At 40.8% G+C, this 72089-nt stretch overlaps 1 long non-coding RNA gene across 3 annotated transcripts; it reads right to left on the minus strand.

Moving 5' to 3' along the window:
* Positions 1–20278: 20278 nt before the first annotated feature.
* On the minus strand, positions 20279–56983 carry LOC131384098 (uncharacterized). 3 transcript variants are annotated; one of them, XR_009214615.1, is made up of 5 exons: positions 56554–56983; positions 55490–55712; positions 53846–54052; positions 37626–37786; positions 20279–20420 (listed from the first exon to the last, which is right to left on the minus strand). It is a non-coding gene; the product is annotated as an uncharacterized LOC131384098 (long non-coding RNA). The 3 variants fall into 3 exon arrangements; XR_009214616.1 differs by lacking the exons at positions 20279–20420; positions 37626–37786 and adding an exon at positions 38568–38613; XR_009214614.1 differs by lacking the exons at positions 20279–20420; positions 37626–37786 and having other exon boundaries at positions 53274–54052.
* Between the last annotated feature and the right edge of the window lie 15106 nt (positions 56984–72089).

Raw genomic sequence — 72089 nt, forward strand, 5'->3', positions numbered from 1 at the left:
GACTATGTGGGAAATCTTTACTCTCTTTGCAACTTTTTTGTAAATCAAAATATTTTCTAACATAAACATGTATTTTAAACTATCTGGAAAAACAAAAGATCAAGAATAATGAAGGCAACCTTCAAAAAGAAAAACAAAAATGGAAGGATTTATGCTACCTGGCTTCAGCATTTATCATAAAGCTACAATACCTAAAACAGTATAATATTGGCAAAAGGACAAATAGATCAATTAGATAGAATGAGGAGTCTACAAAGAAGCCCAACTTCTATAGTCAAGTGATTTTCAACAAGAGCACCAAAGCAACCCAATGGGGAAAGGAAAATCTCTTCAACAAATATGCTGGAATACTGGAGTGAAAACAAACAAACTCTGCCCCTACCTCACATCATACACAAAAAAGTCAATTCAAATCGAACAATATTCCTAAAGGTAATAACCTAAAAAATATAGCTAATGAACAAAAACTTAGAAAAATATGGTGAAACCCCGTCTCTACTAAAAATACAAAACATTAGCCGGGCGTGGTGGCGGGCGCCTACAGTCCCAGCTACTCAGAGAGGCTGAGGCAGGAGAATGGCGTGAACCCAGGAGGCGGAGCTTGCAGTGAGCCGAGATCGCGCCACTGCACTCCAGCCTGGGTGACAGAGTGAGACTCCGTCTCCAAAAAAAAAAAAGAAAAATATATCTTTGCAAATTTGTGTCAGGCAAATATTTCTTAGAAAACCCATAGTTGAATCATAAAATAAAAACTGATAAATAAGACTTCATCAGAACTTAAAACTTTGGCTCTTTGAAATATGCCACCAAATAAATAGACAAGTCATAGATTTTGAGAAATTATGGGCAACACATATATGTATATATATGACAAAAGACTTGTTAACGTGTGTGAAGAACTCCTGCAACTCCGTGATATAAAAGACAAAAACCCAATTTAAAAAATGGGCAAAAGGCTAGAACATACACTATACAAAAAATATAATAAATGGCCAATAAACACATAATAAGATGCTAAATATCATTAGTCATTAGGGGAATTGAAATTAACACCATAATGATAAACCATTATATGAACACCAAACTGGCTAAAATTTAAAAGACTAACAATTACAAATGTCAAGAGAATTTGAAGTTACAGGAATTTTTATACATATAAAATGGCACAACCAGTTTGTAAAACCATTTGTCAGTTACTTTAAAAGTTAGACATGCACCTACCCTATGACTCAACATTTTCCCACTTAGGTAATTATCCAAGAGAACAGAAAACATGTCTACAAAATTTTTGTAAATGAATGATTATAGTTGCTTTATTTATCATATCCCTAAACTGGAAACAACCACCATGTCTATAACCTTGTATCTTTATACATGAAATACTGTTCACTCAAAAAGGAGCAAACTACTGCTAAAACAGAATGGGTAAATCTCAAAAATCTTCTGCCAAGAGAAGTAAAGACCAAAAAAGTTCATACCATACACTCCCATTTATGTGAAATTCTACAGGAGATAAAAACTAATCTATTGCAATAAAAATTACGTCATTGGCTGCTTCTTGTGAGGAGCTATCTGAATAGAGGAGACAGGAGTGATGGAAATGTTCTGTGTCTTCATACACATTTATCAAAACTGATTGAATGGGACACTTAGATACACATTTCTTGTATGTAAATTGTACCTCAATTCTTTTTTTTTTTTTTGAGACAGAGTTCCACTCTCTCGCCTGGGCTAGAGTGCAGTGGCGCAATCTCAGCTCACTGCAAGCTCTGCCTCCCAGATTCACGCCATTCTCCTGCCTCAGCCTCCCGAGTAGCTGGGACTACAGGTGCCCGCCACCACACCTGGCTAATTTTTTTGTATTTTTAGTAGAGACGGGGTTTCACTGTGTTAGCCGGGATGGTCTCCATCTCCTGACCTCGTGATCCACCCGCCTCGGCCTCCCAAAGTGCTGGGATTACAGGCTTGAGCCACCGCGCCCGGCAGCTTGTACCTCAATTCTTAAAAGACCCCAGGGATATTTAAGGGATGCTGTACACAATTAGTAATAATAAATAATAGATAATATTTATTGAGTAATTATAATATTCAAACATTGTTCTAAGTGTTTTTCTTATGTTAATTCACTTAATCCTCACACTCACTCTTTGCAATTGAAACTATGAGTAAATTACAAAACTGAAAAAATTAAACCTGGCTCCAGAGACCTCGCCTTTAATCGGTTTGTTGTATGGCCCTATGCAGAGAAATGTGCAAAGATCAGAATCTCCATCTAAAATGGTACCTCCTTGCAGAACATTAAGGGCTCTTCCCCATTTGAGAGCGTCTAGCGTTCTGAGTAGCCTTCTTTTCTACTGTCATGGGCTTTACTTCTGTTTACCAAATTCAGGCACTTAATTCTGGAATATAATGGGACCACGGTTGTGATATAATTGGTGATTTATTATTCATCATTTTTAATTGCTTTGGATAAATGAATGTTTGTGAAAGGAGCCAAATATTGAGTTCAAACAAACTGATCTACCACCTGATGTTCTGTGTTTACACAGAATTGAAATAATCTCAGAATTGAAATAACCTGGGGGTCCCAGGTGAAAAATGATAATGAAAAATTGAAATCATAAAAAGTTGCTAGTGGTAGTTCAACACAAATAGCATGGGGAATGAGGTATATTCTGAAAGATTAATTCGTCAGGTAATTCTATAATGTGTTCCATGATACATTTTTTTTCAGTTGGATGTTTACAATCACCAGGGAAGCTCGTGTTTCTCCTGCCCACTGGTGCAGGTCACCCATCGCGTTACTGAGGCAATCCAAAGGAAAAGCGTGACAAAAATGAGTGAAAGTTGGAAGGACTAATATCCTGGGAAGAGGTCCAGAGTTCGTTCGTCAGAAAAATACTCTGCATCTCCTAAAACCCAGGGGAAAATTCAGATCAGGCCACTCTTCAGCTCAGCATCGGTGTGTGGCCTTAGAGAGAGGCTGAGCTGGTGTTTGAGAAGAATCAAATCATCCCCTTAGGAATCGCACTTCCTCTCTCCTGAAATACAGAAGTCACGTGGAAGAGTAAAAAGATAGAGTGAGACTCCATCTCAAAAAAAAAGACAAAACGTCATCCTGTTACAGAATGAATCCCGGTTTTAGCAGCTAGCTTCTGGCTGCTCTGTGAGGCAACACGTTTTTCAACACATACAGTAACGCTTATGCACTTAAGTAGAATAAAAGAACAGCAGGTCTTCATGGTATAAAAAAGGCACAAGGACTGGAGCCTGGCTCTCAAAAGAAAGTTGAAAAGGAAGTCTATTTTCCCTGGTTAAGTGCTAAATATATGTCATCAAAGAAAAATAAATGAGCACCTTCAAGGACCTCAATGTTCTGAGGACATGGCAATATAAAAGAAAATGCCTGGATTTGTCAAAGAAAAAAAAGGTGGGGAGGGAGGACATTCCCCAAGACAAACAATGGAGCAAGCAGAGATATATTGAAATAAGTAAAAAAAAAAAAAAAAAATCAGGAGGTGTTGAAGACAGAGCAATTACTGTTGGCACCGAAACAGAGGAGTGTGAACAGGGAGTGAGGGGTCGACTAGGAAAGTAGCTCGTAAGCAGTTCGGCTAATGTGAATATATAATTCTACTATGTAGAACTAGTAGTCAGCATTTTATTTTCTTTGTGTGACTTTTGTGGATTTGTTACCAAGCAGCATATAATTTATATTGATATTTATCTGACTTTATTCCAACAGATAAGAATAAGAAACATTACCATATATTTTTAACAGCTTTTGTTTGCATAAGGAACAGGTATTTTTGAACAGTTACACGGACTTAAATCTTTTCCTAGGTTTTTGTTGTTGCAGTTTCAAGAATTTAATGCTATTTCCTATTCTTTTGTTATTTTCTTGTTTAAAAAAATCCTCTTGGCCAGGTGTGGTGGTTCATGCCTCTAAACCTAGCACTTTGGTAGGCCGAGGCAGGAGGATTACTTGAGGCCAGGAATTCAAGACCAGCCTGGCCAACATGGTGAAACCTCATCTCTACTCAAAATACAAAAAAATTAGCCTGGCATGATAGCACATGCCTGTAGTCCCAGCTACTTGGGAGGTTGAGGTGGGAGGATGACTTAAGCCTGGGAGGTCAAGGCTGCATTGAGCCAAGATCACACCACTGCACTCCAGCCTGGGTGACAAAGTGAGATCGTGTCTCAAAAAAAAAAAAAATCCTTTTGTTAGACTGTTAGGCTATTATCTGACCCCTTTCAGTCTTTATTGAATTAAATGCTCTCTTAGTGCAAACTTAGAGGTTAATCATGGAAAACTACAGAAAGCAGGTTGCTATTAGTTTCTCTATATTCCTTCCTCCTTTCTCCAAGTGTCAATTCTGATATTCTTCAAGGACATGTAAAATCTACTCTTTCATTTATGACTAACAGAGATGGGCCTTAAGGTCTAGAAATATCCCAGAACTTTTTTCTTTCATCAGTATCTCTCTGTCTTGCTTCCAGATGTTTTTAGAAAGTAGATGTGGATGTAAATGCCACTCTACCAAGAATAAAGCTGGAAATTAAAAGGAAATCATATTAATAATAAGAAAATGGAATGTCAATTTATTTAGAAATAATACTAAATCAAATCTGATTATGACCCTGCTCTTTTTAATCCCCCAAGTGGGTAGTGAAGTATTTACTTAACCTTGCCCAAAGACAGGTCTGGCCTCTGCCCTCAGCTGTTGAGGTAATCTCTAAGCCCTTGGAATATCACGCCTGATAAAAGTGTTTTTGTTCATTAGGGGCCTTGGGCCCAGCCAGATAGTTTAACAGTGTGATTTATGGTGAGGGATTTGGGGCCCTTGGTACCAGCTTGACCTCTGGAGGGGCTGGAGACTTGAGTTAGCCACATGGAAAGCCAACCATGTCTATGTGATGAGCCCCCAAAAAACTCTGGACACCAAGACTCAGGTCAGCTTCCTTGGTTGGCAGTACTCCATGTGTACCATCACAAATATTACCCAAAAAGTTAGCACTGTCCATGACTCCACTGGGAAGTGTGTGTGTGGATGTGTCTTGAACTCTGCCCTATGCACCTCTTCCCTTGGCTGATTTTAAGCTGTATCTTTTCAATGTAATAAGCTGAAACCAAGATTAACTGTTTTCTGTGAGTTCTATGAATCCTTCTAGAGAATTATTAAAACTGAAGGTGATCTTGGGAACCCTAACTTGAAGTTGGTGTCAGAAGTGAGAGTGGTCTTGAATGTCCCAGAATACACACTAAATAAACCTATTCATATTTTATCTTTAACATGTTGGAGCCTAAGAACCACTGTTATTACTACTGGCTCTTATAAATATGTGAAGTGTATTCTAATTTGAACAGTTAGAGAAAGAGCAGGTAAAAATCTGTGTTAGCCACAAAAAATAATTAAATTACCTTGATACTGATATCCATCATGCTTTGCTCAGATGGCAATGTTGTCATGACCCTCTGTTGATATTTCTCAGAGATTGTCTAAGTGTAAAATCTCTGCTTGCTTGTGATAAATGTGAATAATTTTTCTAAAGGTTGAGTCAAAGACAGGACGTAGACTCTTTTGGTCTCTTGGCATGAGTATTATTCGATGAAAATTTCAGACAGCTGTAAAAACATTACTTTGCATGGTACTGGGGCTCAGAACATTAACTGACACATATAACTGATAAGACATTTAGCTTAACCCATCCGCTTTCTAAGAAATGTGACTGTTTTCCATAAAATATCCTTTTTTTCCTAAAAACCAGCTAGGATATTTGTGTAGCTCTTAGGCAGAGGGTGGAAGTTATACTCTTTGCAATAATTTGGTCTGATGGAAAAGCTGAAAAACCCAAATTTCTGTGTCTATTTTTAAGATCTCAAGTTTTCAGGGAAAATATTGTGGGTGTCTTTCAATTTATTCAATAAAAAAGTAGACTTACCATGAAATAAATATAGCTCTTGTTGCTGCTGCACCCTTCTATAAGGCCTGTAGGCACTGGTTTTAGGAATCCTCTCTTGTATGGCTTATTGCCCACCCTCTTCCTACGCCCTTCAGTAATATGTTCTATATGTTATCAGTAGGCTTTTGCCCACTCACCTGGCAAGAACTTTTAATATATCATTGAATAAGAAAGTTTAATGCAAAAATGAATATATTTATCCCTTCAGAATAGCACCGGTTCTGCCTAGAACCTGGGTCTAAAATGTCAAATGTCAATTCCAATCATACAGGGATTTTCTCTCTCAATCTCTCTCTTTTAGGAACCTAAAATTGTGAGTGATTAACATAGTTTCTGGAATATAGTAGACAACCAAAAAAATTGTTATTGAATGAGTGAACAGAGACAAAGAGTCTGGATTAGAATCACAATAAGGAGGAAAAAGTGGCCAAGCACGGTGGCTCATGTCTGTAATCCCAGCACTTTGGGAGGCCAAGGCAGGTGGATCATTTGTGCTCAGGAGTTTGAAACTGCCTGGCCAACATGGCAAAACCCTGTCTGTACAAAAAGTACAAAAAATTAGCGTGCTGGGGCATATCTGTAGTCCCAGCTACTTGGGAGGCTGAGGTGGGAGGATTGCTTGAACCCAGGAGGTGGAGGTTGAAGTTAGCTGAAATTGCGCCACTGCACTCTGGCCTGGGTAAAACCCTGTCTCAAAATAAAAAAGAAAAGAAAAAGTACTCAAATTAGGTTATTGGAGGGTCTATTTACAGATGAACTGTTTACACACATGAATTGGAAGGGGTCATAAATGTAACCCAAGGGATACTGTGGTAATCTCATGCACAGAGGAGCTATTTTCTGTCCTAGGTACAAAGGGAAAAGGTGAGGGAATGGTTACTACAACCTGGAAGAAGTTTTTGTTGAGAATGTTGCTTTGGGAGAGACAGTGAAGAATCCAGATAGCTGAGGTCCCTTTCAAGGAATGAGCAGAGAAATAAATGCAAATGCCTTGGCATCACATCCCTCTCTCGCTCTAATTTACTCTTAAGATTCTCACTTGGAATCTAACCAAATTCATGGGAACCCATGGTGAACACCAGAATGGCCAGTCTCTGGGGAAGGGTGCAGAGTAACCTAGAGGAGAAAAGGAGAGATATCCAGGAGGGAGTTTCCAGTGTGGACAGGGAGATGGGGCATACACAGGCACTTCCATATACAGCTTAATTAGAGCTATTCTGGGGGCAAGGACAGGGTGCTCCTGGATTCAGCAAACAAGATACCTGCATCATTAGGGTCCAGTCAGAGAACAGACACTACACATTATTTTGAATAGAGAAAGGTTAACGTAAAGAATTCTTAACTAATAACAGGCAGGTAGCTAGCTATAAGGTGTTAAGAGAACTCTAAAGAATACAGAAATCACAGACACGGTGGCAAATAGACAGCAGTTTCTACCCCTAGGCTGAAGCAAAGCACCCAAGTCGGGAACGAATGTGGAAGAAAGCCCACCATCCAAGGCTGAGATTCACACCTCATTGGAGAAGTAAGGCTATGGGGCCACCAATGGCAGAGGAGTTCACTGAAGCATGTGTGGCTGGCTGAGGCTGGAAAACAGGAAAACACCCATGGAGCTGCTGACAAAATGTGCCAGGAATCCACCTATTGGGTGCTGATGTAAAAGCTCCAGAATGAGCTTGGCTAAGTATCCTGCTTATGGTCTAAGTGCAACAGGAGCAAGAAGAAAGGCAAGCACGGGAAAGCATAAAAAGAAGCCCCTTCCTCCTGCAATCTCCCTCCAGTGTCCTCCACTAACAAAGACGAACCTCATGCCAGGTGGCAAAAAATATTTACAGGGTCCAGATACAAAATTCACAGGGTGATGAGCACACTTCAAGTTGAGAAGCATCAAACTGATAACTGACACACTATCTAACACAAGAGTAAATGGGGTTATGGAATTAAATGAGGAATTCCTAAATTTTGGATGAGTTGGAGTTTTCTAGGTGAATAATTTGAAGAGGGACATTTATGCCCCATGTAAAAACAAGTTGTAGAGTTGCAAGAACATTACATTGAAGGGATTATAAATAATTCTGAAAGATTGTAGTTATCTATGACCATTAGAAGCCCCAAGTATGAGCCCCACCATGTGCAATTATAAATGACATTTTACTTTTACCTAGCTAGCAATTTCTTAGAAAAGGAAAAGAAATAAAAGACATTAAGAGTGGAAAAATCTTATTTTTCAATACAACACAATACCTACCTGAAAGTGGAAATTAAAATAGCTTTTTCTAGACTTATCCAATTATAAAGTTATGGATGGATTCATTTCGTTGAGCTTTCTCATTTTGTGAGGTGGGCTGGGGTAGGATGGGGCTTGCATTATTGGTGTTTCAAATGTGTGTTTACTGGGCTTAATAGGTGATCCAGAACTGTCTGCGTGGGAGAAGATGAGACTGCAGAGATTGATAGGGGCTAGGAAGTTTCTGTTGTTTTCTGGAGACACTATATCATGCCCTAAAAGCATTGCAAAATCTATACCCCCAAGGACAGGCATGTGTATATATATATAGAGAGAGAGAGAGACATGTTTACAGTTCTTGAAAAGCAAAGGAATTAGGTTAAATAAGGTCATGGATTTTTGGTTTTTTAGCTTTTTTGTAATTGTTGTTTTTAAATTTACAAGTGACATGAAATTAACTTTCAATAGATAAGTAGTTCTTATAAATTCTAACAAAATATATCAAAAGATAAAACTTCACCATTATTTTTAATAGGTTTTCATGAGCTCTAATATTTCAGAGTGCTTACTCTTAGATTAACAGCATGGCAAAAAGGAGGTGGAGCAAGATGGCCAAAAAGAAGCTTCCACTAATCATCCTCCCCATAGGAACATCAAATGTCACAACTATCTACACAAAAATGCACCTTCCTAGGAAGCAAAAATCCAAGTGAGGTGATCACAGTACCTGGTTTTAACTTCATATTACTGAAAGAGGCACTGAAGAGTATAGGAAAGGCAGTCTTGAATCACTGACACCACCCCTCCCCCATACCCTGACAGTGGCTGCATGGTGCAGAGAGAGAATCTGCGTGCTTGGTGGAGAGAGAGCACAGTAACTATAGGACTTTGCATTGGAGCTCAGTGCTACCCTGGCACAGGGGAAAGTAAAACTGGACTGAATTCAGCCAACGCCCACTGAGGGTGCATTTAAGCCACCCTTAGCCAGAGGGAATCACCCATTCCAGCATTCAGAACTCTAGGGTCTACAAGCCTCACCACTCTAAGCTGAAGTACTCTGGGGTCCTAAATAAACTTGAAAGACAGTCTAGGCCACAAGGACTTCAAGTCTTAGGCAAGGGCTAGTGCTGTGCTGGGCTTGCAGCCAGTGGACTTAGAGGACACATGACCTAGTGAAACACCAGGGCGGCAGTTAAGGGAGTGCTTGTGCCACTCCCCACCCCCAACCTCAGGCAGCACAGCTCACAGCAGTGAAAGTGACTCACTGCATCTGCTTGAGAAAAGAAGGAAGAGTAAAGAAGACTTAGTCTTGCATCTTAGATACCAGCTCAGCTACAGGATGATAGGGACCAGTCAGAGTCATGAGGCCCCCAGTTCAGGCCCTACCTCCCAGACATTTCTAGACACACACTGGGCCAGAAAGGAAACCAGTACCTTGAATGGAAGGACCCAGTCCTAGCAGAATTCATCATCTGCTGACAAAAGAGCCCTGGGGCCCTGAATAATTAGCAGTGATGCCCAGGTAGTATACTGTAGGCTTTTAGTGAGACTCTAAGACATGCTGGCTTCAGATGTGACCCAACACATTCCCAGCTGTGGTGGCTATGGTGAGAGTCTTATTCTGTTGAGAAAACAGGGAAAGTAAAAGGGACTTTATCTCACACCTTAGGTGTCAGGTTGGCCACAGTAGGGTACAGCACCAAGCTGGATCTTGGGTCCCTGATTACAGGCTTTGGGCTTCGGATGTTATTTCTGGACCTGCCTTGGGCCTGAGGGGAGCCCAGTGTCTTCAAAGGTTAGTCCCAGATCTGGCAGCACTCACCACAAGCTGACTAATGAGCCTTTGGGCCTTAAGTGAACATCAACAGTAGCTGGGCAGTACTCCCAGTGGCTCTTTGTTAGTGGTGGCCTGTGGCAAGAGGGTCCTTTGCCTGTAGAAAGGGGAGGGAAGAGTGGGAAGACCTTTGTCTTGTGGTTTGAGTGCCAGCTTAGCAGAAGTAGAATAGAGAACCAGGTAGATTTCTAAGATTTTTACTCCAGTCCCTGGCTTCTAGATGGCATCTCTGGACTTACCCAGGGCCCTGAGGAACTTGCTGGCCTGAAGTGAAGTACACAAGCCTGGCTGGAATCACCATCTGTTGATTGTAGAGCCCTGGGGACTTGATCAAACATAAGTGGTAGCCAGTCAGTGGTTACTGTGGGCCTTGGGTGAGACTCAGTGCTATGCTGGTTTTGGGTCTGACCCAGAACAGTCCCAGTGCTGATGACCACAGGGGAGCTTGTGTCTCCTGTCCTCCAGCTCTAGGTGGCTCAGCACAAAGAGAGAGAGAGAGACTCCATTTGTTTGGGAGAAAGTAAGGGAAGAAGACAAGAGTCTCTGCCTGGTAATCCAGAGAATTCTTCTGGCTCTTATCCAAGTCCACCAAGGCCACACCTCTAGGAGTCTGCAAGAAGCACAGCAACAGAAGACTTGGGATACCTCCTAATGCAGATATAGCTGAGATCACAGCACCCAAATCCGTCTGAATATCTGAAAAGCCTTCCCAAGAAGGATGAGTACAAAGAAGCCCAGATTGCAAAGACTATAATAAATACATAACTCTTTAATGCCCAGACACTGACACATATCCACAAGCATCAACATGACCAAGGAAAACACAGCCTTACCAAATGAACTAAATAAGGCACCAGAGACAAATCCTGGAGAAACAGAGATATGTGACCTCTCAGACAATTCAAAATAGCTGTTTTGAGGAAAGTCAAAGAAATTCGAGATAACACAGAAAAGGAATTCAGAATCCTATCAGATAATTTTAACAAAGAGATTGAAATAATAAAAAAGAAGCAGAAATTATGGAGTGGAAAAATGCAATTGACACACTGAAGAATGCATCAGAGTCTCTTAATAGCAGAATTGATCAAGCAGAAGAAAGAATTAGTGAGCTCGACAACAGGCTATTTGAAAATACAGTTAGAGGAGACAAAAGAAAAAAGAATAAAAAGGAATGATGCACACCTACAAAATGTAAAAAATAGCTTCAAGGGAGGCAAATCCAAGAGTTACTGACCTTAAAGAAGAGGTAGAGAAAGAGATAAGGGTAGACAGTTTATTCAAAGAGATAATAACAGAGAACTTCCCAAACCCAGTACAAGAAGGCTACAGAACACCAAGCAGATTTAACCCAAAGAAGACTACCTCTAGGCATTCAATAATCAAACTCCCAAAGATCAAGGATAAAGAAAGGATTCTAAAAGCAGGAAGAGAAAATAAACAAATAACATAAATAACATACAATGGAGCTTCAATACATCTGGCAGCAAATTTTTCAGTGAAAACCTTGCAGACCAGAAGAGAGTGGCATTGCATATTTAAAGTGCTGAAGTTAAAACACTTTTACTCTAGAATACCATATCCAGTGAAAATATCCTTCAAACATAAAGGAGAAATAAAGACTTTCCCAGACAAAGAAAAGCTGAGGGATTTCCTCAACACCAATCCTGACTTACAAAAAATATTAAAGGGAGTTTTTCAATCTGAAAGAAAAAGACATTAGTAAGAAACAAGAAATCATCTGAAGATTCAAAACTCACTGATAATAGTAAGTACACAGAAAAACACAGAATATTATAACACTGTAATTGTTGTGTATAAGCCACTCTTAACTAGAAAGACTAAATTATTAACCAATAAAAATAATAACTACAACAACTTTTCAAGACATAATAAAATAACATATAAATATAGCCATGCACTCACACCTGTAATCCCAGCATTTTGAGAGGCTGAGACAGGAGAATTGCTTGAGTTCAGGAGTTGAAGACGAGCATGGGCCACATAGTGAAACCTCATCAATAAAAAAAGTAAAAAATTAAAAACAAAATTTCAAATATATGAAAAGAAACAATAAGTTAAAAAGCAGAGGATGAAGTTAAAGTGAAGCATTTTATTTTCTTTTTGCTTGTCTGTTTATGAAATCAGTGTTAAGTTGTCATCAGTTTAAAATAATGAGTTATAAGAGAGTATTTGCAAGCCTCATGGTAACCTCAAATCAAAAAACAACAGATAAAAAATAATAAAAAGCAAGAAATTAAAACATACCACCAGAGAAAATTACCTTCACTAAAAGGAAGATAGGAAGGAAGGAAAGGGGGAAAAAAAGATTACACACACACACACACACACACACACATTTAAAAAAAAAAAACAGAAAACAAATAACATAATGAACGGCAAGAGTATGTCCTTACTTATCAATAATAACACTGGATGTAAATGGACTAAACTCTTCAATAAAATACATAAAGTGGCTGAATGGATTTTTAAAAAAAGACCCAACAATCTATTGCCTACAAGAAACACACTTCACCTGTAAAGATACACATAGACTGAAAATAATGAGATGGGAAAAGCTATTTCATGCCAATTAAACCAAAAATGAGTAGGAATAGCTATACCTATATAAGACAAAATAGATTTCAAGACAAAAACTACATGAAGAGGCAAAGAAAGTCACTATATAATGATAAAGGGGTCAACTCAGCAAGAGGATATAACAATTGTAAACACATATGCACCCAAGTGGAGCATCCAGATATATAAAGCAGATATTGATTGAGCTGAAGAGAGAGAGAGAGACCCCAATAAAATAATAGCTAGAGAGAGACTTCAACTCCCAACCATCAGCACTGGACATGTCTCCCAGACAGAAAATCAAAAAAGAAATATTGGACTTAATCTGCACTATAGAACAAATGGGCCTAATATATATTTACAAAACATTTTATCAAACAGCTACAGATTACACATTCTTTTCCGCAGCACATGGATCATTCTCAAAAATAGACCACATATCATATCATAAAAAAGTGTTAAAACGTTCAAAAACTGAAATAATATCAAGCATATTATCTGATGACAGTGGAATAAAACTAGAAATCAATAACGAGAAGAATTTTGGAAACTACACAAATGCATGGAAATTAAACAATATGCTCCTGAATGACTAGTGGGTCAATGAAGAAATTAAGAAGGGAATTGAAAAATGTTTTAAAACAAATGATAATGGAAACACAACATACCAAAACCTATGGTATACAGCAAAAACAGTACCAAGAGGGAATTTTATAGGTATACATGCCTACATCAAAAAAGAAGAAAAACTTCAAGTAAACAACCTAACAAAGTATCTTAAAGAACTAGGAAAGCAAGAGCATACCAAACCCATAATTGGTAGAAGAAAATAAATAATAAAGATCAGAACAGAAATGAATAAAATTGAAACAAAACAATACAAAGATCAATGAAACAGAAAAGTTTTTTTTGGAAATATAAACAACATTGACAAATCTTTAGTCAGACTAATTAAGAAAAAAAAGAAAAAAATCAGAGATGAAAAAGGATACATTAAAACCAATGTCACACAAATCAAAGGATCATTTGAGGCTACGATGAGCAATTATATGCCAATAAAATGGAAAATCTAGAAGAAATGGATCACTTGCTAGATGCATATGACCTCCCAGATTGAACCAGGAAGAAATCCAAAACTTGAACAGACCAGTAACAAATAATGAGAACAAAGCCATAATAAAATGTCTCCCAGCAAACAAACAAACAAAAAAAAGCCTAGGTCCCAATGGCTTTACTGCTGAGTTTTACCAGACATTTACTGAAGAACCAATACCAATGCTACCAAACTCTTCTGAAAAATAGAGGAATAAAGAATATTTCTGCAACTCATTCTATGAGGCCATTAATTTTCTGATACTGAAACCAGACAAGGATACAGCAAAAAAAAAGAAAATTACAGGCCAATATATCTGATGAATAATGATGCAAAAATCTTCAACAAAATACTATCACACTGAATTCAACAACACATTAAAAAGATCATTCATTATGATGAAGTGAAATTTATCCCTGAGATGCAAGAATAGGCAAATCAATAACTGTGCTACATTTCTGACATGGTTTGGTTGTGTCCCCACCCAAATCTCAACTTGAATTGTATCTCCCAGAATCCCCATGGGGTGTGGGAGGGACCCAAAGGGAGGTGATTGAATCACGGGGGCTGGTCTTTCCGTGCTATTCTTGTGATAGTGAATAAGTCTCATGAGATCTGATAGGTTTATCAGGGGTTTCCACTTTTGCTTTTTCCTCATTTTTCTCTTGCCACCATCATGGAAGTAGTGCCTTTCACCTCCTGCCATGATTCTGAGGCCTCCCCAGCCATGTGGAACTGTAAGTCCAATTAAACCTCTTTTACTTCCCAGTCTTGGGTATGTCTTTATCAGCAGCAGGAAAATGGACTAACACAATTTCAAATTAATCAATGTGGTACATCATATCAACAGAATGAAGGTCAAAAATCATATGCTTATTTCAATTGATGCTGATAAAGCATTTGATAAAATTCAATGTCTTTCATTACAAAAATCATCAAAAAACTGGATCTAGAAGGAACACTTCAACATAATAAAAGTTATGTATGACAGACCTGTAGCTAGTACCATACCAAATGGGAAGAAACTGAAAGCCTTTCCTCTAAGACCTAGAACAAGCTAAGCATGTTCACTGTCGCCTCTGTTATTCAACATAATATTGCAAGTCCTAGCTAGAGCAATCAGACAAGAGGAAGAAGTTAATGGGCATCCAAATTGGAAGGGAAAAAGTCAAATTATCTTTGTTTGGAGATGATATAATCTGGTATTTAGAAAAACCTGAAGACTCCACCAAAACTCTATGGGAACTGATAAACAAATTCAGTAAAGGTGCAGGATACAAAATCAGCATACAAAAATCATTAGCATTTCTTTATGCCAACAGTGAACAATCTGAAAAAAGAATCAAGAAAGTAATCCTATTTACAATAGCCACAAATAAAATTAAGTATATAAGAATTAACTTAACCAAGGAAGCAAAAGCCCCTCTATAAAGAAAAGTATAAAACACTCATGAAAGAAATTAAAGAGGGCACCAAAATATAGAAAGATAGTTCATGTTTATGGATTAGAAGAACTAATGTTGTTAGAATGTCCATATTATCCAAAGCGAACTATGAATTCAATGTAATCCCTATCAAAATACCAATAACTTTCTTCATAGAAATAGAAAAAACAGCCGGGCATGATGGCTCATGCCTGCAATCCCAGCACTTTGGGAGGCAGAGGCGGGCAGATCATCTGAGGTCAGGAGTTCAAGACCAGCCTGGCCAACATGGTGAAACCCCCTCTCTACTAAAAATACAAAAATTAGCTGGGTGTGGTGGTGCACGCCTGTAATCCTAGCTACTGGGAGGCGGAGGCATGAGAATCGCTTGAACCCAGGAGGTGGAGGTTGCAGTGAGCCAGGATCACACCACTGCGCTCCAGCCTGGGCAACAGAGCAAGCCTCCATCTCAAAAAAAAAAAAAAAAAAAAAAGAAAGAAAGAAGAAAAAGGAAATAGAAAAAAAAATCCAAAGATTTGTATAAAACCACAAAGGCTGAGAATAGCCAAAGCTTTCCTGAGCAAAAGGAACAACACTAGAGGAATCACATTTTCTGACTTCAAATTATACTGCAGAGCTATAGCAACCAAAACAGCATGGTGTTGGCATAAAAACAGACCCATAGACCACCAAAACAGAATAGAGAAACCATAAACGAATTCATACATCTACAGTGAACTCATTTTTGATGAATATGCCAAGAGCACACATTGGGGACAGGACAGTCTTTTCAATAAATGGTACTGGGAAAACCGGATATACATATGCAGAAGAATGTAACTAGAGCCCTATCTCCTGCCATATACAAAAATCAAATCAAAATGGATTTAAAGACTTAAATCTAAGACTTCAAACTATGAAACTACTAAAAGAAAACATTGGGGAAAATCTTCAGGATGTTGGTCTAGGCAAAAATTTCCTGAGTAATATCCCACAAGCGCAGGCAACCAAAGCAAAAATGGACAAATATGATCACATCAAGTTAAAAAGCTTCTGTATAACAAATGAAACAACAATGTGAAAAGACATCCCACAGAATGGGAGAAAATATTGGCACACTACCAATCTGACAAGGTATTTACATCAGAATATATAAGGAGCTCAAAAAATTTCCGAGGGAAAAAAAATCTAGCAATCCAATTAAAAAATGGGCAAAAGATCAGAATACACATTTCTCAAAAGACATACAAATGACAGACAGGCATATGAAAAGGCGCTCAACATCACCAATCATCAGAGAAATTCACATCAAACCTACAATGTCAACTCACCCCAGTTAAGATGGCTTTTGTCCAAACACGTGTTTACCTATGTAACAAACCTGCACATCATCCTGCACATGTACCCCGGAATTTAGTTAATTAATTAATAAATGGCTTTTGCCCATAAGTTGGGCAGTAACAAATACTGGCAAGGATGTGGAGAAAAGGGAACCCTCATACACTGTTGGTGGGGCTGTAAATTAACACAACTGCTATGGACAACAGTTTGGAAGTTCCTCAAAAAACTAAAAATAGAGCTACCATATAATCCATCAATGCCATTGCTATTTATATACCCAAAATAAAGGAAATCAGTGTATCAAAGAGATATCTGCACTTCCACATTTGTTGAAGCACTATTTAGAATGGCCAACATTTGGAAGCAATTTTAGTGTCCATCAACAGATGAATGGATAAAAAAAAATTGTGGTACATATACACAATGGAGTACTACTCAGCCATAAAAAAGAATGAGATTCGGTCATTTGCAACAACATGGTTGGAACTGGAGGTCATTATGTTAAGCGAAATAAGCCAGGCACAGCAGAGCAAACTTTGTATGCTCTCACTAATTTGTGGGAGCTAAATATCAAAACAATTGAACTTATGGAGATAACAAATATAAAGATGATTACCAGGTACTGAGAAGGGTAGTGGGAGGTTGGGAAAGAAGTAGGGATGGTTAATGGTTACAAAAAAATTAGAAAGAGTGAGTAAAACCTAGTATTTGATAGCACCACAGGGTGACTGTAGTCAATAATAATTAAATTATACATATAAAAATAACTAAAAGAGTATAATTGAATTATTTATAACCAAGGGATAAATACTGCTGGTGATGGATACTCTATTTACCCTGATGGATTATTACACATTGGATGCTTGTATTAATGTATCTCATTTACCCCATAAATATATATACCAATTATGTGCCCACAAAAATAAAAATAAAAGCAGCATGGCATATCATAACAATAGTTTAGAGCTGCTTGTAAAATTTTCTCACTTTTAAACTTCTTTTTAAATTATTGATTTGTACTCTAGTTTTCTAACACTGCAGTTCCATCAGATAACAAACTCTGGAATAATAATTATTATATGGTAAAATATTTAGATTATAATAATTGTTCAAGTAAAAGAACAGAGACACCAAAATGAATCTATAAAGTGCATATGAGATAATGTGATTGACACAATACCATCTTTTCCCCCCAGATTTATTGAAGTATAATAGACAAACAAAAATTGTGTATATTTAAGCTGTACAATATGATGGTTTGATATATGTATACACTGTGATGTGATTACCACAATCAAGCGAATTAACATAGAAGGCTATTGACTCTGGCAGCTTTTATGACCTCTACTGAAAGGTCCCTCTCTCCTAGGAAATACCTTCATCATGAATCTCTGAAGGAAAGCCAGCATAATCCTTAACCTACCAATGATCTTTGTGGAAAGCCAGCATAATCTAAAATCAAGTTTCCTCACTGCTTCATGTGACTGTCATCTTTGGTCTTACAGAACACTGCCAATTTGTTTCCTTTCTCTTTCCCCAACCCCTGGTCTTGAATTTATGAATGTTTTTAATAAATGCCTGTGGCTTTCTGGCAGGAAGAGAATAACTTATTATCTCCAAGCAACTGTAAGGAATTGAAGAGTGGTCACATTTTTTTTTCTTTCTTTTTTCTTTTTTTTTTTTTTTTTGAGACAGAGTTTTGCTCTTGTTGCCCAGGCTGGAGTGCAGGTGGCACAATCTTGGCCCACTGCTACCTCTGCCTCCCAGGTTCAGGCGATTCTCCTGCCTCAGCTTCCTGAGTAGCTGGGATTACAGGCACCCACCACCACACCCAGCTAATTTTTTTTATTTTTAGTAGAGACGGGGTTTCATCATGTTGTCCAGGCTGATCTCGAACTCCTGACCTCAGGTGATCCATCCGCTTCGGGCCTCCCAAAGTGCAGGGATTACAGGCGTGAGCCACCAGGCCCAGCTGAGTGGTCACATTTTTATGCTTTGGCCTTATTGGTGAAGACGGCTTCTCTACCACTTTTAAAATTGAAAGCAGTGTTTAAAATCATAATTTGCCTTTCTGCCATTTTCCTTATGTCCCTATAATTAATAATGATATTAAAGGTAATCATTGCTAACCACATAAACCATAACACTATGTGCCCAGTACCATAAAAGCATTTTCCCTACATTTGCTAATTTAATCCTCACAAGAATTCTATGCGCTAGGTATGATTATTTAACTAAGAGACAGAGAGCTAAGCAACTTGAGGCCTATGACTAACAAGTCAAGGAGTCAGGACTTCCACCTTTGCAGTTTGCCTCCAGCAGAGGCCGGGATGGATTAAAAGTGGATCTGAAGGATTTGGAGTAAGAAAATCTATGTCAAAATACTGGGGATTAGAAAGTCAGTTAATCCCTTTGGTATTTTTTTATCCTGATTTATAAAATGAGTGCGTTGGATGAATTTTAAGGCTCCTTCCCACTCTTCCCAATTTCAGACACGCAGGGTGGGTCTTTTGGCCGTTATTATTGAGGTTTTCATTGTCTTAACCCTCTCCACCTCCACCTGAACTCACAGTGTCTGCTCTATTATCAATTCTTTCCTTCCAAGGCTAAAAAGTCTTCGGGAATCTGCCTCCACCCACTTTTCTCTTGTGGAGTTTTATTGTCTGAGACAGCTTAATAGGGGCTAGATGTAAAAATGCAGCCTGACTTTTAAGTCACTATATTGTGTCATTTTCTTACTGTGTGCCCTAGAATTTCAATGAAAAATTATTTTTGTTTCTGTGATGAAGCCTCTAGAATCATTTAAAAGATTTTCTACTCTTAAACTAGGACAAAAATACTTAACGCTGACTGTGTGGTCAGACAATACTCTGCTTGCAACTCACTATTTAAATGGAAACTAATAAATGCACTCGTAAGATAAGCTTCAAATAAAGCTTTACTCTACACTCCACAAATAGCTAAACTTTGCGCCAAGAGTTGGCACTTTTGTTTCACTGTAAGCCACATCTGTACATGCAATATGCAAACTTTCAGACTTCGTATTTCAGGCAATTGGTCTGGGGCAAGTTGGTCAGCCATAATACTGAACTGTTTTTCTCTTTGTCATCTTTTTGTTTTGATCATGCAGGGCCTTTTGTTTTGCTCATAACACAAACAATAAATGAAGCAGCAAATTTCTTCAGATACAGAGATCCTGTGACATTATGGGTTATGGGTTCCTCGCTGTATTTTGATATTTCGTGCAATTTAATGGCACTTAGCAATAATCCTTGCTTATTGGGAGGAGAACAGCATTGCACCCCTGTGGCGTTTAACAGTGTCTCATGGAAGGTTATACAGAAGATTGCCTGTTGGCCTGTTATGTTTACCTAAGTTATTGTCTCCTTAATACATCTGGTAGTAATTATACGAAAGTAGATTTTCGGAAAGGGATAATCCTTTAAGTTTACATTTAATTTCTCGGTAGAAACCAGTTTCCCCTCTTTAAATGTTTCTATGTTGGTGATATTGCCTGAAGTGAATTGGTTTCTAGATCTTTCTGACCTGTTCTGAGGGATCGTTCCTTACATGCTGCCGATGCTCAGAGATTTTTTTCAGAATCTCTGAAAAAATGTTGTATGCCCTGCATATGTTGTATGCCCAGCACTTAACCAGGCTGGGATTTTTAGGATTTAAGGGATAAAAGCTTCAATGACTTCAAAAATCTTTGGGATGTTAGTAGTGTGTGCAGAGCAAAGAGAAGGAGGTTTCTAAATGTACCTGAGAGCAGCAAGCGTTGGTTGTTCTCATGGGGGAACAGACTTGGCCCATAGCTCTGTTTTTAATTCCTGTCTTGGCCATCTGATTTGTTTCCTTCTTGAGATGACAGGATCAGAAGGAGGTGAAGGGGCTTCATTACACATCTAGGGAGAACATCTCTGGACTTATGTGAAGATAGGGGAGGCAGTAGAATTCCTGTTAGTAAGAGAGTAAATAATGTATTTAAATAGCCTCTATGTCTCTGAACCCAGCCTTCATGTTAATTGCTTTTGAATTATAGAAAAAAAATCAAAAAATCCACTGAACAGGAAAAATTTAGGGCAGACATGTGAGCTGATTTCATAAGACAGGTCACATTTTTCCTCCCAAAATCTACCCACCCTTGCTCAGCAGCTCAAAGTGCAGGCAGCTATTCTCCCAGGCTTGCAGGGTTGGGGGTGTCCCTGAAGCAGTGTTAGGCAAACCAGACCACACTGCACAGTTTTTCTCTTTCTTTTGGGCCAATACTTGGCAAGTCAGTCAGGCTGTGGGATCCTGAATCTAGGTAGCTCTCCATATGAAGACTCTGGTCTTGGGAAAGGCTAAAAGGCCAGAATAGAACTTGTTTCCCTTCACAAGCAACCTATTATTCAGATTCAGATACAGTTCCAGATATCTCTCGCACGTTTGTATACATTCATGAACTGAGCATACATTAGTACTCAGAAAGAAAGGAATAACATTTTGAATTCGAATATTAAGTGTTTTAAAATGGGACTTTATATGCTGCTTTCTGTCCCTCCGAAGTCATTCCCTATTTACTTCTGATGACTTTGAAATGTTATGCAGGAAAGATGAATTCTACTTGCACGTAACAAACTAGAATAGCAGAATGTTGTGAAACAGCAGATCAAATGAACATCTTTATAGTAATGTCAAAAAACCTTTATACTAGATTGGCTTGCCTCCACAGGGCATTCAATTAATTATGAGCTGGTAATAAACAATACTTTTTGTAATACCTTGACATTTATCTGGGTGCATTGTTTTATAAACAATATTATTCACTAACAGCCTTCCAGTTCTGCCTTTATTACAAGGTGATCTTATAATTCTAAATGGGAAATTTCTACATTAAGAATTTGGCAGATTTATAATTAAGTTTTATAAAGATTTTGAGGTTGTCATTGATAAAAAGTTACATATGCAGCATTCTATCTCACATTCTTTGGTCAACACTTCTATATTCTTTTTGGTACACATTTTTAGTAAATTTTGTGTTAAATATCATTAGTTCCTTCTCATGTTTCTACAAAGAAGTACCAGAGACTGGATAATTAATAAAGGAAATTCATTTAATTGACTCACAGCACTGCATGGCTGAAGAGACCTCAGGAAACTTACAATCATGGCAGAAGGGGAAGCAAAAACATCCTTCTTCACAAGGAGGCAGGAGAGAGAAGTGCTGAGCAAAGGGGGAAAAGCCCCTTATAAAACCTTCAGATCTCAGAACTCACTCACTATCATCAGAATAGCATTATAGTAACTGCTCCCATGATTCAGTCATCTTTCACTGGATCTCCTATGACACATGTGGATTATGGGAACTAAAAGTCAGGGTGAGATTTGGCTGAGGACACAAACAATATCATCCCACAGCTGGTCCCTCCCAAATCTCGTGTCCTCACATTTGAAAACCAATCATGCCTTTCCAACAGTCACCCAAAGTCTTAGCTCATTCCATAATTAACCCAAGTCCAAAGTCTCATCTGAGACAAGGCAAGTCCCTTCCACCTATGAGCCTGTAAAATCAAAAGCAAGTTAGTTACTTCCTAGATACAATGGGGATACAGGCATTGGGTAAATATAATCATTCCAAATTGGAGAAACTGACCAAAACAAAGTGGCTACAGGCCACATGCAAGTCCAAAATCCAATAGGGCAGTCATTAAAACTTGAAGTTCCAAAATGATCTCCTTTGATGCCAGGTCTCACATCCATGGCATGCTGATGCAAGAGGTGGGTTCCAATGGCCTTGGGCAGCTCCAACTCTGTGATTTTGCAGGGTGCAGCCCCCCTCCTGGCTGCTTTCATGTGTTGGCATTGGGTGTCTGTGGCTTTTCCAGGCACACTGTGCAAGCTGTCAGTGGATCTACCATTCTCGGGTCTGGAGGATGGTGGCCCTCTTCTCACAGCTCCACTAGGCAGTGCTCCAGTGGTGACTCTGTGTGGGGGCTCCAACCCTGCATTTCCCTTCCACACTGCCCTGGCAGAAGTTCAGCATGAGGACTCCACCCCACAACAGACTGCTGCCTGGACATCCGGGCATTTGCATATATCCTCTGAAATCCAGGTGGAGGTTTCCAAACATCAATTATCAACTTCTGTGCACCCACAGCCCCAAGACCACATGTAAGCCACCAAGGCTTGGAGTTTGCACACCCTCTCAAGCAATGTCCTAAACTGTATGTTGCTCCCTTTTAGCTATACCTAGAGCTGAAACAGCTGGGAAAAAGGGCACCATGTCCTGAGGCTACATAGAGCAGGGGGGCCCTGTGCCTGGCCCACAAAACCATTTTTCCCTCCTAGGCCTCCAGGATTGGAGGGGCTGCCATGAAGTTCTCTAACATGCCCTGGAGGCATTTTCCCCATTGTCTTTGTGATTAACATTTGATTCCTCGTTACTTATGCAAATTTCTACAGCAGGCTTGAGTTTCTCCCTAGAAAATGGGTTTTTCTTTTCCACTGCATCATCAGGCTGTAAATTTTCCAGCCTTTTATGCTCCACTTCCTCTTGAATGCTTTGCTGCTTAGAAATTTCTTCTGCCAGATACCCTAAATCATCTCTCTCAAGTTCAGAGTTCTACAGATCCCTAGAACAGGGGCAAACTGCTGCCAGTCTCTTTGCATAGCAAGAGTAGACTTTACTCCAGTTCCAACAACGTCTTCATTCTTGCATAGCAAGAGTGACCTTTAGTCCAGTTCCCAACAAGTTCTTTACTTCACACCACCTTAGCCTGGACTTCATTGCCCATATTACTATCAGCATTTTGGCCAAAATCCTTTGACATGTCTCTAGGAAGTTCCAAACTTCCCCACATCTTTCTGTCTTCTGAGCCCTCCAAGTCTCTAGGAAGTTCCAAACCATCCCACATTTTTCTGTCTTCTTCTGAGCCCTCTAAACTGTCCCAACCTCTGCCTGTTACCCAGTTCCAAAGTCACTTCCACATTTTCAGGTATCTTTACAGCAGTGCCCCACTCTATGTGGTACCAATTTATTGTACTATTTCCTTCTCATGCTACTATGAAGAAATACCTGAGACTAGGTAATTTAAACAGGCAAGAGTTTTAATTGACTCATGGTTCCACATGGCTGGGAAAGCCTCAGGAAACTTACAATCATGGCAGAAGGGTAAGTAAACACATTCTTCTTCACAGGAGAGAGAAGTGCTGTGCAAAGGGGAAAAAGCTCTTATGAAACCATCAGACCTTGTGAGAACTCACTATTACAAGGACAGCACTAGGGTAACCATCCCCATGATTCAATTACCTCCCACCAGGGCCCTCCTGTAACACATGAGGATTATGGGAACTACAATTCAAGATGAGATTTGGGTGAGGACACAGCCAGACCATATAAAATATTAAGTGGACAAGAAATAATTTTAGTAGACTATATATAAAGTTTAAAGAATACAATAGAGTGGACACCTTCGTATTATGTCCTTCCCCAATTCTATTCCCTTCTCAAACTCCATGTTTATGATTGTGTTAATTATTCTTTCTTGTCTTTATTGTTTACATGTATTTGTGCCTCTAAACATTATACAGTTTCATTATGCATGTTTTTGAGATACATACAGATGAAATCATACTTTGGAAACTCAGTTTTCCCACTCAGCTTTATAACCCTGAGATTCATGTATGTATTTATGTAGCTGCAATTTGTTAAATCCTACTTCTTTATGAATGTATTCAACCCATGTTTGATTATATCACTATTTATCCATAATTATTGCTGACTAAAAGGGTCAAACTGTAAAATATTGAAGAGCCAAATATGAGAGCCATGACCCATGAGTGACACAGCCCCAGGAGATCCTGAGAACATGTGCTCAAGTTGGTCAGGCTATAGCTTGAGCTTGATTTTATACATTTTAGGGAGACCTAAGATATCAATCAATACATGTAAGATGTGCATTCATTTGCCCAGAAAGGCAGAACACCTTGAAGCTGGGTGGGGGAGGTGGGGCTTCCAGGTCACAGGTGGATTCAAAGATTTTCTGATTGGCAATTGGTTGAAAGAGTTTCGCTAAAGACCTGGAATCAATTGAAGGGAGTGGCTGGGTTGAGATAAGGAGCTGTGGAGACCAAGGTTCTTATGCAGATGAGGCCTTCATAGCAGAATATAGAGAGAATAGATTGTAAATGTTTCTTATCAGGCTTAAAAGGGTGTCAGACTCTTAGTTAATTCTCTTCTGAATCAGAAAAAAAGACCTGGAAAGGGAAGAGAATGCTCTGCAGAATGTAGATCTTCCCCACAAGAGAAAGCTTTGCAGGGCCATTTCAAAATATGTCAAAGAAATACATTTTGCAGTAAAAAGATGCTTGATTTTTTTAGGGCCTGCTGTCTGTCATGCTGGTATCTTATTGCTACAAACAGTCTGTTTTGTCAGTCTTAAGGTCTCTGTGTTAATGTTAATGTTAATGTTAATGTTAATATTAATATTAATATTAATATTAGTCAGCTGTGCCTGAATTTCAAATAGAGAAAGGTATAATGAAGTATGTCTGACCACCCATTCCCATCATGGCCTGAGCTAGTATTTCAGGTTTACTTTAGAATGCCCTTGACCAGGAAGAAGGGTCCATTCAGCTTACTGGGAGGCTTAGAATTTTACACTTGGCTTACAATTCTATAAGTAAATCTTCAGGTTTTCAAATTTTTGTTGTCACAAACACTGCTGTTATGAACAAGATCTACAGGTCTTTAATGCTTAAGACTTTTTTTAAGAAATATTTCAAGGAGTGACATTTCAAGGAACAGGGAATGGATTTCTTTATCACTAAGTAAGCCAAATGTTTCCCAAAGCAGTTGCTCCAATATATATTGGATCAGCAGAGTATGTGATCAAATGGTGTCAAATTTTAAAATATTACCAAGTTAGTGGGTGCCAAATGGAGTCTCACTGTGGTTCTAGTTAATTATTTTTCTGAATTCGAATGATGCTGAGCATATTTTTCTTCATTATTGGCTATTTAATTTGCACTACATAAAGTGCCTATTTTTCTATTGAACTGTGAAAATTTAAAATTTTTATTGAATGAAATGCCCAGTTTGTATAGTATAATCAATTTTTACCATGCCTGCTTCCCTGTAACTCACACATCTACCAATTTAGAAACTATTTCCTTACCTAAAAGTTTCCTTGCACTATTTCTCAACAGATTCTTTCACTCCAAAAATAACCACTGATCTGATTTCTACCATCACAAATCAATTTTATCTGTTCAAGAATCTCAAATAAGTGGAATCATATGGTACATAACTTTTTATGTTTTGCTTTCTTCACTTAGCATGTTGTTTTTGAGATTCATGAATGTTGACGTGCTTCTTCAAAAATCTTTTTTTATCACTAAGTAGTTCTCTTGGTTCAAATGTATAAACGCATAGATTGCTTTCGGCTTTTAGCAATCCCGAGTAAAGCTGCAAGGAATATTTTTCTACAAGTTTTTGGTAGATAAGAACTCTTTCAATATCCTTCTCTGATAATTCTAACATCTGCATCAGTTCTAGGTGGATTTTAATTGAGTGATTCTTCTCTGCATTATGAGTTGTGTGTTCTTGCCTCTTTGCCTGCCTGGTAGTCTTTTATTACATGACAGATATTGTTGGGCGATGAAAATTTTTGTATTTCTTTTTTTTTTTTTTTTTTATACTTTAGGTTTTAGGGTACATGTGCACTATGTGCAGGTTTGTTACATATGTATCCATGTGCCATGTTGATTTCCTGCACCCATTAGCTCGTCATTTAGCATTAGGTATATCTCCTAATGCTGTCCCCGCCCCCCCCACCCCCCACCCCACAACAGTACCCGGAATGTGATGTTCCCCTTCCTGTGTCCATGAGTTCTCATTGTTCAATTCCCACCTATGAGTGAGAACATGCGGTGTTTGGTTTTTTGTCCTTGCGATAGTTTACTGAGAATGATGTTTTCCAGTTTCATCCATGTCCCTACAAAGGACATGAACTCATCATTTTTTATGGCTGCATAGTATTCCATGGTGTATATGTGGTTCTATAGATTTTCTTGAGCTTTGTTTTACTATACAGTTAAGTTACTTGAAACACTTTGCTGTTTTCAGGTCTTACTCTTGTGATTTTTAGGCATTTCTGAAACAGAGCCCAGTCTAAGATTAATTATTCCTCACTCGTGAGGCAAAATATTCCTGAGAACTTTGCCCACTGCCTTGAGCATTATGTTTTTCCTGTCTGCTTGGTGGGAACGGGCATTGTTTCCAGCCCAGCATCAGCACAGTCTCTGTTCCCTCTTTTGATGATTCTTTCCTGGGTAGCTTCCTCACACTCATGTGCTGATTCCCACCAGAGTCCCTCTGCAGATCTCTGGAGTTGGCTGTCTGTGCAGCTCTCTCCTCTCTGGAACTCTCCCCTCTCAACTCTCGCTGCCCAGGTCTCCCAGGACCAAGCTTCATCTCCTCACGTCAGGGAACCCACCTCAGTTCTGCCTCCTAGCACCACAGCCTAGAAACTCTTTCCAGGCTATTAGCTGGAGCAGTTGTAGGGCTTATCTTGCTTGTTTCCCATCCCTCAGAGATCACCTGTTGATTAATGTATTTTGCTGTTGTTCAGGCAGAGAATATACCTGGTCCCTATTAGTTTGACCAGATCCACCAATATTTTGAATCATATATTCATATTTTGAATCATAACCTCCCAGGTTTGGCACCCTGGGAGGTTATTTCCCTCCAGGGAAGGGGGTCATTGTTAACTTCAGGATGTAAGAGACATACGGCCTTCTTTAAAAGAAGAAATTGCTAGTGAAGGTAGGTAGTGGAAAGAGCCAGAATGACACCGGGACAGCACCATTCTTCAGGATGAGGGACATTTCCAGGGGTTTTCTCTTCTCCCTGAGTGTCAGAATCAGGAAGTCATCCTGCTCAGCATCTGCTGGCATGAGCTTTTGTTGTGGTCCCTATTGAGGCTTGAGGGCCTGGAGAAAGTTCTTTTTTTTTTCTTTTTTTTTTTTTGACAGAGTCTCACTCTGTCACCAGACTGGAGTGCAGTGGTGTGATCTCTGCTCGCTGCAACTTCTGCCTCCTGGGTTCAAGTGATTATCCTGCCTCAGCCTCCCAAGCAGCTGGGACTACAGGTGCATGCCACCACGCCCAGCTAATTTTTGTATTTTTTTTAGTAGAGACAGGGTTTCACCATGTTGACCAGGATGGTCTCGATCTCTTGACCTCGTGATCTGCCTGCCTCAGCCTCCCAAAGTGCTAGGATTACAGGTGTGAACCACCGCACCCGGCCGAGAAAGTTCATTCTTAATAGGAGGAAATGGAGTTGGAAAAAGAGTGTTTCTCTTTAAAGTTGGGCACATGATAGAGTGAAACATTTGTCTTGAAGTGTTAACCTCTTTGGACACCTTAATATTTTTGCCAGCATTTTTACCTAAGAAGTAGTTTGCACACACAGCACAATAGTATTGGTAGTGGTTTCACCTGGTGTAAGATGAATGATCTGAAATGAATGAGCTGGTTAATCTGGGGGATTTTCTTCCAGATCAAATTTGCTTGAGGGGAAATCCACATTATGTTGGACAGAGGTGTCCTCTCATAAAGAGCCTCCCAGGGATGAACTGCTGATGCAGGCCTGCTCTGTAAAGTGATTCTGGGAACATTTTCCCCAGTGCATTAGAAATTTCGGCATCTCTTTAAAGTCCTACCTCAGGGACCCAAATCTTTGAATATCTCGCACATCTGATCCAACAATTCAGTCCTCCTCACTTCATTATAGCAATGTTAGAAATATAGTCCCATTTGCAGTCTGCAACTTGAATTAAACCAATAATACAAACATCCTAGAACAATGCGTTTAAATTTTTGGTATTACAACATGAAATATGCAGACCAGTTTCAGCAAATTTGAGAGAATAGAAATGCATAGTGCTAATGCAGCCTCTGGAATCAATAAACCTGGTTTTATTTCAATAATCCCTTATAATTTCCCCTTCTAAATCACAGCATGAAACTAGTTGCTTCTCTATCTTGTGAAATACTCACATTTTTATTTCCTACCCTGAAAATAATATTCTAAGGATTCAGGTAGATTATGCCAAGCACATTTGAGATCCAGCTTGATAGCAAACATTGAGCATTTTCCTCATTTGGTTTTCCAGTCACAGGGTTTCTGAGAGATCCCTGAAGTGGGAGCATGGTTCCAATGACTGAAAAGAAAGAGCAGCCTGCAGACTAACTGGCATGCAGCTTGGGCCAAGAACTGCCAAAATGACCTAGAAAGGATCTGCTGTGTCCTGACAGGCCTGGAGATTTCCTGCAGATTCTGGCAAGGTGGTACAGGCTGTGTCTGGAGCTCAATATGAAAACCAGTTAGATTGTGGCAGCTGCTGATTAAAGAACATTGCTCCCTAGAAAGGGTGTGGAAAAATGAGAAGGGTGGAAATCTGCTATAAACTGCTTCACAAAAGAGGGAAAACAGTATCATTGAACTTTATGTCAGTGAAGGATCTTTCCTGTTTGCAGAAAACTTATCAAAATAACCTCCCTTGGGCTTATCACATCCTACTGTTGACCCTTCTTCTAGCAGCTTAAACTTATCTTTTCGTATCATTTTCTTCCTATATATGGTGATGGTGAGGCATTTTATACTTTACACATATTTCATGCTTTATGTACATCATATCATTAAAATATCACAGTGATATGATTTGGCTGTGTCCCTACACAAATTTCAACTTGAATTGTATCTCCCAGAATTCCCACATGTTGTGGGAGGGACCCAGGGGGAGGTAATTGAATCATGGGGCCTGGTCTTTCCATGCTATTCTTGTGACAGTGAATAAGTCTCATGAGATCTGATGGGTTTATCAAGGGTTTCCGCTTTTGCTTCTTCCTCATTCTCTCCTGCTGCCACCATGTATGAAATGCCTTACACCTCCTGCCATGATTCTGATGCCTCCCCCAGCCATGTGGAACTGTAAGTCCAGTTAAACCTCTTTTTCTTCCCAGTCTAGGGTATGTCTTTATCAACAGTGTGAAAACAGACTAATACAGCAAATTGGTACCAGTAGAGTGGGACGTTGCTGGAAAGATACCCAAAAATTTGGAAGCGACTTTGGAACTTGGTAACAGCCAGAAGTTGGAACAGTTTGGAGGGCTCAGAAGAAGAAAGGAAAATGTGGGAAAGTTTGGAATTTCCTAGAGACTTGTTGAATGGCTTTGACCAAAACGCTGATAGTGATATGAACAATAAGGTCCAGGTTGAGCTGGTCTTAGATGGAGATGAGGAACTCGTTGGGAACTGGAGTAAAGGTGACTCTCGTTATATTTTAGCAAAGAGGCTGGTGACATTTTGCCCCTGCACTAGAGATTTGCAGAACTTTGAACTTGAGAGATACTATTTAGGGTATCTGGAGGAAGAAATTCCTAGGCAGCAAAGCATTTAAATGTGACATAGGTGCTGTTAAAAGCATTCTGGCCGGGCACTGTGGCTTACACCTGTAATCCCAGCACTTTGGGAGGCTGAGGTGTGGGGATCATAAGGTCAGGAGATCGAGACCAGCCGGACCAACATGGTGAAACCCCGGTTCTACTAAAAATACAAAAAAATTTAGCCAGGCGTGGTGATGCGCACCTGTAGTCCCAGCTACTCAGGTGGCTGAGGCAAGAGAATCGCTTGAACCCGGGAGGCAGAGGTTGCAGTGAGCCCAGACTGAGCCACTGTATTCCAGCCTGGGTGACAGAGTGACACTGCATCTCAAACAAAACAAGCAAACAAACAAAACATTCCATTTTAAAAGGGAAACAGAGCATAACAGTTCAGAAAATTTGCAGCCTGACGATTCAGTAGAAAAGAAAAACCCATTTTTTTGAAGTGAAATTCAAGCTGGCTGCAGAAATTTACATAAGTAGCAAGGAGCCTAATGTTAATCCCCAAGACCATGGGGAAAATGTCTCCATGCCATGTCAGAGACCTTCACGGCAGGCCCTCCCATCACAGACCCTGAGGCCTAGGAGGAAAATATGGTTTCCTGGGCCAGGCACAGGGTCCCGTGGTGTGTGCAGCCTAGAGATATGGTGCCCTGTGTTTCAGCTGCTCCAGCCATGGCTGAAAGGGGCCAACATACAGCTCAGGCTGTGGCTTCAGCGGGTGGAAGCCCCAAGCCTTGGCAGCTTCCATGTCGTGTTGAGCCTGCGGCTACACAGAAGTCAAGAACTGAGGTTTGGGAACCTCTGCCTAGATTTCAGAAAATGTATGGAAATGCCTGGATGCCCAGGCAAAAGTTTGCTGCAGGTGTGGGGCCCTCATGGAGAACCTCTGCTAGGGCAGTGCAGAAGAGAAATACGGGGTCAGAGCCTCCACATAGAGTCCCTACTGGGGCACCATCTAGTGGAGCTGTGAGAAGAGGGTCACCATCCTCCAGACCCTAGAATGGTAGATCCACCAACAGTTTGTGCCATGCACCTGGAAAAGTCACAGACACTCAACGCCAGCTCATGAAAGCAGCCAGAAGGGAGGCTGTACCCTGTGAAACCACAGTAGTGGAGCTGCCCAAGGCCATGGGAACTCACTTCTTGCATCAGTGTGACCTGGGTGTGAGACCTGGAGTCAAAGGAGATCATTTTAGAGCTTTAAAATTTGACTGCCCAACTGGATTTCAGACTTGCTTGGGTCCTGTTATCCCTTTGTTTTGGCCAATTACTTCTATTTGGAACATCTGTGTTTACCAAATACCTGTACCCTCATTGTATCTAGGAAGTAGAGCTTGCTTTTGATTTTACAGGCTCATAGGCAGAAGAAACTTGCCTTTTCTCAGATGAAACTTTGGACTGTGGACTTTTGGGTTAATGCTGAAATGAGTTAAGACTTGGGGGGACTGTGGGGAAGGCATGATTGGTTTTGAAATGTGAGGACATGGGTTTGGAGGGGCCAGGGGCAGGATGATATGGTTTGGCTGTGTCCCTGCCCACATTTCCACTTGAATTGTATCTCCCAGAATTCCCACAACACATGGGACCCAGGGGGAGGTAACTGAATTATGGGGGCTGGTCTTTCTCTTGCTAGTCCAGTGACTAATTCTCATGAGATCTGATGGGTTTATCAGGGTTTCTGCTTTTGCTTCTTCCTCATTCTCTTTTGCTGCCACCATGTAAGAAGTGCCTTTTGCCCTCCACCATGATCGTGAGACCTCCCCCATGATCATGAGACCTCCCCAGCCATGTGGAACTGTAAGTCAAATTAAACCTTTTTTTCCCAGTCTCAGGTATGTCTTTATAAGCAGTGTAAAAATGAAAGAATACACACAGCAACACTAAGTAATCTATCTTGCAGGTAAGTGTACAGTAAAGAACTAAAAATTAAGTTATTAAAAGCATTTTTTTAAAGTAGATCTGAAAAAGTCTTTAAATTTTAAGCACATTTTGGAAAGCAGGTGAATAGCTACAAAAAATGTCACCCATTTGTGATTGGCTCCATTACCATCTAACATTTGAATTTCTTTAAAAGAAAGAACAGGAAAAAGATAGACAGTCTCAGGCATTTGAGGGAATTTCTTTGCTTTTTTCCAGGTTTTATTTTTCTCCTTTTTGTTAATGAGTGTGGGGGTGTATGTGTGAAAATTTTTCCCAAAACTTTTCATCCAATGTACTTTATTTTACTTGACTCCGAAGCCTATATCCTTAAAATGGCATACTAAAGTCTGAAATTTCTCTGCAAATATTGAAACTTCTTTTTTTTTTACCTTATACTCATGATTTCTCTTTGTTATAGATGGTACAGAGATTATTTTTATTCTGTTAATGAAAAAAAGAAATAAATGCTATTTTTAAAATATTTTTCTTCTTCTGGGTTTCAACACTTGTTCCATATGCTTTCTTATTACTTTTTCTCTCAGTTGCAGAACTAGATGGAAAGAATATGCTTTTTGCAAAAACAGTAATTTGTCTCCATTCTCATGTTTCTGTTTATAACAAAAAGAATCTTAGCTTACTCGCTCATAGGAAAATCAAGATAAATTTTCGTTGGGATATTATTATGATTTACAGTGTTGATTTGATTTTCAAATATTCAAACACCTTGGATTTGTCTTGCTTTAGATATTTCTCCTATTAGGCATCTCCCGGAAAACAGATACTAGTTTAAGTGCTCAAAAGAATCTAACTCTACGCAGGCATTAGAGGTAAAGGCCTTCAGTTCTGGGGACATTGATCATTGACTGGGGCTACACGGCTTTTCATGGGTCCCATTTCGACTGTCTGCAATGTTTTTTGTTACCAGAATTCCAAAGGGGTACCTGAAAGGTTATGAGCAAGGGCTTTGGATTTCTTCTAAAATCACTTCCAATCAAATCATTTGCTTCTAAACTGTCGTTGCTTACTAATACTCCCTGTACATTTCACATTCCTCTATTTAGTAAACAAATTGCATTAAATTTGTGAGAACTTTCTTGAAATTTTGTCTTTACTCCTTACTCAATTATATGTAAATCCTTACTCTGCTAGGCACTGTGCCAAAGCAATAAACCATGTCCTCTCAGGCTAAACCAGGTCACTTCATTGTACTTCACTGTGGCATCCATACCTTCCTGCTATAACATGCATCAAACTTTGCAGTTATGAGCAGGTTAACACCAGGGTTTAGCTTTCACAAAGCTCGATGGAGAATTAGTCCCACCAGGCTTCCAGTGGGTGGGTGGATCCTCAGGCCGTACATCTAAAGGAGACTTCTTACTCTTTGACAGATGAGGCTTGGGTCTCTGGCAGAAGTTGGAGCTGACTTGTATCTGGATGGGTCACTTTGGTTCTGGGAATAGACTACCAACTCTACACTTGGGGTTAGCGAACTATAGCCAAGTCCTGTTTTATTAGGATACAGCCATGCTCCATTTATGTATAGTCTATTGTTGCCTCAGCAAGTTGAGTAGTTGCAAAAGACTATATGGTCTGCAAAACGTAAAACATTTACTCTCTCTGGTTCTTTATGGAAAAGGTTTGCTGAGCCCCACTCTAAAATAGCAGGCAGCTTTCTTGGAAATAGTTCAGGCCCGTTCTATATGTGCTGAATAGGTTAGGCTAACCTCTGAAGCTGGATCTCCAAAAACTCAATTCCATCTCCAGTCTTGTAAATCTATTAGTCACTAAGCTTGTTAACATGTATATGGTTATATGCTATGAACTTGACGGTGTGGTGCCAGACTTGAATTGGTCTTCCATGAGTGGTCTATGGACTCTGCCACTTGCTGCTAGAAGCCCCTTCCACGGTCAGTCCTAAGAATGTTATTCCTTGCTCTGCAATGTTAATCAGCTCTCTGTTGCTACCTGATGACATTCACATGCCTTAACCTGATCTTCTCCACATGTGGACCTACTGCGCCTTCCCAGCCTTAGTTTCCACCTCTCACCAAATACCTGTTAAATGCTTCAGCCAAACCTGACTACTTAACACCTGTCAAACATACTTTCTCCACCTTGGTGACCAAATCATTTTGGGACCATTTAATCACATTCAGCTTCCTGTTGTTGTTTATTTGGGTTCTTGTCTCATGTACCCTATCAGATTTTAAACTTTGTGAGGACAAGTTCCATATCTCCACTCATTTTTATATGCCCAGTAAAGCTGGCTGTTAGGAGGGACTTAGTGATGATTGAAGCCATTGATCCTTAACACTGTTTCTTAAATTTGTTTGACCCTCAGGGATATTCACCTTTGGATGCTTTCAGTTAATTTAGAGTCTAGTGTATTAATATTTGTATCCCAGCATTGAATATCTGGCACATAATAAGTGAATGAAAAATAATGGAATAAAAGAATGAATGATTTCAAGTATTCCTATGAGGTGAGAAGAAAGTGGTCCTATTTACTAGGAGTGCTACGGACATTTGGGGTCATTGGCTCTGCTGCTGCATGATAGGTTTGGGACTCTGAAGACCGTAATTTCCTCCTTCTAAACTTGGAATTTCAATACGTTACTATGAGGCAGACAAAGGTACATGGGACAGGGCCCTTCATCTAAATAATATACCTCTTTGGGGTGTGATTAATTGAAAGGGACTGCAAAAAGCTAAAAACGATGTTTGAGTGCTGTCAGCCACAGTGATAAAGCACTCTATATACAGGGTCTTATTTAATACTAACTACAAATGCATGAAGTTGATTTTTAGAAAAACTTTCTGTTATGGAGCACTTTAAACAAGACAGTAGTGTGATGAGTTTTCACATACTCATCACCAGATTCAACATTTATTAACTCATGGCCAATCTTGTTTAATGTATCCTTCCACCCACTTCTCCTCCTCCCTTATTTTGAAGCAAATCTCAGACACCATATAATTTCATCCATAAATATTTTGGTATGCATATATAATAGATAAGAACTCTACTTTTTTTCTTTTTAAGACAGGGTCTAACTCTGTCACCCAGGTTGGAGTGCAATGGCGTGATCATAGGTCACTGCAGCATCAATCTCCTGCCAGGCTCAAGCAGTCCTCCTTTCTCAGCCTCCCGAGTAGCTAGGACTACACCACATCTGGCTAACTTTTTATTTTTATTTTTGTAAAGACGGGGTCTTGCTGTTGTGCTCAGGCTGATCTCAAACTCCTGGCCTCAAACAATCCCCCCTGGTCCCCGACTTGGCCTCCCAAAGTGCTGGAATTTCAGGCATGAGACACCACACCCAGGGAAAAAAAACAAAACATAATCATAATACCATCATTAAACCAAGCACTCAGTACAACTATTCTTTAATATCAAATATCCTGTTATTGGATCCTATATCCAATATTGGATCCTGTTATTTCTAAATATCCATTAATTTTATATATTTTTGCTTGCTTGAATCAGGATCCAAATAAAATCCCACTTTATGATTGCTGGTCTTTTAACTTTTTTTGATCTACAGGCTTCTCCTTTCATCTCTTTTTTTCTCCCTTGCAATTTGTTTATTAAAGAAACCAAGTTGTTTTCCTATATTTTGGATTTTCCTAAATGCATCCTCATTATGCCGTGTCTCAGAGTTTGGATTTTTCTGACTGTATGTTCATGAAGTTCTTTAACTTTTTCCTCATTTTCTTCTGTTCTCTGTATTTACTATAAATTAATAGTTTGATCCAAAGATTTGTTCAGATTCAGGTTGGATTTGAAGAGCAGGACAAAAAACTGTGCTAGGCTCTTCCATCAGAAGAAACGTAATGTCTAACTGTCTTCTTTTGGTGATGTTAGCATCCATTGATCAATTAGGTATAGAAAAATAATGGTATTATTATATCATTCCTTCTTCATTTATTAGCTGTCATACTGTAGATACTGCTTTTCATAAATTATTGTTTTACCCAGTTGTACAATTTACATAGAAAAGGCCAGATAGTTGTTCAATTTTTCTTTTCAATATTTTTTTTCAAAATGTTGGCTTGTCTCATTTATATCCTTCAATCGTGATGACTTTTATTGTTAAGAAAGAATTATTATGAATGCAGAAATTTAAGCATATTTAACATATTTTTACCCATTGCAATTATTATCCTTATCAATGTATAAAATATCCTATCTTTGGTCAGAATGTGTCCCTTTAAATTGCATCTTGAGACTTGTTGATACCATTCTAACAGTCTTTGATAGAGTCCTTGCCATCTAGAGTGACAATGTGTTCTAGGCTTATCTTAGGCATTTCTGGCCCAGACCTGAAATTAGCAATTTCTCCACGAAGTTTTGGGGGTTTTTTAGTGGTAGATGATATTTGGAGACCACAATCTTGGTGCTAGGGATAAATATTATAATTTTAAAACTTTAAAAAAATTAACGGCTTTATTAAGGTAGAATTTGTATACCATAAAATTCACCCATTTTAAGTGTGCAATTCAATGATTTTTAGTATATTTAGTGTGTTTATAGAAGTGTGCAACCATCACCAAAATCTACTTTTAGAACATTCTCCTAATCCCAGAAAGAAAACCTGTGCCCATAGAGTCACTCTTCATTTTCAACTCAGCCCTAAGCAACCACTAATCTACTTTTCTCTGTATATGTATTAGGTGATTCTGTTTCAATATGTGTTCTTTTGTGTCTGACTTCTTTCAAGAAGCATTATGTTTTTGAGGTATATCAATGTTGTGGATCATGTATCAGAACTTCCTTTTTATTGCTAAACAGTATTTTATTGTATAGGTATACTACATGTCTTTCTCCATTCACCAGTTGATAGGCATTGGGTTTGTCTCCATCTGTTGGTTCTTGTGAATAGTACTACTATGAACATTTACCTAAAAGATTTTGGTTGGACGTATGTTTTCATTTCCCTTGGGTAGATACCTAGAAGTGAAATTGCTGGGTTTAAGGCAATTCTATATTTAACATTTTGAGAAATTATCCTACTATTTTCCAAAAAAGTGGCTACACCATTTTACATTCCCACCAGCAACGTATGAGAGTTTTGATTTTTTCACATCCTCTCCAACACTTGCTATCTTATTGTTGTCTTATTGTTTATAGTCAATCTAGTGGGTGTGAAGTGATATTGTGGTTTTGAATTGCATTTTGCTAGTAACAATAGTGTTGAGCATTTTTGAATGTGCTTATTGGTCGTATCTTCTTTAGAGAAGTGTCTATTCAAAGTATTTTGCCCATTTTTAAATTGGATTATCTTTTAATATTGGATTGGAAGGGTTCTTCTGGACATGTCACTTATTAGATATCTGACTTATTTCTTCCCTTTTGTGGGTCGTCTCTCACTTTCCTGACCATGTCTTTTGATGTGTAAAAGTTTGTAATTTGGCTTCGTTTAATTTGCTGGGTTGTTTTTCTTTTCTCACTTGTGTTTTGGATGTTGTGTCTAAGAAATCATTGCCTAACCCAAGATCACAAAGATTTACTAGTATGTTTTCTTCTAAGAGGTTTATGGTTTTAGTCCTTACATTTAGGTCTGAGATCTGTTTTAGTCAATGTTTGTGTATGGTGTTAGGTAGGGACACAAATTAATTTTTTGCAGATGGCTATTCAATTGCCCCAGCACCATCTGTTGAAAATAGAATTTCCCATTTAATTTTCTTGACACCTTCATCAAAAATCAATTGACTGAAAATGAAAGGGGTTATTTCTTGGCTTTCAATTATATTCCATTGACCAATACATCTGTCCTTATGCTAGTACCATACTCTCTGTATTACCTTACCTTTGTAGTAAGTTTTGAAATTAGCATGTCTTTCAATCCTGTTCTTTTTCAGGATGGTTTTGGTCACTCTGTGTCTTTTGCATTTCCATATAAATTTTAGGATCAGCTTGTCAATTTCTGCAGAAAAGCCAACTGGGATTTAGACAGGCATTGGATTGAACCTGTAAGAATTTGGGGAGTATTGTCACGTTAATAATATTTAGTCTTCTAATCCATAAATGTTGGATGTCTTTCCATTTACTTAAGTCTTTAATTTCTTTCAGCAATGTTTTGAAGTTCTTAGTATACAAACTTGCTTTTGTTAAATTTATTCCTAATAGTTTATTCTTTTTGATGCTGTTGCGAATGAAATAATTTTCTTAATTTTATTTTCAGACTCTTCATTGCCAGTGTGTATAAACACAATTGATTTTTGTATGTTTATTTTGTGAACTTCCTGAACTCATTTATTAACTCTAGGGTTTTTTAAGTGGATTCCTTCAGATTTTCTATATATAAGATCATGTCATTTGCGAATAAGATAGTTTTACTTCCTCCTTTCTAATCTGAATCCTTTTATAGATTCATCACCTAATTGTCATGGCTAGAACTTCAGTATGTGCTGAATAGACTGATAAATATTACCATCTTTATCTTGTTCTCAATCTTAGAGGGGATAATATTCAGTCTTTCACCAAGTGAAATATGTTAGCTGTAGGGTTTTCACAGATCTTTTTTATCATGTTGGTGAAGTTCCCTCCTGTTTCTTATTTGTTGAGGATTTTCTTTTCATGAGTGAATAGATATTGTTTCTATTCTTATTTACCTATAAGGAAACTAGCATTCAGGTGATCTGACTTCAAAGACCAAGCTCTTAATCATTGTGCTATCTCTATAGCACACTCTTCCGTTGAATTTTCACTCTACCCCCGCCTCTATATTCTTTTAGCTCACCTTGTTAATGTTGGTGTTCTCCAGGATTTTCAGCCCTTCCTCTGGTTATTCTCCCCTGAAGTGAAAGTGTGGCTTCAATCATTCATTTGTAAGCTGATGACTACAAAATCTATCTCCTACCCTCACAGAGCTCTAGTACATCTTAAAGCTTCCAAGACTTTTCCACTTAGATATGTAAAGAACTTCCCAATCCATCATGTCCTAAAGTGCCCCATTACCCCCACTCTACTCAACTGGGCTCCTTTTTCCAGCCTGAAACCTGGTGTGATCCTATAAGCTTCCCGGTCCTTGGTCCCTTCTCTCGCTTTTTCTAATCAATTGCCAAGTTCTGCCTATTTTAACCACCAGAGCAGTCTGGTGGTCTTTGCAGTCCATTCTTTTCACCTCCACTGCTACTATCTTGCTCCTGCTTCCAGTCTTGTTCCCCCTTAAATTCACCCCCCACATTACCAACAGAATGATTTCTCTGAATTACAGCTACTCTGACACTTAAATTCTTCAGAGATACCCTATTCCCACAGCACAGCAAGCAAGGCCTTTCTTCATAAGTTCCATTTTGTACACTAGGATCTTGCACCAAATATTAAAGTCATTAAATGCACATTAAGATATCAATTTTAATAGCTGCTTGATACTTCCATCATTTGGAGATATTATAAATTATGTCACCAGATCTATTTCTACTTTCCTTTGCCTGTCATGTTGACTCATGCCTCAGTGCTTTTTGTTTATTCTGTTGTTTTGAGAGGTTCTTTCTCCTTCGACACCATCTGCTCTATTCCTTTACACCCTGAAAAGCCTGACTGACTAGACCCTCCTTTTTGAAACCTTCCCCTAACTCTTTCAGAGCTAATTATGCCTTCCTCTGTATTTTTTTCAGAATATTGCAGAAGCCTATAATATTTCATGTATTATCCTATATTATAATTATTTTTTTTTACTCTCACTCTAAGTTTGAGTTCAGCATTTATACTAGATTTATATAGAGTACTCCCACAATATCCAGCATATAGAAAATACTCAAAAAATGTTTGTTGAACTCACCTAAATTTGGCTTTATCTATAAACTTCCTTGCTTTTAATAGATCATTTTCTAATTTGTCAAAATTTAAATGCATTTTTAAGACAACATACTTAAGAAATAATATTTTGAAAATGACAAAGTAACATAGGTTTATTTTAGATTGCATGGAATACATAAGCTTGAGATGAGTATTCCTGTGCAAGTGATTTTTCAAAGGAGCATGCTCAGAAGAAACTGGAATACAGTGAAGGGAGCAGGAAAGGAAAGGGGAGAAACTAAGCAAAGATTTGGTCTGATCCCATGGGGAGCTGTGGAGGGAAATTGCACTACAGAACCTCTCCTGACTTGAGACAAGCAATGGGGGCTTTTGTACCTAACCCCCCTCACACATCTGTCCATCGTTGGCTTCCATGATTGGCATGAGGCACAAAGTGGGGAGGGAGAAATGCAACTTTCAGGCCCCACCAGGCAAGGAGGCCCCAAATAGCTCAGGGAAATGCTCCTGAGAAGGGTGCAGCCGAAGGGAAGGAATACATTCAACATTCTTAAAGAAAAGAATTTTCAACCCAGAATTTCATATCCAGCCAAACTAAGCTTCATAAGTGAAGGAGAAATAAAATGTTTTACAGACAAGCAAATGCTGAGAGATTTTGTCACCACCAGGCCTGCCTTACAAGAGCTCCTGAAGGAAGCACTAAACATGGAAAGGAACAATCGGTACCAGCCACTGCAAAAACATGCCAAATTGTAAAGACCATCAATGCTAGGAAGAAACTGCATCAACTAACAAGCAAAATAACCAGCTAATATCATAATGACAACATCAAATTTATACATTAAATATTAACCTTAAATGTAAACGGGCTAAATGCCCCAACTGAAAGACACAGACTGGCAACTTGGGTAGAGTCAAGACCCATCAGTGTGCTTTATTCAGGAGACCCATCTCATGTGCAGAGACATACATAGGCTCAAAATAAAGGGATGGAAGAAGATCTACTAAGCAAATAGAAAACAAAAAAAAAGCAGGAGTTGCAATCCTAGTCTCTGATAAAACAGACTTTAAACCAACAAAGATCAAAAGAGGCAAGGAAGGTCATTACATAATGGTAAAGGGATCAATTTAACAAGAACTAACTATCCTAAATATATATGCACCCAGTACAGGAGCACCCAGATCCATAAAGCAAGTCCTTAGAGACCTATGAAGAGACTTAGACTCCCACACAATAATAATGGGAGATTTTAACACCCCACTGTCAACATTAGACAGATCACTGAGACAGAAAGTTAACAAGGATATCAAGGACTTGAACTCAGCTCTGCACCAAACAGACCTAATAGACATCTACAGAACTCTCCACCCCAAATCAACAGAATATATATTCTTCTCAGCACCACATCAAATTATTCCAAAATTGACCACATAGTTGGAAGTAAAGCACTCCTCGGCAAATGTAAAAGAACAGAAATCATAACAAACTATCTCTCAGACCACAGTGCAATCAAACTAGAACTCAGGATTAAGAAACTCACTCAAAACCGCACAACTACATGGAAACTGAACAACCTGCTCCAGAATGACTACTGGGTAAATAACGAAATGAAGGCAGAAATAAAGATGTTCTTTAAAACCAATGAGAACAAAGACACAACGTACTAGAATCTCTGGGACACATTCCAAGCAGTGTGTAGAGGGAAATTTATAGCACTAAATGCCCACAAGAGAAAGCAGGAAAGATCTAAAATCGACACCCTAACATCACAATTAAAAGAACTAGAAAAGCAAGAGCAAACACATTCAAAAGCTAGCAGAAGGCTAGAAATAACTAAAATCAGAGCAGAACTGAAGGAAATAGAAACACAAAAAAAACCCTTCAAAAAACCAATGAATCCAGGAGCTGGTTTTTTGAAGAGATCAACAAAATTGATAGACCGCTAGCAAGACTAATAAAGAAGAAAAGAGAGAAGAATCAAATAGATGAAATAAAAAATTATAAAGGGGATATCACGACCAATCCCACAGAAATACAAACTACCATCAGAGAATATTATAAACATCTCTACACAAATAATAAAAAATAAAAAATAAACAAAGGAAATCTAGAAGAAATGGATAAATTCCTGGACACATACACCCCCCTAAGACTAAACCAGGAAGAAGTTGAATCCCTGAATAGACCAATAACAGGCTCTGAAATTGAGGCAATAACTAATAGCCTACTAACCAAAAAAAGTCCAGGACCAGATGGATTCACAGCTGAATTCTACCAGAGGTACAAGGAGGAGCTGGTACCATTCTTTCTGAAACTATTCCAATCAATAGAAAAAGAGGGAATTCTACTAACTCATTTTATGAGGCCAGCATCATCCTGATACCAAAGCCTGGCAGAGACACACACACAAAAAAAGAATTTTAGACCAATATCCCTGATGAACATCAATGCAAAAATCCTCAATAAAATACTGGCAAACCGAATCCAGCAGCACATCAAAAAGCTTATCCACCATGATCAAGTGGGCTTCATCCCTGGGATGTAAGTCTGGTTCAACATATGCAAATCAATAAACGTAATCCATCATATAAACAGAACCAAAGACAAAAACCACATGAATATCTCAATAGATGTAGAAAAGGCCTTTGACAAAATTCAACAGCCCTTCATGCTAAAAACTCTCAATAAATTGGGTATTGATGGGACGTATCTCAAAATAATAAGAGCCATCTATGACAAACCCACAGCCAATATCATACTGAATAGGCAAAAACTGGAAGCATTCCCGTTGAAAACTGGCACAAGACAGGGATGCCCTCTCTCACCACTCCTATTCAACATAATGTTGGAAGTTCTGGCCAGGGCAATCAGGCAGGAGAAAGAAATAAAGGGTATTCAATTAGGAAAAGAGGAAGTCAAATTGTCCCTGTTTGCAGATGACATGATTGTATATTTAGAAAACCCCATCGTCTCAGCCCAAAATCTCCTTAAGCTGATAAGCAACTTCAGCAAAGTCTCAGGATACAAAATCAATATGCAAAAATCACAAGCATTCCTATACACTAACAACAGGCAAAGAGAGAGCCAAATCATGAGTGAACTCCCATTCACAATTGCTTCAAAGAGAATAAAATACCTAGGAATCCAACTGACAAGGGATGTGAAGGACCTCTTCAAGGAGAACTACAAACCACTGCTCAACGAAATAAAAGAGGACACAAGCAAATGGAAGAAAGTTCCATGTTCAAGGTTAGGAAGAATCAATATCATGAAAATGGCCATACTGCCCAAGGTAATTTATAAATTCAATGCCATCCCCATCAAGCGACCAATGTCTTTCTTCACAGAATTGGAAAAAACTACTTGAAAGTTCATATGGAACCAAAAAAGAGCCCACGTTGCCAAGACAATCTTAAGCCAAAAGAACAAAGCTGGAGGCATCACGCTACCTGACTTCAAACTATACTACAAGGCTACAGTAACCAAAACAGCATGGTACTGGTACCAAAACAGAGATATAGACCAATGGAACAGAACAGAGCCCTCAGAAATAATACCACACATCTACAACCATCTGATCTTTGACAAACCTGACAAAAACAAGAAGTGAGGAAAGGATTCCCTGTTTAATAAATGGTGCTGAGAAAACTGGCTAGCCATATGTAGAAAGCTGAAACTGGATCCCTTCCTTACACCTCATACAAAACCTAATTCAAAATGGATTAAAAGCTTAAAGTTAGACCTAAAACCATAAAAACCCTAGAAGAAAACCTAAGCTATACCATTCAGCACATAGGCATGGGCAAGGACTTCATGTCTAAAACACCAAAAGCAATGGCAACAAAAGCTAACATTGACAAATGGGATCTAATTAAACTAAAGAGCTTCTGCACAGCAAAAGAAACTACCATCAGAGTGAACAGGCAACCTACAGAATGGGGGAAAATTTTTGCAATCTACCCATCTGACAAAGGGCTAATATCCAGAATCTACAAAGAATTTAAACAAATTTACAAGAAAAAATTAAAAAACCCATCAACAAGTGGGAAAAGGATATGGACAGACACTTCTCAAAAGAAGACATTTATGCAGCCAACAGACACATGAAAAAATGCTCATCATCACTGGCCATCAGAGAAATGCAAATCAAAACCACAATGAGATACCATCTCACACCAGAGTGGCGATCATTAAAAAGTCAGGAAACAACAGGTGCTGGAGACGATGTGGAGAAATAGGGACACTTTTACACTGTTGGTGGGACTGTAAACTAGTTCATCCATTGTGTGAAGACAGTGTGGTGATTCCTCAAGGATCTAGAACTAGAAATACCATTTGACCCAGCAGTCTCATTACTGAGTATATACCCAAAAGATTATAAATCATGCTACTATAAAGACACATGCACATGTATGTTTACTGTGGCACTATTCACAATAGCAAAGACTTGGAACCAACCCAAATGTCCATAAATGATAGACTGGATTAAGAAAATGTGGCACATATACACCATGGAATATTATGCAGCCATAAAAAAGGATGAGTTCATGTCCTTTGTAGGTACATGGATGAAGCTGGAAACCATCATTATGAGCAAACTATCATAAGGACAGAAAACCAAACATGGCATGTTCTCACTCATAGGTGGGAGTTGAACAATGAGAACACCTGGACACAGGGTGGGGAACATCACACTCCAGGGCCTGTCATATGGGTAGGAGGAGGAGGGAGGGATAGCCTTAGTAGAAATACCTAACGTAAATGACGAGTTAATGGGTGCAGCACACCAACATGGCACATGTATACCTATGTAACAAACCTGCATGTTGTGCACATGTACACTAGAACTTAAAGTATATATAAAAAAGAAAACAAAAACCCAGAAAGAAAGAAACACCAATGTAAAACAAACAAACAAACAAACAAAAAACAAAAAAAAACAAAGGGAAGGAATCTGAAACCTCAGGTCTGGACAGGGCACCAACAGCACCTGCTAGAGTAGGGTAAAGTGCTCATAGACAGGGATCTTAGGGGTGAGTTGAAAGCAGGTGAGAGATTTATTCCACAACTGGTTCATTTTGTTCGCCTGCTGTGTCACACACTGCGCTAGTCACACACTGGTGACAAACAAGGCAGACAGTACTCCTGAGCTTTGCTCCTGAGCTTTCTTCTGGCCACAGATATGGGGCTGTGGGGAGTCAGGAACTAACCAAACAGATACATCAACAAGATCACCAGTGGATGGCGAGCCAGAGAGGAACCCAAGAGGCAAGGGAAATCTTGTGAGCCATTGTCTGAAAGATCTGGGGTCTGAGTTGTTGAGTTCCTTCTGGTTTCAGCTCTTTAGGGTGTGAATAATGATTCTCTGGAACCTATCCAGTCTTCATTCCATACCATCCTGAAAAAAGTTGTCTCAGATATTAGCACCCAGTTTACCCTACTTTCTGGCTGAGTTGGATGAGCAGTAGCCTTGTCAAAGCCTCTGGATCAAAGCCCTGGAAAGAAAGAAGCACCACCTTTTTAAGGCTGTCGAAAAGAAAAAAAAATCTGGAAATGGCTACGAGACCTTCAAAACTTATTGCACACCTGGCACAATAGGAGGGTGAACATGAACAACGCTCCCCCTTCTGAAAAATAAGGAACGTATGAACAAGGTCAACCATAAAAGGCACAAGGACCACAACATCTACCTGAAGAAGCTGGGTTTACAAACCAGTGGTGTGTCACTGTGAATATTTGGAGCTGGCGAGATGACCAGATCCCCAGAGCCACTGGACACCCAGAGTCCTACTCCAGGCTCTGGAGGCCAATCTGCCCTCAGTGTTTATGGAAACCTGAGGTTTGTTGGTCTCCTAATTTCAGAAATATCCTTACAATAAATCTCAACTGCTGAAGGTAACCCTGTGAGAGGGTCTCTGTGGCCCTGATACACAGGCTCTAAATGTGTAGGGATCTGCAAACAACAGGTCAGGGAGGGCTGGAAGCAGGGTGAGCCACTACACTCCCACTTTTGACTTTTTTTCACTCCAGCCTGCCCTTCTCATTCCTGCCAAAATCACAGATTGCACCATCCCAGAAGGAAGCCCTGAATTAAGGATTTGGGTCTCCATCCAATTTCAAAGTGCAATCACTGAAACAGGTACTTCCGTCACTACCACTTTGTTCTCCATGAAGCAGAACAGTTCCTTCTGCTCCCCAAGCCCAGCTCCACTTGCTTCCAGTCTGCAAGAACTCAAGACATGGATCATCATCTCTTCTCTCTCAACTCCCAGGTTCTGCCAAGCATGGCCCGGATGGAAAGCCATGGCAGTGGAGTGGGAGTTGTCTCCTTTAACCAAACCTTTTCAGGAGCAGGTTTAAACTTACATCTTAAAAAAACTCAAAAATATTTATTTTAGAAAGCAGGCTCCATATCCCAAAGCCTGTGGCAAGTAGGAACTTAAGGTCCCTTGAAATCATCCAAGTGTGGAAGTGGTGATTTAGAGCTAAAGCAACGGTCCAAATTCTCCAGGCTGAAGTTTAGCTGAAAGAGGGCCTCGGTTCTCTCCCTCTATCCCTGGGCCTTCTTCCCAAGCCACCCCTAGACACCCTGTCCACAGAATCCGTGGTTTGTGACGGCACCTCACTCCTGCATTCTGAAAGATGCCATTTCACAATGGTTGCTCCCTTTACACCTGTCACATGGCCCCCAACTGAACAAACTCCAGTGGACAGATTCATGCCAGCAACAGGTTCACAGCAGACTGTGGAGGTATAGAGCACATGAATGAATCTCCCACTTACTGAGAAAAAAAGTGACAAGAGAGCCTAGGGAAAGGAAACAGGGACCCACTCCCTGCTCCCTATTCCCCCCCATCCCAGCCCCTCCCATCCATCCCCATTCCTTCCACCTGAGATCGGTGCTGAGCCCCCTAAGAAGCTCATCAAGTGTTTTGGAAATATAACAAAAGTGAGTACAATTGGTGCAGTTGCAAAGAGGCCCCAGATGCCCAGGTTTGACATCCTCTGAATCACCCCCTCTCAAGGGTCTTCCAGGCAGCTGTCCTCACTCTGGCTCAAGTAAATTCAGTTAGATTTTGTGCCTTGCCTCTTGCTTTTAGGTTGACACTGATGCGAATAAATGGCCCAAGAGAGGGTTTCCTAAGAGGGGAAGGAGGCTGTCTCAGAAGGAGGAGGAACTCACGTCTTCCGAGGACACAGTTATGTCCTGTGAGGTCAGGGGCAGGCTGTTGACAGCTTCCATTAATTCCATTGGGGCAGGCAAGTGGCAACTGGCAGTTATTGGAGCTGTGAATGCTGGAATAGATTGTAAAGTGAACAGCCTGCCCTTAGATTGTAAGCCTAGCTTAAGGAAACAGAACTTCAGGGAGAGAGGAGAGAGCAGATTTTCACAAGACCTCTAGTTAGGCTTTGGTTTCCATATCCTTTCCCACAGCTTCAGCCCAAGCGCCCAGCAGCCCACCTGTTTGTCTTTTCCCAACTCCCCAAAGGTAGAGGCTCCTGTTGGTAAAGCAACAGCTGAGAAGTGGGAAAGGTAAAGGTTACAAACACTGCCCCAGATAATCCTCAAAAAGCTTTGCTGGAATCAGGTTATGCACCTCTGAATCTGAGCTAGATTTATTGGGTCAGGGACCATGCTTGCTTATTGGCTCAAGAACTGACAGAGGAGGTGTCTTAAGAAATGCTTGCTGGATGGATAAACAGCTGAGTGTTTATCTGAGCCTGGAAACTGCCTGCACCAGCACAAAAGTAAAGCCCCAACACCCTTAGGCCACACCTGCTGGAAGATTTCCTATCTGTCAGCCCCAGGAAGATGTAGGCAAGATGAGGCAAGTCCTGACCAACAAAGGAAACTGCCCTCCTTCTTTCCTGGCCTTTCTTCCACTGTGATGCCAAAAAACCCATCAAGTCCAGTTACCCAGACAGTGGGATGTAAGAGGAGTTTCCTGGAAATCTGGCTCTACCATTGCCCCATGAATATGATGGTGACAAGCCTGGGCCCTGAAATCAGAAAGCCCGAAGTTTGAAATCTCAGTCTTCTTACTTGCTAAGTGTGATACTTGGAGCAAATTACTCAATGTTTCTAAACCTTGATTTCCTCAATGTGTAAAATGGGGATAATATTGGGTAACACACTAACCATAATGTCAGGAATACAGTTAGTGCTCAATAAATGTTTCTCTCTATTCCCGTACACCCCATCCTGCTAATTCCCTTCTCTCTCTTCTTCCCCGTAACTTCCAACTGCATCATTGCCTATAAGCAGAGGGTAGAATAATCACAAAACTGGAAAGTTTGGGACAGCCTAGAAGTTATTTACAAGTCTAAGAGCAACCACTGAAGCCTGCCCAATGGCCTGGCTTTTTAAAAAACACCTAATTAGGAGCCAGTGAGGTCCCTAAGCCCACACAATTTCGTAGGAGTGACAGGGGTATGTATTTACAAAATAACTATTTACCCTTTAAAAGAGCACAAGTATTTTCTGCTCCCACGATATCTCAAGTGGTGCCTAGATTACTGAAGGTCTGTTATCCAATGAGTAATGTCACTCAGAGAGGTGGTATGAGTGATTTAGAGTCTAGGTCTGTGAACTGGGATGAGCCATTTCTTCACGTCTTGGTCTCCAACGCATAAAATGAAGAGATTGGACCAGATGATCACTAGAGAATCTTCTAATGTTAAGACTTAAAGTTTAAATGGTTTTATCATAGAGAGTGATTGTAGAAAAGTGAAACCCACAAAACTTAACATCCCAGAAGGAAAATTAAAATATTTTAATTGGAAGTAAATGATAACATGGCACAGTTTGATGTGAATGTAATGGCATAAGGAGGTTGGAGGGCCTGTGTGCCCTCTCACACTCATTCTCAGCACCAGATGTGGGGGCACCGGCAGCAGCCGCTAGGGAGGCTGATAAATTCCACCCTCACTCCAGCTCTGAAGAAACCTCCATGGTAGAAGAAAAAAACAAAGAGCCCCTGAGTCTCCCTACTGCTTCACTGGCTACTCCTACTTTGGAAAGCAGGGAAGGAGGAAGACCCCAACATCTTCCATCAGTGCTGAAGACACCACCCAATCCCCCCACACCTCTGCTTCAGCTCTTACCTGTGCCCCCACCCCCACACAGCCCTCTGCTAGCCACTAGGTGTTAGCTGCCTGTCACCTGCAAAAGGTCTTCCTTGGCCAATTTTTGTCACAAATTTTTGCATATTGCTTCCATACATTTGCAGATAGGATTCAGTAGGTGCTGATTCCAACTATGTAAGAGAAAACGGAATGGCTGCACTTGCTGTCACAGAAGGCTTTCAGGAGAGCACATTGATTGGCTAAAGAATGCTGGGAGAGGTACTCTATGTTAGACCGAGATGCTCAGACAGGAGCTTCCCCACAATCCAGGAAATCAGGGCTTTTCAATGTTGACTTGAAATTCTACCTAATAGTCAAGAAAAAGCTTTTTTCAACCATGGGGGAAGAATGAGGAGGTGGGGATGGAGAGGGGTAGAGTGCCAAACGATTCCATCCAGGACGGGGCATGGAAGGACAGTGGTGGGCCCAAGTCCAGAACTGTTCCCTCCAAATAGTGAACGTTTGGCAACCTTACCCAGAAGTTCTGATATTTCTAGTTAGTCAAACCAGGCTCTGATTTCCAAAATAAGGCCAAATTCATAACAGTTTGGGAAATGAAGGTATCTGGCTGAAAGACAAGAGTTGGAACCATTGCCCTGTCATCAGCATCACATTAACAGAAACAAATTCCTCTGCCCATGCAAACTATCCACAAACAATTTAAGCCAAGAAAAAGTCCCAACTAGAAAAGCACACAGATGAGCACCAACCCAATGAGGCCCATCATTTTTGAGTGGACACCCTCTGAGCAACTTGGCGAAGAAAGCAGGGCTCAACTTACCCCCAGGAGGCTTGGGAGAACCTCTCCTGATGGACAGACGTGAAGGAGGAGTTCAGTGATAGCACCTGGAAAAGTGGTAACTACTCACTGGCCACAGGGATGACTGAAATGAGACCTATGCCAAGGATAACACAAAGGATAAAAACAATCTAAAGCAGAGATTGAGTTTATTATTTGCTGAACAAGAGGAGGGTCACATTTCATTAAGAAAGGTCAGGACAGTTCTCTGAATTGAAGGTGAACAGGACAGACACACTGTGAGAAAGAGGAAGTTTTGTCCAAATTTGTGATTGACTCGAAAACAAGAGTAAACTCTCTTGGATTGTTTGCTGTTCTATTTTGTATCACAGAAGCATAAGCACAGTTCTCCGAAAGGTCCTGGATGGATCTGATCTGTGGGGCATGGCCCTGGCTGCCTGGTGTCTGTGCCTCCTCTCATCGAGGTGAAATTTTTCTCTGGCACCCACTTTGGTTAAGAATGAGGAGCCCTGGGCCCCCATCAGCCTGCAGCATGGCTCTGTGCCCATCGCCCAGCTCTCTTCTCCTCACTGCCTAGGATGGATAAAAATGCAGCTTTCCTGGCCACAGGGATGAAATAACCACATGAAAGCAGATGGGTAATTTTGTTAGCACATAACCATTAATATGGTATTTTCTAAACAGGAAAACTGAGGCACTGAGCCCCAAGCCCCAGTAAGTTGGAGGCTACATGATTAAAATATTGCTGAGTAGGGAGAAAAAGGCAAATTGTAAAGAGCTAACCAAAAACTAATAGGGTCTAAATCTGGGTGGTGCGATTGCAGGTGATTTTTATTTTCTAACTTTCTATATTGGTCTTCTATATTCTCCAAATTTTCTACTCTATGTGGTTCTGAAATCTTTTTCTTTTTATTTTGATACAACAAGGATGAAGTCAAGGTTGTGGTAGTTATTGCAATGATGAGTTTAGACTGGGCTCACACCTGTGAGTTTAGGTGGCTCACATCTGTAATCCTAACCCTCTGGGATGGTAGGAGGTAGGAGGATCACTTGAGGCCAGGAGTTTAAGACCAGCCTGGACAACATGGTGAGACCCCACCTCTATAAAAAATTTATTAGCCAGGTGTGGTGGTGCAGGCCTGTAGTCCTGGCTACTTAGGAGACTGAGATGGGAAGATTACTTTAGCTCAAAACTTTGAAGTTGCCATGAACTATGATTATGATGATCATACCACTGCACTCCAGCCTGGACAACACAGCAAAACTCTGTCTCCAAAAAGAATAAAAAATATTACATAGGGGTGTGAGGTCAAAAAGTTTAACTCCTGATACAGACAATAGGGCACAAAGAGCTCAAAACTAAATAATGCGTTTAACAACCCTGCACATTAGCCACTATAAAAGTAAGAAAAGATCATGCAGGTGTGCCCAAGGACATGTAGTTTTCTTCTCAAGAAAGGAAAGTACCTAGAATAAGATAATGTAAAAGGGTCAGCCCAGAACAGCAGGCAGCTGAGGCAGTGCAGCCAGAACAAGACTCTGCCAGCAGTCAGTCTCAGGGGCTGAGTTAGTACAGGGAGAGAGCCAGCTCACACTGTCCTGCAAATGGAGGAGATTCGGCAAGCAGGGAAGAAAACTGTCAAGAGAAGCAAGAAGCCCCAGGAGAAGGTTGAGATGGGCCTCTCAGAGCAGAGTGGGGACAATCAGTAAAGAAGTAAGGATCTGTGGGAGGGGGGATGGACAGCATTAGGAGATATACCTAATGCTAAATGAGGAGTTAATGGGTGCAGCAAACCAACACGGCACATGGATACGTATGTAACAAACCTGCACATTGTGCACATGTACCCTAAAACCTAAAGTATAATAATAAAATAAATAAATAAATAAATAAAATAAAAGCAGTAAGGATCTGAATGCAGAGAGAGGAAATTAGCCTGTCCTTACAAGCTAAATGGTTCAGGGACAGGCAACCTAACATAAAGGATCTCACTCCTATCAATGGAACAGAATAAATAACTCAGAAATAAAGTTACATACGTACAACCAATTGATCCTCGACGAAGATGACAAAAATATACACTGGGGAAAATCCTCTATAAAATACTGGCCAACCGAATCCAGCAACACATCAAAAAGCTTATCCACCATGATCAACTTGGTTTTCTCCCCATGGTTGGTTCAACATACCCAAATCAGTAAGTGTGATTCATCACATAAAACAGAACTAAAGACAAAACCACACGGCTATTTCAATAGATGAAGAAAAGGCCTTTGATAAAGTTCAACATCGCTTCGTGTTAAAAACTCTCAATAAACTAGATATTGAAAGAACATACCTCAAAATAATAAGAGCCATATATTACAGACCTACAGTTAATATTATACAGAATGGGCAAAAGCTGGAAGCATTCCCCTTGAAAACTGGCACAACACAGGGATCCCTTCTCTCACTACTCCTATTCAACATAGTATTGAAGTTCTGGCCAGGGCGATCAGGCGAAAGAAAGAAAGGGTATTCATATAGGAAGGGAGGAAGTCTAATTATCTTTGTTTGCAGATGACATGACCTTATATCTAGAAAACTCAATCATCTCAGCCCAAAAGCTTCTTGAACTGAAAAGCAACTTTAGCAAAGTCCCAGGATACAAAATCAATGTGCAAAAACCACTAGCATTCCTATACACCAGTAATAGGAAAATAGCTAAATCATGAACTAACTCCCATTCACAATTGCTACAAAGAGAATAAAATACAGCTAACAAGGGATGTGAAGGACCACTTCAAGTAGAACTCCAAACCACTGCTCAACGAAATCAGAGAGGACACAAACAAATGAAAAACTGTTACATGCTCATGGATAGGAAGAATCAATACTGTGAAAATGCCATACTTTCAAGGAGCCCTTGGAATCAATGGGTTGGTTTTCTAGGGCTCCTGTAATAACGCGCCACAATTGGCTGGCTTAATACAACAGAAATTTATTTTCTCACAGATGTGAACTCTAGAAGTACAAAGTCCAGATGTTGGCAGGATTAGTTTCTACTGGAGGCTTTGAGGGAGATTCTGTTCCATGGCTCTCTCCTGGATCCTGGTGGCTCTTGGCAACACTTGGTGTCCCTTACCTTGTAGATACATCACTCCAATCTCTGCCTCCACTTTTACATGACACATTCTTCCGTGTGTGTGTGTGTGTGTGTGTGTGTGTGTGTGTGTGTGTGTGTGTGTTTTCTTAAGAACAGCAAGCATTGGATTTGGGAGGGCCCACTCTAATCCACTATGAACTTCCCTTAGTTTGGTTACATCTACAAAGACCCTGTTTGTAAACAGGGTTACATTCGAGGTTCTGAGTGGACATGAATTTGTCAACTCAGTTGGGAACGGACCAGTCTGAGGGCAAGATAAGCGGTGGAACTAAGCAGGAAGGTTGAGTGCAGAGTTTTGAGAAAAGTGTAGTCAGGGCTAAGATCTAAGCAACATTGTTCTACTCCCTTGGAGGAGAAATTTTTCCTTCTTTTAGCTTCCTTCAGCCACTGCTTTGACCACCTCATCCCAATTCCTCTCTGCTCCTTCATAGTCCTTAAAGGTTAGAAGCATGGGCTCTGCACTTCTGTGTCCTGCATTTCTAGATCCTGGTTCTCTGGTTGGCCATGTGCCCTCAGAGACTTATTTCCCTCTACTTCAGTTTTCTCTGGGAAAAAGGGATGACAACAATACCAAGTTCATATAGCCATTTTGATAACTGAGCAATGTAATGTTTATAAAGTGCTTGTCTCAAAGGAGTAAAGTATGGATTCAGGTAACTTGCCTATTTTTGAGTTGTCTTTTTATTGATTTGACTTACTTTATGCTAATGTCAAGTGATATTTTGGCCTTCTCTTTAATTTCTATATTTTATTTTCCCCACTGCCTCTTACAGATGGTACAATGGGTAGAAAGTCCAGATTGTTCCAGAGATGCAGCCAATCCTGTATATTGAGGAGGCTGAATTGAGTTACTTGATTGGGTCAGTAGTTGTAGTTTCCCACATGCCAGGACATGGTCCCCAGCAATGCCCCACAATGGTAGTTGCAGCATTCGCTCAAACAAGACGGTGATGTCATGACATGAAATGGTCTCTCCTGGCTGTGGTCTACTGTTTGCAACTGGTATCATCTGGTTCTGGCATTTGCTGTTCACACTAACATATCAATGATAGGCCTATATATCATCCTTTGGTCAAGTGAAGGCCCAGTTGGTTCCTGGTCTCATTGGATGGTGCATTATAGAGGATGGTACTACATCCAGGACATGCTCAGAGTGGCTTACTACCTGTCAATCTTAGTAAAGTCAAACCCTCTGAGCCTCAGTTTCTTCATCTATAAATGGGGATGATATCTACCTCTTAAGACTGTGTATTAGGTTGTTCAGGCTGCCAGAACAAAATATCACAGACTGAAGGCTGGAGGTCTGGGATCAAGATCCTGTCAGGGTTGGATTCTGGTGAAGGCTCTCTTCCTGGCTTGCAGTTGGTTGCCTTCTTGCTGTGTCTTCTCATGGCCTCTTCTCTGTGCACAGGCAGAAAAAGAGATATCTGGTGCCTCTTCCCCTGTTTGTAAGGACATCATATTAAGACCCAATAGATTAAGAGGCCCTATCAGATTAAGGGCCAATACTTATGACCTCATTTAACCTTTATTACCTCCTTATAGACCCTATCTCAAATAGTCATATTAGAGATTAGGGCTTCAACACATGAATTTGAAATACATAACAGGCTGGGTGCAGTGGCTCATACCTGTAATTCCAGCACTTTGGAAGGCCAAGGCGGGTGGATCACATGAGGTCAGGAGTTCAAGACCAGCCTGACCAATATGGTAAAACTCCGTCTCTACTAAAAATACAAAAATTAGCTGGGCATGGTGGCACATGCCTGTAATCCCAGCTACTCAGGAAGCGGAGCTAAGACAATCACTTGAACCCAGGAGGAAGAGGTTGCAGTGAGCCGAGATCGCGCCATTGCACTCTAGCCTGGGCAATAAGAGCAAAACTTCGTCTTAAAAAACAAACAAACAAAATACATAACAGAGTATTTTGAGGATTGCAGAACATAGATCATGCTCTGAAGATGGTAGCACTTTTGATATGGGTCACAGTGGAGGTCAAGAAAGTTGCAGCAAATCAGGCTGATGAAGGAAAATCTGAACAGACAAGGACAAAGGTAAATCCCCTGATCTTTGGAGAAAGACTGAACATCAACACCAGACCCCCTACTTGGCAGCATCCATGTTTTGCTGCACCTCTATTTATACTGAATTCACTGTTTAATAATTATCTCTGGTTTTCTTTCCTTGATGCCACCTTCTCCCTCTCTTCCTACTTTCAGTCAGCCACCAGATGTGCCTTACCTGCCTTCCCCGCTATCTGATTAGTTCAGACCTCCATCTTTGATGGCTTGGATTTGAACGGTAGCTTCCTGCTTTATCCAGTCCAATCCACTCTCACACTACAGACAGGCTGATTGTGTAAAATGTAGACTAGATCCTGTCACTTTCCTACTTGAAGGGTTTCAGTGACTTCCTATGATTAAGACAAACCCAAATTTGATAACAGGTTCACAGGGCCAACATTGTCTGCTGTAGCTCCTGCATGTCCCTCTGCCTGAGTGCTTACCAACGCCACCTTTTTTTATCCTCTGACCCAGATGGCTCTGGGTCTCTGCCCATGCTGCTCTGCCTGCTCCTGTCTGCTCCCACACTCTTATACAACAAACACTTATTGAGATCTACTCTATGCTAGTCACTGAAGATTTAGAGCTAAATGAGTACATACCATTTTTTCACATTTTTTACCATACTTTACATAATCATTTCCTTGAAATTGCTTTTTGAGTTAAACACAAATTGAGCCAGGTGTTTGTCTTCATAGAAATTTTAGCTCTAAAGAATTTATGGTAGATTATAATATGATCTACAGTATCAAACTGCAAAATGTAAAGTATCAGGAAATAAAAAGAAATATATCATGAACCTAGTCCAAGACTCACTTTTCAGAGCTCAGGTTCCAAGCCACACAATCTGGAAAATCTTTTTTTGGAGGTTGGGTGGGATCTAGCCCATGTGCTCACAGGTGCCTGTTCCTCCTCTGCTGACAGTTATTCCACTGTACTGAAGTTGCCTGTAGTCTCCCACATTAGACACTAAGCTCTGGGAGGCAGGGTGGCTGTGTCTGCAGTCTTATTGTTGTATCCCCAGCACCCAGCACAGCACCTGACACATGGCAGATGTTCAGTAAATGTTGGTTGAATTAATTATCATTTTAAAATCATTTTTAATATTTGTGCATGTATGTTCACAAAAGGCTTATTTACAATAGCTAAAAGACGGAAACAACCCAAGAGCTCACTGATGGAAGAATGGATAAACACAGTGTGCTATGGATATACATGAATATTATTTAGCCTTAAAAAGGAAAGAAACTCTAGCACACACTGCAACACAGAGGAACCTTGAGGATGTTATGCTAAGTGAATTAAGCCAGGCACTAAAGGAGAAACACTGTATAATTCCTCTTATGTGAGCTTCCTAGAGTCATCAAATTCATGGAGATAGAGAGTTAAACAATGTTTGCCAAAGGCTAAGGGGAAGAGAGAATGGGGAGTTCGTGTTTAATAGGTAGAGAGTTTCAGTTTGGGAAGATGAGAATGTTCTAGAGGCATATGGTGGTGAATGCCATAGATCTGTAAACTTAAAAATGGGTAAGATGGTAAATTATATGTTATGGGTATTTTACCACAATAAAAATGACCACACTGAAAATATTGCTTATGATATTCCAAGTGAAAAAAATAAAACCTCCAGGTAGTACTGTAGAGAGAGAGAAATGGATCAGTCAGGTGTCTCCTGGTGACTGTGGTCAAGATTCAGGAACCCGTGGTGGGCAGATCAGGTAAAGGCTCCCACCTTAGTCAGGCTCATTGCCTCTGGACAGCCTCAGGTAACCCTCACACCTGCTCCAGACACTGCTGCTCATTTTTTAGTTTATTTCAATTGAGCTATTTATAATGAACACTCAGGTTTACAGGAAAGTCTACCCTTAGAGTATACTCACTAGGCTGTCTTCTCAGCAGGAGTGCATTGAAATAGCTTTATCTGTAACTTCAGGAATGAAACATCATTAAAGCACCCAGCAATAGACTGTTTCCAAAGATGACAATATCTCCGTCTCCCACCTTGCAGGATTTTTGCAAGGAGACCTTGTCTTTCCTCCCATCAAGTGGTGGCATCTCTTTCTCTTCCCCTGAGTCTGAGATGACAGAAATGATGTTGTGTAGGCATCCAAGGCAATGTCATGACAGTGTTTGTGCTCTCTAGGGGAGCCAGGTGCATGCGATGAAGAAGCTCAAGGCAAAAGACTGAATGAAGAGGGGCACATGCAGTGAGGGAGGCCATGTTGGAGGCTGCACACTTGCTGTGTGAATGGCCTTCCAGCTCAGCCCAGCTGCCGTCCACCATGATTTCATGAGACATCCAGCCTGATGCCACGTGGGACAGAGCAGGCTAACCAGGTCCTGCCCAGACCCAGAGAATCATTGGGTCATAATAATCATTGTTCTAAGTCATAAGGTTTTGAAATTGCTTGATTTGCAGCAGTATATAACCAAAACCACATCTTCTACCAAATTAAGCATGAAGAGTGTAGAATTGTATTATAGAGAGCTCTAGTGCAGTGCCCCCTCCAGTTTATATTCACTGTAATACTATTAAATAAAAAGGGAAGAAATCCACCTACAGCTCCCTCATCCCAATGATTCACTTATTTTCCTTTTTTCATTTCTTGCCTGTGGTGGTGGGCATACATAGATAAGCAACGCTGTGGTTATCAAGTACATAGCATTTTGTAGCTTTTCCTCTCAGCTTTATAGCATTCATTCGCACACTCAACAAACACTTATTGAGATCTACTCTATGCTGGTCACTGAGGATTTAGAGCTAAATGAATACATACCATGTTTTCACAGTTTTTTTTACCATACTTTACATAATCATTTCCTTGAAATTTCTTTTTGAGTTAAACACAAATTGAGCCAGGTGTTTGTCTTCATAGAAATTTTAACTCTAAAGAACTTATGGTAGATTATAATATGATCTATAGTATCAAACTGTAAAATGTAAAGTATCAGGAAATAAAAAGAAATATATCATGAGCCTAGTCCAATAGAATTACTCTAACTAAATATGAAGCACTGAGATTTCAGCCAAGACAAACATATAGTGAATTATTCTCGTTGCTTGATTAAAGCAAGCACATCATTCTCCTAATTGAAATGAAGATTCTGACCTCACCAAATGGGAGGAGCGGAAGGTGACTCCAAGGTGGGGAGGTGGAGGAGCGCGTGTGGGCAGGTGTCTGCTCTTCAAAGGGCTTGACTGTGAAGAGGACAGAGTGTGTTGTGGTAGAGAGGGGCGGTCAGAAGGGAGACACTGTTCGGATGCTGATGGCAAGGTCCCGTTAGAAAGGTGGTGACAGGATTCAGGGAGCAGAGAGGATAACTAGTGGGGCAGGGTCTCTGAGACCACCTGGGGATGGGATCGGGAACTCACACGGGAAGACTGGCCTTCCCCCATGCCATGCGAAGGGTCGCTGCCCTTCTGCCTTGTGACAAGAGGGAAGAAAGATAAACATAGAGGAAAATAGGTTTGTGGATTTGGAAGGAAAACGAAGGTGTTTCCTGGCTGACAATGTCTATTTTTTTCCATTTAAAGTAGGAGATGAAGGGGAGTGCGGGAGAGAGCGGTTGGAGGTTTGAAAGGGATAGAAAAGTTTCCCATGCTCCTTTTGTTGGATCTGCTGATGCTCTATGCCGAGTTCAGACGGTTGGAAATCTGAATCCTGGAGCGGACTGAAGGAAAAAGATAGAGTGGGCCATAAGTATCCCCAGGGCCTTGGCCCAATCTTCAGAGCAGGCTCCTGACCCCCACGAAAAGCTGCCATCTAAACTGCTGTAGACTTGGGCTGCAGGTTCTCCAGCACCTGCTTTTCTGAGACCGGAGACTCATGAAGACCCTGGAGACAGGCAGAGGGCACAGCCAATGGCACTGCTGCAGAAGAGTCTGAGGGGTGGAGAGACAGTGGGCAGGACGAAGATTTCCGTTGTGCGTTTCTTTTGGGCACGAGGCCTCATGGGAATGGGAGGGAACCCGCAAGGCTCAGAACCTCGGCAGTGGGCCGGGGACTCAGCGGGCCAGGCAGGATCCAATCCCAGAGAAAAGGGGCAGCAGGGCTGTGTGGTGTCCAAAGGTGGACAGCCTTCATTAGAGGCTGAAACCTAGAGAGAGGAAGAACCACATCGTGGGAACACAAGGAGGGATATGGAGCTGAGAGCAGTGATGGGTCTAAACTTGAGCAGACTTCTTGGCAGCCATTCTCCCTTTCTGACTCCGAATTTTCTGGCTTTCCTTCCCTCCTAGGAGCTGTCAAGAGTTCTTCTCTTCTGAGTGTGTGACTCTCCTGAGAGCCTGAGGAGATGGCTGCAGGAGCAGTGGCTGGACCCATCCCTGTGCTGTGCATGGGCGTTGACAAATCTGCCGCTACATTAGTCGGTAGCAGTGGTTTGGCTTAATTGCCATATGCGGGGCAGTGGTGCATGTGGTCAGCATCCCCCAGCTCACATCCATGAAGATTTCTGGTGCCATGACAACATTCCCTACTTCTTTGAACGTGAAGACCTTCAGCTATTTTTGATTCACCTCAAATCTGAAGATCTTTAGCCATGTCTGGTCCAACTCTCTTGTGCTTGCAAGTCCAAACAACAGGACTCAGCAGGGAGCCCCAAAGAGTGGTAGACCTGGTAGACCTCTACATGTAGACCTGGGCTGGCTGCAGCATACCTCAAGATAGATGGGTCAGTTCTGGGAGTAAGGATTCTAAGTACAGTGAAACTCAGTGGTTTGTTTCCACTGAACCTCATCCTCTCCTAGTGGGACTGGCCGCACCATCCTCTTCCCACTGGGACTCATCCAGATTTATTTAGTCCTCGCTGGAGACTCAAGTGAGGTGTTAAGACTGAGCCCACACCTAGGAGCTTGGGGAATCCCACAGGGCAGAACCAAGGTAAACCTACCCGGCAAGTCTAGCTAAGAATTTTCCTTTCGAGAAGAATTGTCTCTGTATTTAGGATTAGTGCTGGAGAAGCCAGAGTACAATTAAATAAATCTCAAGCTCTTAGTTCTAAGATTCTGAAAACTCTTCCCAATTTGAAGATACTGAAAGAAAGCTGAATGTCACAGGCTTCTGCTGAGGACCAAATTACATAGTCTGTGTGAAAGAGCTCTGCAATGTTATCAACTGCATGCCACCCACCCATAGACACTCTTAGCATCACTATATATAGAGAAAACTAGAACAGCAAATGTTTATTTATTTATTTTATGACAGAGTTTCACTCTGTCACCCAGGCTGCAGTGCAGTGGTGCGATCTCGGCTCACTGCAACCTCTGCCTCTCGGGTTCAAGCAATTCTCCTGCCTCAGCCTCCTGAGTAGCTGGCACTACAGGCACACGCCACCATGCCCAGCTAATTTTTATATTTTTTAGGAGAGACGGGGTTTCACCATATTGGCCAGGCTGGTCTCAAACTCCTGACCTTGTGATCTGCCCACCTCAGCCTCCCAAAGTGCTGGGATTACAGGTGTGAGCCACTACGCCCAGCTGCAAATGTTTATTTTTTACACGAGAAAACCAACTAAGGTAATCAGGAGTAGGCCCTGTCCCAGAGACAGTATTTAGAGGAATACAAACATCATAATGCGAGGGAGAAAAGACTTTAAGAAGGGTGTTGTTCCTCTCAAACTTCAATCAGTTCAAAACTTGAAACTTGAAAGGCCTGTTAACAGGTAATAATAGATACTCTATATGAAGAAACCTGAGCAGAAGAGGATTGTCACACAGGACAAGGTGAAGAGGGTGTAGACGGACATTTGCTTCCCCATGATTGCCCGTATTAGGCAGAGATAAGGGCTAGGGAAGCCATGGGTGCTGCAGTGGATGCTGGGTTGGTTCACCATAAGCAGGAGCTGAAACAGAAGGAACAGAAACACCCACCAGCTGCCATCCTGCAGGAGGAAGTAAAAGAGGTACAAAAGCAAGAGCATCTGAAAGTTCAGGATGGATTTCTTCAGAAAAGTGATGTGTTCCTGCATCACCACCACGGAGCCACCCTCCTCTTCACCTACTCCCAACTCCACTGACTTCCCCTTGACCTGTTTATGGTGAAGCTGAGCTATGAAGAATTCCATAAGGAAGAGGAGGCCTAGGAAGATGAAGATAAAAAAGTACAAAGTTCCTGTTATAGAATCGTAAAACCTTTTTTTTTTTCAAAACACACATTTGGAGAGGGGCAAAGATGGGGATTAGAATGATGACATTGCAAAGAAAGTATCATCAGTCACCTCATCCTGTACTACGTATATTAACTCCAAAAGTAATTTAAGTGCCTATCCTGTGCCTGAGGGTTGGGATCCTTCCAGGGATTCGGGGTGAGTTGTACAGTGAGGGTACCCAGGAACCCTGCCTTGCTGGGTACCCTCTGTGCTGCCCAAGTGAACATGATATTCCCAGATCACCTAGTTGAATGTATTTGGGATTTTCCTCTAGTGTAGTCTTGGTCCTGAGGCTGACTGTGCCATAAAGACCACAGGATGGCACCCAGTGATTTTATGCTTCCTGTGTCCATGTCTTTGTCCAATCCTTTCCTTTTGCTTGTAGGCAGAGACTGTGACTTGCTCCTAACCAATAGGATATGGCAAAGGATGTCATTTCTGTGTTCCCAGTATGTTATGTAGAAGTCCACTTAAGCAGACTAGAGCAAAAGACTCTCCCTCACTGGCTTTGAAGAAGTAAGTTGCCATATCATGAGAAGGTCAATGGCAAGGAATTTCATGCAGCTTCTTAGAGCTGAGAATGATCACCAGCTAAAAGCCAGGAGAAAAATGGGGACCATGGTCATAGAACTGCAAAGGAATTGACTTCAGCCAATAACTTTAATGAACTTTGAAGTGGATTCTTCCCCAGTCAAGCCTGCAGATGAGTATACAGCCTAGTGTATACCTTCATTATTGCTTGGTGAAACCACGGACAAAGGATCCATGCTTTGTCTTCCATATCAACTGTGAGATGATATATGAGTTGTTACAAGATACTAAGTTTTTGGAAATTTGTTACGCGGCACTGGAAAACTAATGCACTGACTCTTTAGCCACCACAATGGTACAAGAGTCAAGGGAAGCTGAGTAACCTCAGCATTAGGCATACATGGAGACAATTCTTGACTTCTGGCAAGATCTGGCCCAACCATACTTTAGGAGGCCTGAGCATGTTTTAGCAGAGAGTGCTTGAGACAGAGACCACTGCTGCTGTGGCTTCTGCCTCTTCTCCTTAGATAAGAAAGCTCCTGCATTCTCAGCCCTGGAAAAATGCTCATGGTTCTGAATAGATCCATTCTGTTTTGGATTTGGGCTCAGCAAGGTGGGACATGAAGTCCCAGAACCATCAATTGCATATGCAATTACAAGTGAGTGACCTGCTGGACTCCACAACCTCAGCAGGCACAAGGCTCAACAGTTGGAGTTGCTTGCTGCCACTTCAACGCTCATCCTAGGCTAGGCATCTTTGTGCACTGAGTAAGCTGCACAACTATTTGAAGGGCCCTAGGAGGCCTCTTTTTGAAACTCAGTTGGGTTTGTGGGAAGGCCAATACCCTGTGGGTGAAGTTCTACCCAATGAATGTCTGTAGTTCTGTAGAAGACAGGTTACCTCTCAGAGCTGTGGGACACTTTAGGGGTGAATCAGAGCCAGATGTTGCTGTATACCTAATGCCTAGAATTAACTTTTTGTACACAGTAGGGGCTCAATAAATATTTCTGGGGCACACGGACTATAACCATAGGCTCTCAGAGAATCTTGATGTTGTTTCTAGGGCTTGTAGGTCATGGTAATGCTATTCTCAGGCAAGTTCACTAAGAGTCAAAACTCAAATATATGGTTTACATCAAAAGTAAACCATTCATGGTCACTCTCCCTGGATTTATCCTGGTTGCAGGCAATGGTTCCCAGTCATTAAGCCTGTACCATCTTGTTTCAATGGATAGATGGAGGCTACCTCAGATGCTTCAGATTCACCGCAAAGGAAGGACAGTTTGGATAGCAAAAGCAGACAATCAGCAGCTATATTTGAGCATTTAATTGTCTTGTTGAAGATTGTTCCAGGCAGAGGGAACAACAAGGGCCCTGACCTTGAGATGGCATATTGATCAGTGTTCAATGGCCCTACAGAACAGAAATCATCTGGTGAGAACAGAAACCTCACCAGTAATTTAAGTAGGGAGAATGTAACACAAAGACTTAACTATTAAGAAGTAATGACTCAAAGTGGCAAAAAAAAGGACTTTAGGGCATCCATAAGTAGCAACTGCAGGAAGCAGCTTCTATGTCTTGGGCTGAAGAAGGAGCTAAGAATGGCATGGATTTAGATGATTAGGAAACTTGCCAGAATGTGTGTGTTAGAGCAACTTGCCAGAGGGTATAGGTGGGAGGTGGTCCACAAGAACTACTTAGATGAGTGCTTTCAAGTCTCCTGCACACCAGAGAACCAACTGCTGCACCCAAAAACATAGCACACTGGAAGGAATTCCCTTGTTTCTACTATTACCTCTTAGTGTCCTTCCAGTATTATCTATTGACAAATTCTAACATCAATCCATCTGACAAAAGAGAAATTTTTACAGGGTCCAGCTCCAGTATCCAAAACAGGGCAACAAAGGGTAGATTTGGAGCTGAGAGGCAATATGTTGATAACTGGCACAGTCTACATTTTTGGTCACTCAACTTCCACATATGTCCTTCTACACACATTTGAACAGTCGACAATGAAACAAGCTCCAGCTGTCCTTTGTACAAGTGAAGAAGTTCTCACACTTACCCCAAATGGAGACAATCACTCCCAAAAGACATTATTCATTGCTGATTATATTCAGTACCTCCAAGTTTAGTCACAGTCATTCTGAAAATTTGTTACCTGATAACTGAATTATAAAGTTAACCTTCAACAACTTGTGTATGAAATCAGGGAAAGAAGAACAGAGAAGAAAATAGTTACTATATACAAATAAGTATATACACAAAAAGTATACAAATCCACTGCAATCTTTGTAATTATAAGGTCACAGTAGCTATCTTTGTCTTCCTTCTCCACTACCCATTCATTTTTTTGTCCTCATCCAGAAGCCTAACTAGATGGGGTTCTTATCCTTGTGGGCTGACCCAAACCATCATTTCTGAAGGATGTGACTCCCCAAGAGTCTTGACTTTTTCTTTTGTTTGCTGTAGTTTTCAACTAAACTTTACTATTGGGCATGAAAAGTATGCAGCCTTCTAGATATAGCTCTTCTTGTCCCCCACTGGGTAGCAGCAACCCAATTTCTCATTGGCAATTGTGATCAATCACTTCAGCCAGTAGAGTAACCCTTCTTATTGGTTCAGTGATGTAAGCTACCCCAAATGGTCAAGTGGCAGTCTATCTTCCAAATCAATGGAACCATTTTTATATCCTTTAATTCCCTCTTGGGAACTAAGATCTCCAAAACAGAAGAACTCTAGGTTGCTGAATGGGAAGCAAAAAATTCTGCTAGTGTTTTACTAGGTATAATAGTGTGTTTCTCTCATGTTCACCTTTGATTGCCAGATACATATGTTTTGGCTGTATGGGAGATGGCACCATATAGGGATCTCTGGTTCAAAGCATATACTGCAGCTTGTAAGACAGACAACATTCTTTCAGGGTGTTATCTCACAATTGACAGCATAGCTGACTTTTCAGTGAGCCAGTCTAGCTTTCAGTTAAGCCAGCTGTTCCTGGGTGATCAGGTATTGTGATAAGATTCCATGGGCATGGGCCTATTGCTATACTTCCTTTACTGTAAAATTTGCTCCTTAATCAGGCACAGTTAATGAGACATTTCATGAGTCTACAGAGAGTAGTGCTGACAGAAACATTTAAGGCAGGAAAGCTAAATCCTTATCCAGTAGATGTGTCTATTCTAGTGAGGAAAAATCTCTATCTCTCAATGGTGGAAGAAGTCCAGAGTAATCGACCTGCCATCAGGTGGCTGGCTGGTCCCCTGGGAAATGGTTCCATATGAGCCTCAGTGTTGGTATCTTCTGTTAGTAGATTAGGCACCCATCAGGAGCAGTGTCCAGTTCAGTGGGGATGTCCACATTGTTGAGCTCATGAATAGCCTCCATCTCTCCCACCATAGCCACTGTATTCATGGGTCCCATTGAGCAATCAATGGGGCGGCTGAGGAACATAGCTGACTGACCAACACAGTGCACCATTTTGTCCATTTGATTATTGAGAGCTTCTTTGGTACTGGATGTCTGATTTGGTGAGCATTTATGTAGGACAAAAATATCTTCACCTTCTGTGCCAGCTCTGAGAGTTCCTTCCACATACCTTTTCTTCAGAGTCCTTTGTCACCAATCATTAAGTCTGGTTCCTTTTAAGTCCCTCACCATCCAGACCACTCATGAGCCATGTAGGTATTTAATTCATGAGCAGTTAACAACTGCTCATGAGTCATGTATGTATTTAATTCTACCTATCTCTTAGTATAGCAAACTGGGCAACCAAACATACTGGTCAAAATTTTGCCCACTTGGACAATTTTCCTTCACTATTCCCCCTCCCACCCTGCCAAAGATCAACCCTTAATGGAGTTTTATGCTGCAGCTTTCTACTTTTGTGTGGTCAATATATGATGCAGACCCATCTGTAAACCAGTCTCTGGTTCTTTATTCCTAAGGCAGTTGGGCTAATGGAACTCTCCATGAGGTCACAGGCCTGAATTGAGGGAGAGGAGTTAATATAGGAGGTGTTATATTCAAAGGAGTATAACTTACTTGTATATGAAATCTCCTTGAGCTCAGATGCTTTTGTAGCATTTCCACTTGATGATCAATTTCTGCAGTATATACCCAACCTTATGACTAACATAACACAAAGTTCATGATGAGAAACTCAGCCTGCATGGTCACCTAAAATCCTATTGATGGCAGCAGCTGCTGCCATCACACCAGCTGTAGGCTGCAGCCAGGAGGCACGGCTGGGGCTGCACACTGCATGGAGCTGGTGGGAGCCCCGTCCCTTCTGAGCTGGGGCAGGAGCTCCTTGGGTGCTGCTGTAGCTGCCAAAGATGTGGCTGCAGACCCAGGCCCCCCACTCTATGGAGCAGGTAGGAGCCCTGCCCCCATGGGCAGGGCTATAGCTGCCCAAACTGCAGCTGTGGATCCAAGCCTCCCTGTGCTCTTGTTGGGTATACCCAGAAGCAGGCAGGATCTGCCCTCCCAAATGCAGCTGCAGCCTCCCAACCCATGGCTGCAGACCTGGACCTCCCACTCCCTGGAGTAGGCAGGAACTGGGGACAAGTGGGAACCCCACCCCTTCTAAGTTGGCTGGGCAGGAGCTCCCTGGGTGCAGCTGCTGCTGCTCTCCCAGGTGCAGGACCTGGGCATCTCTGCAGCTTGCACCCTCGGGGACCCGGGAAAGTCCCCCATCCCTGCAGGCTCAAGGCTGCCTGGCCTCTCTCCTCTCCTAGTGCTTGCTCTGATATCAAGTGGGGTTGAGGCCAAGCCTGGGGGCCATGAATAGCAGCGAGAGGCAGACAGATTCCTGGAGAGAAGGGGATGGGTCCACAGTAATGCCCCTCCTTCATGCCAGGGAGGGCCTGAAGGCTGGGGGCCGGGCTGCCAGTCCCGAGGACAGGAGTTTGGACTTGTGGTGCCTGCTCCAGGCCGCCCATGGCCATCCATGGACCATGCACCTCCTCCCCTCTGAGGTCCATAAAAGCCCCAGGCTCATCCAGAGTGAAGCAAAGGGCAGAAGATTGAGAGATGATGGGATGACCAGCTGTATAGAGGAGCTGCTGTCTCTGCTGAGAGCTTCAGATACCTACAGAGACCTCTGAATGACCTACCTGCAGAGAGCAGCCACCCTCCCTAGGGCCTCCTCTCTGCTGAGAGCTGAACACTTGATGGGACAACCTGCCTACAGAGAAAAGATAGCCACTACAGGTATCCTCCGAGCTGTTCAAATACTAAATAAAGCTCTTCATCTTCTTCACCCTTCACTTGTCTGCTATCTCATTCTTCCTGGATGCAGGACAAGAACTCAGGCAAAGGAACCACTGGCCACAGAGGTTTCTGGGAAGAAAATCGACACCCCAAAGATCCCATAACACTATGATTAGATGTTTAATCTTTTCTAAGAGCCAGTAGCAAGCCAGAAGGTATTTCTCAAAAAAGAGAATGATTATCTGCAGAAGAGGGCATAGATGTATTTTAAAAATCAGAAATGTCTGCATTGTGATTATTCTATGGGTGCTTGCCAGAGGCTGTAAACACATTATTTTCCACAGACACTTAGAAAATCATTGGATCCACTGGATAATAATGTAAGTGGGAGAGCAGCTTGCATTGCAGTCTGGACTTGCTACAGAATTTTCCCTTGCTTTGATCCTTACTCAAAACTGTCAGCCTAATGAGTGACTTAGTTCAAAATCAGGACACATGGTGCTTCCAAAATACAAAGAAGACCACCAAGAATTTGGCTTCTTTCTCTTGTGGTAAGTGGTGCAAGCCTCGACATGTTGCCTTTCACCTTGGAGGTGATATCTCAACATGCTCCAGAGCATTGGATTACCAGTAACTTCACTAAGCTGGTGGGCTTCCGATTTATGTGGTATTTATCTTTTGCCTTGTGGGTCATGTATATCTTACAAAGTTATCTAAATTATTTGCTACTTCCTGCTTAGCAGATTCAATCAGCGTAATGTTATAAATATAATAAACCACTGTTATGTTTAGTGGATTGCCAAATGGTTGGGTTTTCTCTGGGCTGTATTATGATAGACAGCAAGAAAGTTGATGTAGCCCTGAGACAAGACTGTGAAAGTGTACTGTCTTTTTAAAAAAGCAATCTACTTATAGCTATCGTTTGCAAATTGGTGTCGGGGGAAAAATAACAGCACTAACTAGGACCACAGCTGCATACCAAGTGCCAGAGGCTGTGTTGATTTGCTCTAGTAAATATACCACCACATCTGGGACAGTGGCTGCAATCAAAGTTTCCATCTGATTAAGTTACAATAATCCAGAGTCATTCCCAAAGATCCATCCAATTTTTCCATGGCCCCAACAGGCACGGAGATGAGAAATATATCGCTATTCTTGTTTCAAGTTTTTGATGGTGACACTGATTTCTGCATTTCCACCTGGGATGTGATGCTCCTTCTCGCTTAGTATCTTGATAGAGAAGGGAAGTTCTAGGAGCTTCCACTTAGCTCTTCCTATTGAAATCTCCCTTATCATATGGGTCAGAGAGCTAATGTGGGGATTCTTCCAGTTTCTGAGTACATTGATTCTGATTATACATTTAGGATCTGGGAGAAGAGCCACAGGGTGAGTCTTTGGACCAATCAGATCCACTGTGAGTAGAACTTTGGCCAAGGCCATCTATCACAGGAGCACCATAAGCTCCCACTTTGACTGATGAGATGCAGTGGTATCTAGGGTCCTAAGGAATTAGCATCAATTCAGAACCAGTGTCTCATAATCCTTTAGAAGTCTGGGTGATTCTTTTTCTCCAGGGCTTGGTCACTCTAGTCAATGACTACAGATGTCTTCTCTGTAGACATTGTACATGTCTACAGAGGACTCGTCTGTGGAAAATCTTAGAGGGATATTTACTGTATATATTGTGACAATGCTGCAGAGTCCAGTTCTATCAACCAAGGGACTCTGGGGCTATAAATTGGCTTAGGTCTGGCAACTGGGTTAGAGGCCATGATTCTCCATTGTGGTGACTCAAACCAGATGTCTTTCAGTTAACTAGATCAGGAGTAAGTAAATCTTTTCTGTAAAGGCCAGATAGCAAATACTTTAAGGTTTGCAACCCAACTGGTCTCTGTTAACAACTACCCTGGACTTCCCTGTTGTAGCAGAAGAGCAGCCATAGACAAATGGATGAGTGTATTTTGTGTTTTAATAAAACTTTATTTACATAATAAACAGAGGAAGAGATTCCCCTAATCTCCTGAGCCTGTTTATCTTTTCTCTGTCCTTTCTTTAGAGAAACTTAATTGGGAGGTAATGGAGCCAAGTGAATGACACTTTTGTAGCTATTCATCTGCTTTCCAAAATGTGTTTAAAATTTAAAAACTCTATTAGATCTTCGTTTTAAAGAATAATTCTTTTAATAATTTAATTGTTATTATTTGCTGTACACCTACCTGCAAGATAGGTTTCTTAAGGTTGCTATGGTATTCTAATCATATGATGTACATAAAGCGTGAAACACTTGTAAAGTATAAAATGCCTCACCATCATCATGTATAGGAAGAAAATATGAAAAGGTAGATAATGCTCTTTAACAGGCATGAAAAGCTTAAGCTGCTAGGTCAACAGTAGGATATGATCAACCCAAGGGAGGTTATTTTGGTAAGTTTTCTACAAATGGAAAAGTCCCTTCACTGACATCGAGTTCAATGATACTCTTTTCCTATCTTCGGTGAAACAGAGTTTATAGTCATTTTCCACTCTTCTCATTTTTTCCCATCCTTTCTAGGGAACAATGTTCTTTTTTTTTTTTTTTTTTTTTTTTTGTGAGACGGAGTCTTGCTCTGTCGCCCAGGCTGGAGTGCAGTGGCGCAATCTCAGCTCACTGCAAGCTCCGCCTCCCAGGTTCACGCCATTCTCCTGCCTCAGCCTCTCCGAGTAGCTGGGACTACAGGCGCCCGCCACCACGCCCGGCTAATTTTTTGTATTTTTTTAGTAGAGACGGGGTTTCACCGTGGTCTCGATCTCCTGACCTCCTGATCCGCCCGCCTCGGCCTCCCAAAGTGCTGGGATTACAAGCGTGAGCCACCGCGCCCGGCCGGGAACAATGTTCTTTAATCAGCAGCTGCCACAATCTAAAAGGCTTTCAGACTGAGCTACTCCAGACACAGCCTGAAGCACTTTGCCGGGGTCTGCAGGAAATATCTAGGCCTATTAGGACACAGTAGATCCCTTGTAAGTCACATTGGCTGCTCTTGCTCCAAGCTACATGCCAATTAGTCTGCAGGCTGCCATTTATTTTCAGTCATCGGAATCATGTCCACTTTTGGGTATCTCTCAAGAACCCCATGACTGGGAAACTAAATGATGCAAATGCCCAATGTTTGTCATCAACCTGGATCTCAAATGTGCTTGGCATAATCTACCTGAACCCTTAGAAGATTATTCTGGTATTAGGAAATGTGAAAAAAAAAAGATGAATATTTTATGAGATAAGGAAGCAACTAGTTATATGCTGTGATTTAGAAGGAGAAATTGTAAAGGATTATTAAAAGAAAACCAGTTTTCTATGAGTTGCAAAGGCTATCACCATGTGTTTCTATTCTCTCAAAGTTACTGAAACTGCTCTACGTTATCTTTCATGTTGTAATACCAAAAATTGAAATGCACCACTCTAGGATGTTTGTGTCATTGGTTTAACTCAAGTTGCAATCTACAAATGGCACTGTATTTCTAACGTTGCTATAACAAAACGAGGAGGACTGAATAGTTGGAGCAGATGTGAGAAGTGTTCAGAGATTTGGGGCCCAGAGGCAAAACTTTAAAGAACAGTTGAAATTCTGAATGCACTCAGAAAAATGATACCAAAGTCACTTTGGAAATGCAGCTTCACATGAGCCAGCTCATGAGAGGCTCTTTGTGAGAGGATACCACTCTCTGATATAACACGGACTTTCCTCCAAACAAATTCAACTTGGAAGAAAATCCCCCCAATTAACCAGCTCATTCCTTTCAGATCATTCATCTTACATCAGGTGGATCCACCACCAATACTACCGCGGTGCATGTGCAAACCACATATGTAAAAACACTGGCAAAAATATTCAGGTGTCCAAAGAGGTTAACACCTCAAGACAAAAGTTCAACTCCTATCACATGTCCAACTTTAATAAGAAACATTTTCTTTCCAACTCTGTTTCCTCCTGTTTACCATGCACTTTCTCCAAGCCCCCAACCTCAACTTGGGACCACAACAAAGGTCATGCTAGCAGATCCTGAGCAGGATGTTTCTCTGATTGACACACTCAGAAAGAAGAAAGAACCCTCGAAATACTGCCACCAGGAGGAATGGGGCTGTCCGGGTGTCATTCTGGCTCTTTCTACTACCTGCCTCCATTAGCTATTACTTCTTCTTTTAAAGAAAGGCACACCTCTCACACATTCTGAACTTAACAATACCCCCCTACCTGGAGGGAAATTACTTCCCAGGGTGCCAGACAAATGTCCAATTCGAAATATCGGTGCTTTCTGGTCAAAGTGGAATAACAGGGACCAGATGCATCCTCTGCCTGAAACACCACCACTGCCACCCCTTAAAAAGCAAAATAACATGAATCAACAGGTGATCTCTGAGGGATGGGAAACAAACAAGGTGAGCCCTACAACTGCTCCAGCTAATAGCCTGGAAAGAGTTCCTAGGCTGCGGTTCAGGGAGGCAGAACTGAGGTGGGTTTCCCAACGTGAGGAGATGAAGCTTGGTCCTGGGAGACCTGGGCAGCGAGGGTTCACAGGGGAGAGTTCCAGAGAGGAGAGACTGCAGGGACAGCCAACTCCAGAGATCTGCAGAGGGACTCTGATGGGAATCAGCACATGCATATGAGGAAGCTACCCAGGAAAGAATCACCAAAAGAGGGAAAAGACTGTGCTGATGCCGGGCTGGAAACAATGACTGCTCCCACCAAGCAGACTGGAAAAACTCAATTCCCAGGGCAGTGGACAAAGTACTGAGGAAGGTTTTGCTTCAGTAGTGAGAAATAATTAACCTTAGACTGGGCTCTGTTTCAGAAGTGCCTAAACATCATAAGAGTAAGACCTGAAAACAGCAAACTGTTACAAGTAACTTAATTGCATAGAACAAAGCTCAAGAAAATCTATAGAAATAACAAAAATTTCCATCATTCAACAATGTCATCTAATCAAAGACAACGAGGCACGTGAAGAGTTGTATGAAGAATATACAACCCACAACAGAGAAGAATGAGTCAATTAAAATCCATATAGAACTGACCCAGTGTTAGAATTAGCAGAGAAGGATATTGAAAGAGTTCTTTTCTACCAAAAGCTCGTAGAAGAATCTTCCTAGCAGCTTGATTCGTAATTGCTAAAAACTGAAAACAATCTAGGTGTTTATACAGTTGAATAAGCAGAATACTTGGTGATAAAAAAGATTTTCTAAGAGATGCAACAACATTAATGAATCTCAAAAACATCATGCTAAGTGAAGAAAGCCAAACATAAAAAATGTATTATATGATTCCATTTATTTAAGATTCTCAAGCAGGTGAAGTTATTCTGTGATACTAGATATTATATCTGTGGTTGTTTCTGGAATTAGGGAGTTTCAGGAATGTAGGCATTGTAAAAATTGATCAAACTGTACAAACTTTCCATTTCATTCAATATTTTCAAAATATTTTAACAATCCAATAGAAAAATAGATACTTTGTATAAAAGCAAATAAAATAGTTGATAATAAAC

This window comes from Hylobates moloch, unplaced genomic scaffold, assembly GCF_009828535.3.
Source record: "Hylobates moloch isolate HMO894 unplaced genomic scaffold, HMol_V3 SCAFFOLD_8, whole genome shotgun sequence".
Classification (NCBI taxonomy): Eukaryota; Metazoa; Chordata; class Mammalia; order Primates; family Hylobatidae; genus Hylobates; species Hylobates moloch.